The sequence below is a fragment of the Chionomys nivalis genome, chromosome 3 (genome assembly GCF_950005125.1).
Source record: "Chionomys nivalis chromosome 3, mChiNiv1.1, whole genome shotgun sequence".
Lineage (NCBI taxonomy): Eukaryota > Metazoa > Chordata > Mammalia > Rodentia > Cricetidae > Chionomys > Chionomys nivalis.
Genome location: NC_080088.1, coordinates 75,089,513 through 75,160,042, shown reverse-complemented (window position 1 = coordinate 75,160,042; position 70,530 = coordinate 75,089,513). Strand labels below are relative to the sequence as shown.

Here is a 70,530-nt window from a genome sequence, read left to right as displayed (position 1 = left end):
AGGCCCTGTGTAGAAAAACAGAACAAAATAAATGCTGAAGGTATAATTAGAGATAGAACAAACACAGGACTCTAGGTTTAAGGCCCCACATTCCCCCTAAAGGAACTAGTAAAAAAAGTATCTATGCTAAACACGAGATTTTGTTTTCATTATTCCACAAACAACTGCAACTGTCTATATCAGATGTCAGTGAACAGGACTTGGTTTAAGGGGTGAGTATCCTCAGGGCTCAGTATCCTTGGGTAGGCGGGACCCAAGGATGACTTGGATGCTGGATTCTGCAGGACAGCTGCATCCGACTTTGATAGCTGCTGCCTCTCAGTAGTACTGACAGGTCTCACTAGGAGCCGCTCTAAGGAGCTTTAGATGGCTTGATCCTGTCCTAACCTCACTGTCTGGCAATTGGGGACCTTCTGCCTAGCCAGAAGACTGTGCCGAGACACCGAGGGCCTGCAGGCTGCTGTTGCCCCATCCCTCAGAAGATTCCAGTCACATCAGCGTACTGGGCTGTCTGTCCCTCTCATGTCTACAGGCGCCATCTCTCTGACATTCACTGGACATCTTTAATAGCTGCCTAGGACCTGGTTAGCTGCTCAGTCTATTTGGTGTTTCTCACCACCTCCCCAGCTAGGACAAGCCTCCTTCTCACAAGCAGGGAAACTGAGGCCCAAAAACATTGTAAAGATGTGGCTGTGGCCAAGCCTTGAGGGATAGAGGGGGGAGGTATTCTGTGCATGCCAGCCATGGCTGCTCTGTGACCCAGAGACAACATGAGGATAGGGAAGGGGCTAGAGATGGACCCCAGAGACCCATACTACATCCACGCTGGGCCTTTCAGCTTTCTCAGTCCCAGGGACCCAGGTTCAGTGTCTTGGGGTGGGTGGGAAGAGGGTCAGAGCCTTGCAGAGGATTAGGAGATCGTTGGCACCCCTGCAACCTGAGCTGCCGCCAGCTCTGGGAATGGGCGTCTGTCTCTACGTAGCCTCCTGGATCCCGGAGAAAATCCTGGAGGCCGAGTTAATACCAAGACCAATTTTTATTTCAACAAAGTTAATTCTCAACAATGTGACACAGAGGCGGTGGGATTAACCTGCTGAGGGGAACGGGATCCTGACAGGACAGACACTGCCTTTCCCTTCCTTTTTCCCTCCAGCTGTCCCCAGCCAGAGCAGGAACAGGCGAAGCAACTGACCAATGTCCCAGAGCTCCTGTGGGTCCCCTCTCTGCCCCCAGATGGCCCTGAGGTTCTCTGATCACCCCACTTTCCCTATTCCTCACAAAGGCTGGTCCATCTCCACTCTGTGACCTAGGCAGGCAGGGCTCAAGACGGTCTCCTGAGGACTGGACGTCCCCATCCAAACCTGGAGGGGCCTGGCCGTGCCCACAGAGGCTACCTCCCCACCTCTTGGGGTGTAGCAGCCAGGCTTGAAGGAATCTGTAACAGTATTGTGGGCAGGATTCAGGGTCTAGGTGTCATGGGTGACACCTTGTGTCAAGAAATGGCCTCTCCTGACCTGTCTAGCCACCTGAAGACCCTAAAGAACAGAGGAAGGAAGACGCTGTGTATGAGGGGAGTGTGCCCTGCTGACCATGGCTGAGCACAGGCCTGACCGGCAAACTTTCCCTGCAGCAGGAAATAAATGATCTGGAGGCCATGGAGGCTAAAGGAAGGTCTGGGGCCCTGTCAGAAATTCCTGCTGACGATGACCACATGAGGGCTGCGTGGGGCCAGGTCCAGTCGGGCTGCTTACCTTCTTCTGTTCAGGTCCATCCTACCCTCTGTCATACCCGGCTACTCCGGCCTGGGAGAGTGCTTACCACAGCAGACAGGCCCTTGGCCTCTGTTATGCCTGTGCCATCTTATCGCCCTATAAACCCGAGTTGGTGCTCAGTATCAGCAGGGGCACTGGGTGGGCACATCTGAGGGAGACCCATAATGAGGGGACAGACAGACAGGGCTGAGGGACAGAGAAAGCAATGATTAGAGAATATTGAGGAGTTCTGAGTATGCCCACAATAGTCCCTGGTCTTGCTCTGCGGGTACCGCTTGAGATGAGTGGAGACCCAAGGGTACTCGCCGACAGACCAAAGTCAAACCAGATGGGCCAGGGGCCCCGCGGGGCAGGCGAGCCATTTGTCACCGTTATCTGCCCCGCCGCCAAAATCACAAACACATTTTTTAGTGAAGGACCGGCTGCCACTGGCCTGTGGGCCCTGATGCCGCCCAGCTGTGGCCACTCTGGGCCTGGAGCCCAAGAGAGGAGTGCCCAGTCCTGGGACTTGTATCCCCGGGCTGTGCTCTATTGCTTGGAGGGAGAGACAGAGGGGCCCTAGGTGGAGGTGAGGTGCTTTCTCAGAAGGCTGGTGGTCCAGGGTTGGGGGAGAGACCCAGAGACAAAGGCTGGGTTAGGGGTGGTGGTAGCTATCACCTGTCGCTAGGGTCCCCCTCCCCCAACTGTGGCCCTTGAGCCCCCCTCCCCCAACTGTGGCCCTTGCACAGACAGGCTGTACGTCCTACCAAGCCAACAGGACCCTAAGCTGCTTCAGCTGGCCTAGTCTCCGCTGGGCCAGGCTGTGCGGCATGGGCAGGGATGTGGGCCTCCGAGGACACCTCTGCTCAGGTCCACAGATAGGTAAAGGCAAGGCTCACTTTCCATCTGGTCATCTCCACCTCTGCTGGTATCCTGTGCAGCCTAGCACCCTGGACCCCTGGGCAGGCCCCTGGGGCAGGGGGTACCAGGAGAAATGGCCTGTGACGGGGTGGGGGGGGTGGGCGTCCCCAGGAAAGCAAACAGTGTCAGCCGCTAATGAGCGGGAACCAGGCCTGGGGCCCAGGGCCTGGGGAGGGGCCCCAGCCATCGCTCATCCTGACAGCAGGCGGTGCAGGGGGGGGGTGGGTGGAAGGGTTGAGTTAGGACTAGAGATGGGGAGCCTGAGAGCTGACAAAGGATCCCCCAGAGACCCAACCCTACTCACAGATGGATGGACATACAGGCGGACAGACAGGCAGAGAGGAGTCAGCCAGGCTCCTGCCCCCAGCTGGGGCCCCTCAGGACCTGGCTAGCTCTATCATCCCCCTGTCCATTCCTTAAACCCAGCAGTCACCCTACCCCCAGATCTAGCAAGACAAAGGGGGTGTCCAGACTCAGGAGCCCCACAATACATTTTGAAGAGCAAGAATACTGGTCTCTTGGCCCTCTACCCCATACCTGCATGGCCTTGAACGGGTGCTCCTCGGCCTCAGTCTACACAGATTTACAAGTCCGAGGCAGCCATGCAGCCCTCTCTGTGCTGACTGCACCAGCACCCTCCTCTCTGTGTGCAGTCCCAGCCACCTTCAACTCTCTCCCCCTCCCCCAGTCCTCACCCAATGCGGTTCCCAGCAGGCCCTGCAGCAGGCAGTGAGCTGATTCAAAGCCCAGGGAAGACAGTCTACCACACCTGCACCCCCATCTCCTGGGCGGGAAGACTGAGGAGAGCAGGAGGGTGACTCAGCCCTCCCCAGCAGATAAGGCTCCTGGCTGGTGGCCAGCTTCAACCTTGAGCAACACCCACGCAGAGCTGGCCTCTCACTGCCCAGCTCTTTACACCCCAAAATGTCTGTTGCTGAGGTAGGTCTGACCTTGAGTGGGTTTCAGAGCCTCTTCTGGCCCACCCCTGTAACACCACGAAAGCCCAGTGGCGTGGCCTGGAGGTGTGTCTGCCCTGGAGGTGTCCCAGCCTGGAGGTACAGCCATAAATTCACACCAGCAGCCGCTGGAGGGATAAATGTGTCATCAACTGCAGGATTTACGAGCACACCCCTGGCCCACAAGGCAGAGAAAACAAGAGTGTACATACACATGGTGTGTTAGGCAGGGACAGGCTGCTGCCTGGGGAGTATACTGTGGAGGTAGGGCCTGCTGGGTGCAGTGGAGATGGACGTGGATGACAGGACGAGGAAGGGGGTGCAGGGACACATAGCATGGTATGGAGGTCCGAATGCATCCATTCACATCCTGACGTAGAGAATGCTGTGCTTACATACACTTGGATGGTGGCCCAACCAGCATGTTTGGGGACACAGAGTCTTGCCATGCAGAACCTGCCTGGCTAACTGATGGCCTTGACCCACCCTTAGAGACGTGCTCTTTCTCTGGGAAGAAAAGACCCGGAAAAAGCTCACTGGAGGTTGTGTGCATGTTGATCTATCTGTTCAGGACCTCTGCCTACCAAGTCAGGCCCCATGGAGGGGGGTGGTAGGAGATGAGGGGACAAACTGTGTGAGAGACAAAGACAGAGGTAGACTATGTGAGTGTCAGGAGACTGGTATCAGGCAGACAAGGGCAGGTTGTGCCTCAGACCTGTTTGGGGATCTTCCTCCGTGGGGCTTGACTAGCCCTGGAGGTTGGGGAGGCCCGCAAGTCAGCCCTGTCAGCTGGCCACTGAGCAGAGGCAGACAATAGCAACAGGAGAGCAGGGGTCCTTTGTTCTAGCGCCCAGGACCACTGCATACCAGGACGTGGGGTAGCTCCAGGCTTCTGCACTGTTGGCTCCAACACATCTCTGTTTCTCGTCATCTGTTGCTACTGAAGCAAGTACAGTTTCCCAGCCCTTAGGTCTTGGGAAAGGCTACACAGACCCTCTAGAAGCACTCCAGGAGAACTCTCAGCAATGGAGTCTGGCCTAGACTTGGGCTGTGGCTCATTCTCCTTGTGGGTGTTGGTCAGCACTTCCCCTAGGAATCTCATGCTTCGGTCAGTCCTCCTGATTTTGCTCCAAGGAGCTTGGGAGTGGAGTCTTCTGGGGCCATTCTGGTGGAAGGGTTGATTGATGTCCAGGAGTAGGCACAGCACAATCATGGTGTCCCCTAATAAGGAGACAAGGGCCCCCGACTCTCAAGACTGGGAACCCTGGAACAGGTACCTGCCAAAGTTGGATTTGCTCAGTAGGAATTTCTGAGACCAGACACAGATGCTGGGATCCACAGTCCAGAGGTCCCTAACCAGGGATCCACAGAGTACAGGCCCACTAAACAGGGACTAAGAAGAGAACTCAGGGTCCCCCTAACATCTTGCTGCATATCACCCACAGGCGAAGTCCGTGGTGTTTTGTGTTCCCTCAGCCCCTACAGGGAGCTGGCCTGTGCTTTTCTAGCCCGGGCGCCCAATCTGCACTCCAGCAGGAAGGTGTCACAGCCTACAAGAGAAAGCACCTCTGTGAGTGTGCTGCTGCTTACAGTCAACAGCAGGCGAGCTGAGACAGGTGCGGTCAGTGCTCCGCCCCCAGTCCTGCTCAGACAGAAGCCTCTTCCCGGTGTCTGCGAGGACTGGCGGGAATTCTTCTAGAGCATCTTTAAATAAACAAAGCCCAGAGCAAAGCAAACCCATACAAATCACATCACAATAGATTCCAATGCTGACACCGGCTGAGCTCGCTTTTGGCCTGCCTGCAAGCACTTAAAGCAGAAGTCCCACACCCACCGCCAGGGACTGGTTGCCCCAGACAGCTCAAGGCAGAGGCCTTGGACAGCTCCACCAGCCAATGCTGCCTGGGGTTCTGCCTCTATCTCATGGCATCTCCTCAGCCCCCACTGTGACCTTCCATCAAGGGATGCCTCCTCCCCCCAAGTTTACCCACAGAATCCAGTCAGGAGAATCAGCTGCAATGGGGGAGTCATTTCTCAGAGGTTCTACTCACGTATTCTGGGGAGCCATTGGGCCAAGCCGGCATGGCACTTGGCCAAACCCTTCAAGTGTCCCTTTGTGATCCAGAAGAAGACAGGGCCACACCCTAAGTGGAGATAGGACAGGCTGGTTACTGTCAAAGGTGCCCTTGCACCTTCTCCTGCCACACATGGGTCTGCTAGACCTAGAGCTCCTGATCTGTTTGGCCTGAGTAAACACACAGCCAGATGACCCCCACCCCTGCCAGGGTTACTGCAGTGACAGCAATCCCAGAAGGGGCAGCTAGCCCCATGGGAGTTGGAGCATCCACCTTCATTGGGTTTAAGGCCAAAAGACCTGAGCCCTAGCTCCAACTTCCAGCATCTACCCTCACTGTCCCTCTCCTGAGATGCCTCTAGCGCCTGCTTTGAGGGTTTGCTCTGAGGGTCAAGGCCCAGGCCAGTCACAGCCATTCGGTGCCTTCGAACAATCCTAAGTGTTCCCAAGACCTTTTCTGAGACGGAGCCCCTGGGATACCCTCAACCCCATTCCAGAGACAAGTTACAGGGGAAATCTGGGGTTCTTGTGCACGAGTGGCCTTGACTCCATGTCTGGGTCCTGAAGGAAGCTCTGTGGGGGCTGTGGAAACAGGCAGAGGGGTTAGAGCCTGGCCTGGGCGCTCACCAGCCTCTCCTACTGCAACTGACTTCACACCTGCCTTGGTGTATGTTGAGGAGGGTGGCTTACACCTGGAGACCCTACTCATCTCCGAGTACTCTGTCCAGCCAGTCCTCAGGACTCTGGGTAGGGGAAGCGACAGGAAGACAGAGACTGGATGAAAGGAGGCATGAATGGCAGGCATTTCCTTGGACAAAGCAGACTTCTAGAGACGGCTTGACTGGGCAAGACCTGTTGATCTCACAGGTTCTGTGGGACCAGGGACAGGCGAGCCCCCAGGGGTCCTCCTAAGGAGGACACATCACTCCTCGTGACTTTTTCTGTCTTTGAGAGAAGAGGGCAGCAAGCATGAGCAGCCATTATAGACAGCACAGGCTGTGGAGGGCTCCAGGCTAGACTGTACTGGCCAGGAAAGTTTGGGGGCTGGGAGGTCTCACAAGAGCTGTTTAAGGAGGGAGAGACACAGCCAAGGCCAGGCCCAGTCACTAGGATCAGTGACCCCCGAAGACCCTCACTCTACTGGGGGCACTACTCCAAGTGCCCCCTACTGATTTATGGTCCTCCCGGGGGAACTGAAGATTGCAGCAGAGGCCTGGCTCACCACCTCCAGTTGGGGTCAGTAGGGTGGGGACGACTCTCAGCTGGTTTCCAGATGGGGTTTATGGAAAGGGTACCTGGGGAGCTCAGACACCCCAGCAAGAACTGACTGGTGTCAGACAGCCTATGGCTCTATCCTGTCTCCTGTCTCTGTTCCAGGCCATGTCTCTGTGATACGCAACTCCTGCAGCCCTTCTTAACCACCAGTTAGCCCTGGGTGGGTGGGAGTGGGAGCTGGTGATTTATCACTAGCCGCCTGTCTTCCATCGGAAACGCTGGGGGTGGGCGCAGACACTGCTGTGAGCTATGGGCCACCCACCCCAATGTTGTTGCTCTGTCTGGGCAGCGGGTGCGGGCCTCCCCCCCTCTACGTGGCCTAGTCTGGGGACCCCCACACCTTTCCCAGGGCCTCCTCTTTGTGGTGGCCTCAAGCAGGCCAGAAAAGCTCCGAGGTTTCGTCAGGCTATGGAAGACTTGTGGAGAACCCCAATGCTACCCGAGCCACCAGATGACTTAGAGATGACTGACTGAGCCTCTTTTTCTAAATGGTTGAGCTTCCCCTCATCATCCAGGGTAGAAACGGTAGAAACTGCCGGAGTCCTGCCCCCCTGTCATCAGCCCCGCTCCCTCGCAACATACACTGCGGGGGGCCAATGATGTTTACGGAGCAAACATGGGTGGGGGGCGCACCTGGACTGGTCCACGTCCTTCCCGCCAGGCGGAAGAAGTCCTTATCTTTGCGGTTGACCGGCTGTCAGTGCGCCAAAGGATAGGAGGAAGGGGGCCCGCACTCATCTTCTCTGCGTCTGTCAGCGGCCTCGCAGCGCCCTCCTCTCCATCCCCCAGGGAATGACCTGCCAAACCCTCTCAGTGCAGTTTCGGCAGCCTGGACGGTCCCCTGCTCTCTAGGCGAACTTCCTGGGCATCCTTAAGAGTTCACCTAGGCCTGTACGCTGCGTGCTGAGCTCTGCGTCTTTTGCGGTTCGCTAGCGCCCTCTGGTGTCAGTCTGGGTCATGGTGCTTGAGGGGAAGATAGGGCTGGAAAATAGGCAGTTAAATAAATAGGGGCAACAGGCCCAACCTCCCGCTGCACGCGTCTATTTCACAGTGAGAAAGATGCTCTCTGCGGGAGGTCACCGCGCCTCCTCTGCCTAGGTTGGTGGCCTTGAGTGGCCTTACTGGGACTCCATCTACTCAGTTCCTTGGTCAGTCGTTGACTGGCTGGCAGCACAGTGACTTGACCTCTCTAAATGCACCTCTATGCTCCGTGTTAGACTAGCTGAGGCTGGAAATCCCTCAGTTTGAATGAAGTCTTGGGTAAGCACGGAGGTCACAGGAGAGAGGGCAGATCCACTCTGGTGAGCAAAGGTGTGATGGGTGCAGCTAGTGGGACAGGGGCACAACGACTGGGCCTTGCTCTAAAACTCAAGTCTTGGGAGACCAAGGGATGGGTGGGCAGTGTGGTGTAGTCACCCCTGACCTCCTGAGCTCCAAAGGAAGGGCCCAGAATCAGCCAGCTGGGGTCTGTATGTGTGTAGCAGTACTATATAGGCCTTTGAGAGGGACCTGTGACTTATGTTCACCTGGAAAAAGTCCCAGACCACAGAGGGGACCGGCTGGTGACTGGGGAGGAGACTGCAGGGCAGGTGTGTTGTCTCTGAAGTGGATGACAATGCTGGAGGCTGGGCTGAAGAGGAGGTGTGTGCATTCAGGAGCACTGAGCTGGGACCATCCACTTCCCCACACTTGTTGGAGGCTGAGACCCCAGGCTAAGCACGTGGAGGGTCAGCTTAAGGTCAGGAGTTAGAATTGGAGAAATTTCCAGGCCAAAAGGAGGGCCAGCCATTGAGGCCAGGCTGGCGTCTTGACACCTGCAGGTTGAGACCACAGAGGGTCCATCAAGAGGGGTCTCCTGAAGAAATGATAGGTACAGTTGCCCCATTAACCATGCAGCAAGAGGTCCATCTTTCTGTCTGAACACACTGTGTTTCTTCACTAGCAAAGCCCTTGCTTTTGTGGCGACTGTCCTTCAGGATTTCAAAACCCATCCTCTCAGCAAGACCCTGGTCCTGGAGTCTTCAAGCCCTGTGAGCAGTGCGCACTGAGCCTGGGCTCCTTCCTAGGGCTCCTGCTAGGACTCATCCTATTGTCCAGGGTTGTGGTCTTCTTAGCGTGGAGACATTTTGGGGTCTTTGGTCACTTTCTCCTAGGCACCAAAACTGCCCCCTAAGGGTTCTAAGTGAGAAGGAGAGAGGGACCCCAGGAAGCTTGTCTCAGTTCTGCCCTATCTCAGCCACAGGGAAGGATGGAAGCAGGAGAGGATTCTTAAAGACCTGCCTTGCTCCTCTGAAAAACAGAAGGAACGCCCCTTCCCCACACTGCATTCAACTGACTTTAAGGTGTTATCTGTGTGCCTCAACCAGGGGTTCTGAGGGTGACAGGCCACCCCTGGGGAGGGTGAACAAAGAGGACACTGTCCCCTGATGCGGTGATAAGGCCGGATAGACAGCACATAGCTCGCTGCAGCCCACAATGGGCCGGATGCCCTGCACCTGCCCACAAAGGAAGGGACGGCTTATGCCTCACTGTGACTGGCAGCCTCTAGATAGAATCAGCCTACTGGAGGGTCATCTGTCTTGTCCCACAAAGGCCAGGACAAAGGCCATGTCAGCTACAGCCTCCCCGACCTGGTCAGTGGCGGTCAGAGGAGGCTCGGTGCTTTCCTGTGCCCAGACCCAAGGCTCTTCATGAAGATCATCAGGAACAAAAGCTTCCGTTATTTATAGAGGCAACCAGGTGGGACCCCTGAGCCTGGTACCTCCAGGGAGGAAGGTTCCATTCTGCTCCTTTGGGCACCCAGACAGAAACCAGACCACCTGGTTTTACCGCTCCAGAGTGGGAGGCAGACAGGGGAAACCGGGAAATGGAGAGCTCCCTGTTGTCCGGAGCAGAGCAGTGGAGGAGGAGACTTGTGAGCTGTGAAGGGATGCCAAGGAAACCCTGGGCCAGGCTAGGATAGCATATGTTAAGGAAGGTCTAGGCAGGAGGCAGGCAGGTGTGCTGCAGCTGGCCAGCAGCTGGGCAGTCATGGAGGAAGGCAGAGACTGGGGTAACCTGTGCTGTGAGGGAGGGCTGAGGCTGCTGCGGCTTGGTGGGCGGGGATGGGAACACTTGGAGGGTCCAGGGGTATGGGAGGAGGCCTGGCTCACTCCAGGCTGTTTCAGAGACTGGTTGAACTCATATCTACAGGCCCTTACATCATGTCTCTGTAACCTGGCCTTGCCTACCCTTCCAGAGCCAACTCCCCACTGAGATGGCCCATAGAGTTCCAGTGGATCACAAACCACAGTCACCTGTCTTCGAGTCATCCCAACCTCCCTCTGTCTCTGGATGCTCTGATAGCTGTCCACACAGTGGGGTCACTGGCCAGGCACACCTCAACTTCCCAGCTGTCCTTGAAAGTTCTCATGGCCCTGGCTTCCCACAAGAGCCGCTCCTCTAAGCTGCCCGCCTGTACTGTTTCAAGCTTCCTCAGTGCCAGAGGGACCTCTCTGTCCACAGCATCGTCACTGCCAATGACCTCGAAGACAGCTGGGTAGAGGGAATTTTAACCGCCAGCTTCTGTTTGCCCTATGCCAGTTTGGCAGTGCATGAAAAACGTCCCCTTGAACAACCTCCTCCCCCAAGCCCTTTCTGGAATTTGGCAAGGTCAGGTGGTACAGAACCGCCAGATGGAGAGGAGAAAGGTTTATTCAGTGCAGAGTCTGGCAGGGGGAGACCTCCCTAGGCTCTGAAGGCTCAGGGATGTTTCACTCCAGTAGTGCTGGCAGCAGTTTGGCCCCACGTGGATTCAGGCCTGCCGAGTTTGGGTCTGGAAGATTGGGCAAGGGCAGAGGCCGAGGCAAATCCAGGTGAAGGAGAGGGTTCTCCAGCAGGGACCTGTAAAGTTTGCAGGTCGTTTGTTGCTCTGCGTCTGTCCTTTCTTAGGATGTCTGCTCGTCCACCAGCGGGTCTGTGAGCGATAACTCGCGGAAGGCGCGGGCGCGCTCACGCGCACGCAACCTCCGCAGGCGACCCAGTAGGAGCACCAGCAGCAGTGCGTGTAGCAGCCCGAGGACCAGCAGCGCGAGCTGTGCCACCAGAGACCCCCAGCAGAGCAGGCCGGGCGCGCACGCTGCCCGCAGCTCGTCCTCTGCCACGTAGGGCAGCAAGCGGCCGCGCAGCGCTGGAGGCGCGACACAGCGCAGGTCGCGGTAGGGCGCGCGTTCGGGGCGGCCAGCCAGCCAGGCGCGCAGCGGCAGTAAGCGGCAGTCGCAGCGCCAGGGGTTGGCGCCCAGGTGCACTACACGTAGCGCAGGGAGCGCATCCAGAAGCCCAGGCGGCAGTGCGGTCAAGTTGTTGCTGGTCAGCACCAGTTCGGTGGTGTCGGGAGGGAAGGCAGCGGGCAGCGAGGCCCAGGTCAGTCCGCGGCGCCCACAGTCCACGAGCGTCCCTGCACAGCTGCACGGCTCTGGGCAGCCTGCGACTGGGAGGCTGGGCCGCGCTAGCAGCAGAAGCAGCAGGCTCAGCGCTCGGCGCGGCCCTAAAAGAGAAGCGCTGGGATGAGCCGCGAGCATCACCGGGACCGCCAGCGTTGTTCCCTCCAGCTCTTAAGGCCAGCATCCCGCGAATCCGCAGGCGCCTCCACCCCGGCCACCCTACACGCTGGCTAATGTTTCCCTCCAAATCTGACCCAAACCTTTGCCTGTTGCTGCCCAAACCAGAACACCTGACGTGGCTCTCTGTCCAGGAAGCTGCAGACCCAACCCCAGAACTCACAGGAGCCCATGGCGAAAGGACAGCAGCCCAGTTCGTTCTGGAGTGGCGATGGTCCGAGACTGCAACAGACCACAATTCTGCCACCAGGCCAGAAATAACTCTGAGCCGGCGCGCAAGGGCGTTGTGGCAACAGATAGGGTACTATCGCCAGGGCCCCGCAGGCAGACCGGGCTTCCGCCCCCGCCCGCTCCCTGGGGCTCATGGAACACTCGGACACTCGCTGCGACGTTCACCAACTTTGTTCTCCTGTCCCCAGGACAGGACGCGGCATTCACAACTAAACAAAACGGAGAATGGGGTGTGTGGGGAGGGGTCATGCGGGTGGACAGATGGAGGAGGCCAAGGGCTGGAATCCCAGCACAACAGAGCTGCTGGGAGGAGGAGAACTCGACCTATAGGTAGATGAAAGTAGTCTAGGCATAGGGTACACCCCGTTCCAACCGCCGCTGGAGTCCTTCAGGTCGACCCAGGAAGGGGCCTGAGCGGTCTAGCGCAACACATCCCCCTCCTTCCTCCTAGACGCTTCTAGGTCTGGGGTCTTCCTAAAGGCCTCAGCCTCCAAACCCGTGTGCTCTGGTCCTGAACAGAGCGTGGTTAAAGAGTGAGGGAGGGCCGAGCCTACTTCCGCACACAGTAGGATATTAGCATATGCTTTGTAGCCCACTGGAACCCGCAGAGAGGGCCTCCCAATTCCATTCTGCGGTATTATCTTGCGTAACAGGCCCAAGACCCTGCATCCACGACCCTCCTCTACCCTGGTTTATAGGCCACTGGGGCAGTGATCTTTTAGGAAGAGAGATCTTGGAGATTATACACAACTTGTTCCCTTTAGACGAGCGGGAGGTGCGCACGGGGGCGGGGGCGGCAGGATGTTGTGGAGGGGCTGTGGTTCAGACCACTCAGAAGCAGATACCAACGACCGGGAAGGGTGGATGCTGAGAATAAATTAGGGTCATCTGAGGGCTGTGGCTCCGTGACTCCAGGTCTGAACAGTTTGGTCAAAGCCATTTTGGGTTAGGGCTAGGTCCAGGCTGTCTGAGATCCAGATGAACCCAGGGTAGAATCCAGGACAGTCTGGGATCCAGGGATAGGAGGAGCCAGCCCGGAAACCGGCCATCTAGCCTTGGCGATGTGGGTCTGGGGCTGGGTGTCACTGGTCTTGCATTTGCTGCTTCATCTTCTGCAACATCTCCTGCATGCGCCTTAGCTGGTAGGTGGGGACGACCCAAGTCAGAGTGAGAAAAGACCAGAGAGGTCTAGCCCCGCCCTCTGCTTCTCCTTCCTACCCTCTTACTCGCAATCATGGCTCCCTCTACATCTGCCTACCTCTTCGTCCTTCATCCTGATGAGCTTCTCTGTCTCTGCGTCCGGGGTGGGCAGTGGGAGGATAGGGATGGGGCTCTCCATCCGGCTGTCCTGTGTGAGTTTGCTGTGAAACGAGAGGGCTGAGCTGTTGGGAGGTTCAGGTTAGGAGGATAGGAGAGGCCTGGCCGGTTCCTGCCAATATCAAGACCAGCGCTGGGCTGATTTAGGGATTGGGACAAAGTTCTGGTGTATGTTGGGCAGGGCGGCCTTCTGTAGCGCCAGGGCCTGGGCCAGGGTGAGAAGGTCAGCTCCACTAGGGTGGCCCACCTGGTCATCTGCTGGATGCAGTGGGCACGATAGTTCTCGTAGTGCACGTCACATGTCACATCCTTCAGGTCATGCATATGAGTTCGGATTAGCATGTTCCGAAGCTTCACAAAATCGCAGTGCGCCTGATTCTCCACTGTGGGGCAGGAGCGGACAATGGGTAGGCCTCAGCCTAGGGGAACCTCCTTCTCCGCACCCAGTGCCCCCTGCCTCAACTCACCTTCGACGATCCCCCAGGGGTACAGTCGTCCCCGGACCCGCTGCCCCTTCGCCTCCACCACAGTGTTGCTGCCGATAACAGCGAAGGGCGCACTTTCCTGGGGAAGGGGAGCAAGGACCCAGCCCAGCCCGGAATTGTAAGAAAGCTAGCTCAGAGGCTGAGGGGGAGTGGCCATCCCGGCACGGCCTCCATCTCCCTACCAACCCGCATAGTTCCTCTTCTGGGGCCTCTACTACCCTCTAGAGCCACAAACTCTGCATAGCTCAAAGCCTTGGGGCTTCCGCCAGGCTGTGCATTTCTCTGGCTCCGGATGCTTCCCGGAGTTCCCTCCATTTTTCAGGTCAGAGCAAAGACCATGCTTACTGGTGGATGGCCCTGCGTGTACGCTCCTGGCCCAGTGGCCCCTAGTTTCCGGCTTAGCTTTCAGTCATTACCTTCCTAGCCTCTGAGGTATTCAAAGCAACTGCCCTCCGGAGCTCAGAATCTTGGAAACTAGGGCTCTATACAGCTCTGAGCCACTGTGCTGATTCTTGGAAAGCAGGCCAGAATGGCACCAATAAGTGTATAGTAAGCACCCAGGGGAGGTCCAAGTGATCCACCACAAACTAGACAGGGGTGCAAGGGACCCTTCTCCTGTATATGTACAGCCCTTGTGGCAGGGGGCGTAGTCCCTCTTCTCTGTGAACAAACGATTCCTGCCTTGATCATGCTGGACCTGGGTGCCTAACCCTTTCCCACGGTCTGTGTGGCCTCCAGTGCTTTGCCCCAGTAACCTCCTTTGCCCTCACCCCTTCTGCTATGTGCTCACCTTCAGTTCCCGGTCCTGTTGCTTGAAGTCTTCATCTTCATCTGAGTCGCATTCTGGAAACTGGTACACATGGATCCCAAACTTGTCAATCTCCTCCCGTATCTGCAGTAATTGGGCAAGAGTCATTAGACTCCAGCTCCCCTGGAGTTTTTGGCCAGGCCCCCCTTAGCTATAGAAGACTCACCCTATCCTTCAGCTTCCGGATCTCACTGGGAACCAGGCAGTCGGCTTTGGCAATGAGTGGAACGATGTTCACCTTTTCATGCAAAGCCTTCATGAAACCCACATCCACTGGCCTCAATCTGCAGAGACAGGGTGGAGACAGGCATTGTTGGAAGGCCGTGATGCAGGGCAGGGACACCCACCCTGAGCTGGGTCTCTGGACTGCCACACACCCGTGTCCAAACGGGGAGATAAAGTACAGGCAGCAGTGCACCCGGTTGTCTTGGATGTTCTTTCGGTTGAGGCCACTCTCATCGCGGAAATACTGCTCAAACTGCTGGTCCACATAGTCGGTGATGGGCTTCCAACTAGAGGTGGAGGAAGAGTGAAGCCAGTTCCAGCCAGTTCCCAGAGCTGCTAGGCAGTGGCGGTTGGGGCAGAGAACCTGTTCCTCACCACTCCGAGTTGTTCACCGCATCCCCAAAGCCGGGTGTGTCCACAATGGTGAGCTTCAACTTGACTCCCTTCTCCTCAATGTCAACGGTGTGTTTCAGGATCTCGACTGTCTGGTTGATCCGTTCTGCAGAGGAGGGAAAGGCCCTATATGCAGGCCATCTCCCCTTCACTCTGGGCAGCAAGGAGCCTTATCCTTCCCCACCCTGGTGCCTTGGCCTCTGTTCTGGACCACTCCTCCTCATCCCCAAATAGGGACCCATGCCTCAAGCAGAGTGATAGGGTGCCCTCTGGGGTTTCTCAGGGCAGGGGTGAGTGGATGGGTGAGGACTGTACCGAGGCTACTCACCCTCAGCACTCAGCAGCTTCCGGTCCTTGTACAGGTCAGTCAGAAAGAGGCTGTGGACAAGAGTAGACTTCCCCAGGCCGGACTCACCTGGCCATAAGGGACAGCGAAAGAGTCAACTTAGATCTGGACTGGGCTGACCCATGGCCTCAGAGGCTCCACCCAGAAGTTTGACCACTCACCAGCCACCATGAGGGTGAAGTCGAAGCCCTTCTTCACTGACTTCCGGTGCACCTGGTTGGGCAGTGTGGCAAAGCCAACGTACTGCTTGTCGATGTCCTGAGGGCAGGGGTGGGGTTGGGGCAGGTCAGGGGCACGTCCTAGATCTTTGGTAGCAGCCCAAGGCCCTGTCTCTTATGTGGCTCAGATGAGCAAATAGCACAGCCCCTAGCAAGGGCCATTTCATCAGCAAAAATAGGGTAAGGGCTGTAAAGCAAAGGCCGGAAGGAGGAAGGTAGGTGAGGGGGTGGCAGGAAAAGGCACCCCCACCTCAGCCTCAGCAGAGACCCGAGACTAGGGTGGGGAAGAGGGAATGTCAGCCCCACAGGGGTGTCCCCCCAGGTGGATGGTGGGAGTCAGTACTGAGACTCCTCAGACACATTCAAGGAGCTCCAGAGAAGGAAGCAGCCAGACCTTATCCCCAGAGTATCCAGGGTGGGTGGTTTGTCTGGCCCAGATCCAAGTTTGGGGGTGGTGGTTCCTACAGCAGCATCCGAGCAGGGGCTATTTATAGACTGCAGTTCCGAGCCTCCCCCGCCGCAGGGTCTGCGGTGCCTGCACCCATCTCTAGTGGACATCTGCCCTGGGAGCCCCTGCCACCTTCTCTGGTAGCCGGAGGATCCTGGCCAAGCAAGCGTGCACACATGACCCACATTCCACCCTATCTCCACACACACACCTTGAGCCGCCTCTGGGCCTGGGTGCGCGGCGACAGCAGCTGCTCCACCAGGCGGTCCTGGGGTGCTGCCAGTGAGTCCATCGTGGCGACCCTGCGGGCCCTGCCGGCCTTGTTCCGACCCTACACCGGGGTCAGGCCAGTCGGGGCCAGCGATCTCGAGAGATTCGCGCTGGGTAAATTTGCTCTTAAGCCCTCTTCTGACTCAGGTTTTGAAGACACGAGAACTGAGACCGGAAGAGGGAGCGTCGCCTACCTGGTAGGCCGCTGACCTCAGAAGTCGTGCGAGCCATTCCCCTGTCTCAGCGCAAGGGAAGCGAGCTGTGGCTCAGCAGTAGCTCGCGCACTGGAGCCGTAGGCGGGGCTTAGCGGGCTCCCGGCAGCGGTGGTGGGGACCGCCCCGCCCGCCGTCGCCGGGAAACGGTCGCTTGGAAATTGGGCCGCAGGCGGAGCCTCGAGAAAACGGCTGCGGAGGGCAGGGCCCAGCAGAGGCGCGCGGGCGGGGGCGCCGCGTGGACCCGGAGCGCAGCCGTGGCACCCGAGGTCGGGTCCAGACCGTCGGCAGGCGAGAGGCGAGTTGTCTGCGGTCGCGGACCTGCCTCCCGAACACCGCGCGGCTGCCGCCCACCAGAGGGCGCTGCAGAACGCTCCGGACCCACGCGCAACCGCGCGGGAACCAGCCCCGGCCAACACCTTGCTCCCTCGCACTTCACCCGAAACCCCCCCGAACCGTGCCATGGAGACCAAACAACCCACGGACACGCCCATCCCCACTACCTGGGGGCTCACTCTTTCCTAACATCCGCATGTGTGTGTGTGTGTGCCTGTGATTGGGGGAATTCTTTTCCCGCGTGGCATCTTCATGTGCGCTGAGGACAGAGTTCACCTTTTCCATACTAAGTCCTGCCAGCACCTGTCCCAGATCTGCCTCTCCCCTCTGCTTAGCATAGGTTAATAGTGGGGGAGGCCAGTCAGAGTAGCCTTTAAAGTGCTCGCCTTTAATCCCAGCACTCAGGAGGCAGATACAGGCGGATCTCTGTGAGTTTGAGGCCAGCCTGGTCTACGTAGTGAGTTCCAGTACCGCTAGAGCTATACATTGAGACTCTCTATCTCAAACAAACAAACAAACAAACAAATAAAAAACAAAACGGTGCGAGGGGATGCAGTGGTCAGAGTTTAGATAGCCCTCTTCCTTCCTAGCTTGGAAACCTTGGTCAGGCCACAGCTAGGCAAAACCTCTGGCCACAACATGCCATTACTTTAGGAATCACGTGTCCCTGGAATCACAGGGTGCTGATGAACTGGAAGCCATCTTCTGTGAGCCACCGACCTTTCCTCTCTCCTCATTTCAACCCCACCAGAATCAGAGCACACCAGCCCCAGGAGGCAAGAAACTAGATAAGTCACTGTTCCCACTCGCCGAAGGGCAGGGAGACCTCCCTCCCTTTCTCCCTTTCTCGTGCAGGTCCCACCCCTTGTCTAGGAAAGCTCTGCCCTTTGGCTTCTTGGAGGGGCCTCCACCCTGGGTCTGCTATGGGGCCCGAGGACAGCTGGCACCTGGGGAGGAGGGTGGGCCCACAACTGGAACAGGAGAGCCATTCATCCCAGGGCTGAGAAGCGGCCTTCTAAGTTCTGGCTCCCAGAGAGTGGCTACTGGCTCCTGCCTGACCTGCAGGAAGCCTCCAGGCTGAATCCACCCACCTTCCCTGCTCCGACTGCTGTGGACACAGCTCTCAGCCTGGCCTCCACCCAGACAGGTGGTATCTCCAATCTAGAGCATCTCTGGAAGATCATACAGACAGCCGTGGCCTGGGCCACACCCTCATGCTGAACAGAGCTAGTTAGTCTTAAACTGCCCCTCGACTTGTCTACTGGGAAGGTACATTCTCTGGGGAAGTCCAGGTCAAACAGCAAGGGTCTTACTCCCCATCCACAGCCCGAGTATGGCCGAATCAAGCTGTCATATCCTGCATGTTTCCGGGAGAAGCCCTAAGGAAGGGGGTGCTCTGCACAGCCCTTTTTCTATTCCCCCGAGACTCAAGACATACTCCTCAGGGATATGATGCCATATGCCACAGCTGTGCCCACCTCTTCGTGAGGATGAGACACTTGATGTTTTTCCGTCCTAGAATTCTAAGTAGGCATAGCAGACAGAGTCTTCATCACTGTCCAAGAAGGGGTGTGGAGGCAAAGGGCAGACAGACAACCCCCTTCCACACAGACTGCAGCTCTGACCCCCTTCCCCTCGTAGAGTAAGAAAGAAGCCTGGTTAAGCCCTGTCTCTGTACACCACAGAAACACGGAAGATACTGTGTGCTGCTTCCCCCAGGCCCAAGCACCCCAACTCTGGCACTCTTCTGGGGGCTTTGTCCATCTGCTTTGACTCAGTGCTCTCTCCCTTTGGCTCTGGGACTAGGGGATGGTGTGAGGCTGGCTCTAACTGAAGGGCTCATAATTCAGCCGGAAGGGAGGGGGGTCTCCATCCGGGCAGCAATGGACAGCGAACACTGCTGATGCTAAGGAGCAGGTACCCAAGACGTGAAGGACTTTCCAGAAGCCTCCATCCCTGCCTCCCTAGTTTCTAGCCCCTTCCTTCTCCCTTACACAATAGTCAGGCGGCGTGTGTCCCTAGCAGGCTTTGTCTGGCCTGCTGGGATGAGGATGGGGAGGCAGTTCTCTAGGAAGGCTCCTGGGGGAGCCCCTCCCAGTGAGCCTCATCAGTCTTGGGCGGGGCATGTCCCTGCCAGGAGACTCCAGCTGACCCCATCTGCCAGCTGCCTTTGCTTTGCCCACTGCACTCTGGTCTAGTACTCTGGGGTCCACCCGGTATCAATGCTAGAGGCTGACCCTCCATCTACAGTGAGGCTTGCCAAGGTCTTCTGGTGTCAGGGCTGGGCTCCCCCCTTTTTTTCTTTCTTCCTTCAAACAGGGCCTAGCTCAAGCCACGGAGGACAGCCACTTGCACACCACTCTGGTTTCACAACCCTCAGCTCCTTTGGGTTTCCACAGGGTACCCAGATCAGCTTCTCAGTAGTCGGACACTCTCATAGGGATGGGCATCGGGCTAGTCCTTTGGAAGGCCACAAGCCTAGCTGTACTCAGGGCTGGAGGACCAGTGCTGGCACTGGGATGACTCAGATAAGGAGCCTTGGAAGTTCCAGGTCTTGGAAGAGGCCCTGCCAAGGACTAGTGAGCATGAATTTATGTGCGGGAGAGAGAAGCACAAAGATGCATGGGCATGAAGTGCGATAAGCAGAGGCCCCATGGTGCGGCTCAGGGAACTGGAGGACCCCTCCCTCCGTTCCTGGCCTGTCATAACTACAGCCTCACCCTGGACCCCCAGCACGTGGCCTTCGGTCAGGTTAGGAAGGAGAGTCTGGCTCTGGACCAGAAGAGAGAGGCCCTCGACCCTGAGAAGATGCCTAGGCCCCTGTTATGCATGTCAAGGAACCAGGCGCGATGCCCACTCTTCCCCTACGCAGCCCCAGGAGCGGCGGCGCTGCCCCCACAGATAATCGATTATCGCCACTGGGCTGGGTGACGGCCGGCGGGGGCGGGGTCACGCCTGGGCGCCACCGGCATCGGTGCCACAATGGGTGACAGCCGGTCGGGTCTCACCACCAGCCGAGAGGCGCGGCGCCGGTACCTGTTTGTCCTCTGCATGGTCCGGGGTCGTGGTCCGGGGCGGGGCGGGTCCGGGCGGGTCCGGGCCGGCGGGCAGGGGAGAGACGGAGACAGACGGTGAGAGGCGGGCGGGCGGCGGGGACAAAGGCGCGCGCGGGCACGCGGACAGGCGCCGGGCTCACCTGGGGTCGCCAGCTTGCTCTTGTACCGCAGTCCTGTGCTCATGGTGGCCGCCGGCGGGGGACGTGTGGCGGCGGGCGCGCGGGCGGGGCGCGGCGACCAGCGGTGGAGGCCGAGGCCGGCTGCGGGGTGACCCGCCCCTCCGCGCCGCCACCACCCGCCCCGCCCGCGCGCCCGCCAGCCAATCGGCGCCCGCCGCGCCCACGCGCGACCCGGAGCGGCCGGTGGGGGCGGGGACTGAGGCGTCCCGCTGTGGTGCCCCCAGGCCTTTGGTTCTCCTAGCCGGAGCATCAGGGCTATTCCCACGGCCTAGTCCGCAACGCCCCCCCCCCCACTCCCCTTCCTGTCATCTAGTCCAGGCCTGGACTCTCTGAGCTCCCTTGGCTATCGCTGGTACCCATTCCGTCCTGGGCTTCTGACCTTCCATCACTGTGGCCATTCTATAAAGCCTGTCCCAGGACCGTGATTGTCAGCTTCAAATAGCTGATACATGAATTCAGGGGATATAGGTACCCCTCTTCACCCCATTGAGATGCACTTGGGAGGGGCAGGACTGGGAGCCCTGCTTCTGGTACTAATTGTTGGGCAGAAGTCCAGGAGCTCTCCTCCTACAGTCATGCTGGGCGTCCTATACTGGAAGCGCACACACTTGGGCAAGATACACAGCACATGGCAGGGTGTGGTTATGCGGCCTCTTTTCCTGGACTGTAAAATGGGAGTGCTAGAGGTGTGGGGCCGGACTGGTATAATCTGAAACCCACCTTACCTCTCTTTTCTAGCTCAGGACCCTGGTGTTCTGCAGACTCACAGGTTGCAATGTGAGCTACCACCCTGGCAGGGGTTGAAGGGGGTGGGGGCACTATGAAGTTAGATTCAGCGTCAGAGTCCGAGGATGCTGTGGCCCCGTGTCTGCAGTTGATAGGACTAAGTGACCCGCGGTGTGAATGCCTCTTACCTTCTGTGTTACTGCCACCTCCCCAGGTGCCTTTAGCCTACAAGGCACCAGAGAGTAGTGACCAGTGTAGGGTCTTTCCGTTGTTCCAACCTGTCATCAACAGCCTTGGGACCAGATTGGGTGACACACTGCGGTGCTTCTTTGGAACCTAGCGGACACCCATAGTCAAGCACTAGTCACTCTTAGTGAGACACTGGACTAGTAACTCCAAGAAGGGTGCATGTCTTTTAAGTTTGGCCTCACCATTGAATTTTTCATAGAGTTTAAGGAATGTGGAACTCCGATAAAAGAATATAGGCAATTTGAGGCGGTGGCAGACAAAGTGCCTGGCCTTTGGAGCACGGCACTTATCAGTTCTGAGTCTGGAGAGTTCTGTGAAGGAACAGTGGGGCATTTAGCACATGTTGGCTGTTACTGTCACTCTGACAGCAAAAACAAAATGGAGAAAGTAAGACTATTCCTTGGGGCTCTAGTGGGAGGGCCACTCCTGGTGGCCTCTAGATAGGGGGTTGCACGTGGCCTTGGAGGAAGTGTAAGACAGGGTGAGAGAGTGAGAGAGGACTAGATTATAAAACAATTCAGAGGAGCCCTCGACATAAGGGCTTGGCAAAAAAAATGATTAAGAAAAATAAATAATAGTAAAACATTTCTGGAGATGGGAGATGAACGAATGAGCTGTACCATGTAAACATGGTTTTTAAAAAAGCTAAGTGTGTTTCAAAGATTATGTTTCAAAAAAAGGCAGCTGGGCTAGAGACCAGTGCTTGATGGGAAATGAAGGTGTCTCTGAGGCCTGAGAGCCACACTTTGAAGGATGCAGTTGGGGACACCCTGCCTTGGTACCACATGTAAATACACCTGAGGGCGCTTGAGATACTCAGTGGGGGGGGGAGTCCAGATCTGCTCCCTAGTCCTGGGACCCTGGTCATTTTTGACTGTAAGGCCTGGGGACAGCTTCAAGAAGCCCAGAGGAAGGAGGTGGCTCTGTCGTGCTGAGGAGGAGTTATGCTTGTTTCTCAGCAGACACTACATGCACAGGGATAGTTCTGAGGTCAGGAAAATAGGCCACAAAGGCATTATCAGCCATCAGGTTTGTAGGACCTGTCTCGGTTCTGCCATGTGGACAGTGCGAGTGTTACAAAGGTCGTAGACTCTAGTCAGAATAGCCAGGGGCTGAGGTCTGAACTAAACTCCTGTATGGTTTCTGCCCATCTGAAAGCACAGTCAGCAGAGCCTCTGGGGGACTCAGTCAGGTGCCAGGGAGGCAGCAGGAGCGGCAGAATGGGGACCTGGGCACTGCAATGGACCTGCATCTACCTGTTCAAGATGCCCCTTCCCAGTGGGCACCTGATCTGCCGAGCTGTCGCAGTGCTGGCTGTAGTACAGAGAGAAGTAAACAAAAGGCTCCCGCGTGGGGAAGCACTATTTTTTTCTTTAATTCATAAGGAAAAAAGTTAATGAGTGAAAAATAAGCCACACCACGGAAAATCTGTTCAACCAAGTTGCGCTACAAATAGCTCAGTTTTTAGAAATTTTTTTTTCTTTTTGTTAAACCATGCTGTGTCTCTCCCTCAGCACAAGACTGCAGAGGGAGCAGGCTTTTCCCTGGCACCATAAGGCCAGTTGGGGGAAGCAGGGAGCTCTTGAGGAGATAGCAAAACCTAGTGATCGTGCAGGAACAAGCGAGGCAGGTGACAAGGATGTTGGGGTTCAGAGGTGGGGACTTTTATTCTTAGCAACTGGGGTCATTAGTAACAAAATTCTAGAATGTTTACTGTGTCTCTGCTGTTCACTCCCGAAGTTGAGAGCTGAAGTCAAAGCATTTGCAGCAGATGAATCACACCTACAGCCTTCTACAGGGCCTCCCCCAGAACTACCTCAGACAGGCCTGGCTCAAGCTGAGATCCTTGTTCTTGCGCCTAAGCCGGGAGAAGTGCGGTTCAGAGAGAGCTGGGGGATCTGTATGCAACTAAAACCAGGCTCATAGAGCCCAGCCTCTCTCCTGAGAGGGCTATGCCCTGGCCCCAGCTCAGTCAGGGGTTCGACCTGCTCACACAGCCCATTACAACCTGAATTCATGGTCCTTCTGCCCCCTCTCCCTTCATCTCCCAGCAGAGGTCAGTCTCATTCCCCACCCTTTCTTTGTCTTTCTGTGGGTTTTGTTCTTTCACCGTCCTTGCTGCTGTCTCTGCCCTGACCAAGACAGAATTTTTAGATTTACCCTTTTGCACTTGAGAACTTTGCACCAGGAAGGGATCCCTTCAGTTTCCTGCCAGTTTGCCCATAAATGCAATGCTATCCCCACAGATCCACAGGGCTGTTCCCAGGCCCCCTGTCCAGCCGCCCTCTGTGATACCCCTGCAGCAGAATCAGACAGTTGGTTCACGTGAGTTCTGTTGGACTCCTAGTGCTCAGCCCAGTCCAGCACTCAGGAAAGGCTTGTCTCACGCTTGGTTCAGCATCATGGTAGGTGGAGTGGGCATGAGAAAGGCCGAGAGAGTCAGAGTATAGGAGTCTGCAGACTTCAGGCTCTCAGTCCAGAACCTCACTCCTTGCCAGGGTGCTTTGTGCCTTCATCTTGCAGAGAAGGATCTATGGGGACTACAGACTCAGGGATGGCCCCCCTGCTCCCTGCTCCCTAAGGCAGTGGTTGCCTCCAAACACAGGGGAAATGTGAGAACACAAGTGTAGCAGAGAACACTTTTCTTGATTCCCTCTGGAAGAGTGTAAGGGGATCACACACAGTCTTCATCACCAAAATCAAATGATTAGAAGGGCACAGAATCCCAGCAGCTGCCCCTGTCAAGAGGGTGCTGACTCTGCTTAAAGCTGCCTGTGTGTATTGCAAGGCTCCATCGAGGCTAAACCCTGGTCCACACCAAACCCCACACTGGGCAGCTGGAGTACTGCTACAAAGGGTGTCTGTGCTTTGAGACAGGGAGCCAGCCCAGGGGCCCAGAACAACCCAGGTCTTTGAGGAGGTGGAGGGGGCCTCTACAGCTGGAGAGTCCTCTGTGCTACTCCGGGGCAGTGTCTGGGGATGGGGGAGACAGTGTAGTCGAAGCTGGGACCCTTGGATGTGGGAACTGTGTCAGACGTGCCACCTGTCACTGAACTCTCCAGGATCCCCTATCCTGGGTGCATATACAGGGCTGGACACCTCCCTGCCAAGGTACCCCACACCCCTGAGACTGTCTGACCTCATTGTACTTCTAGGTCTTTTTTTAGAAAACTAAACATGGAAGAAAAGAATAAGTGACTTAGGAAATGCCACGGTTCTGCCAGAGGCATGGAGGCATTTAAAAAAAATCTTATCGACTGCAAAGATAGTTCAGCAGTCAAGAGCGCTTGATGCTCTTGCAGAGGATCCGAGTTCCCAGCATCCATACTGGTGACTTTCAGCTAAGCACCTATAACTCCAGTCCAGGTGATCAATCCTCTCTTCTGCCTGCTGCAGGCACCTTCATCCAGACATGCAGGCACACACATGCACATGCAAACCAAAACAAACACAAGTCTTTTCTAATAAATTTCATAAAAAAAATATGTGATTCTGGAAGGAGAGATGGCGCAGAGGCCAGGGCACCAGAGGCACTGATCGTAAGGCAGCCAGCCACTCTGAGAAGAATCCGCTCTTGTCATTGCACCTCCTCTGGGCACTGGGGTTCCTGGGACACAGCCCAGCTCTTCACTGCGTCCCACCTCCCAGACCTGACCACCAAGTGTCAGGCCACTGACAGACCTGGAAATCTTCTGGAGTGAGCAGGACACAAAGCAGGACTCCACCCAGTGGTCCCAAGGGCCAGCCAGTGCCTCTAGCACCCTCTGCAGTAAGCACAGACTCTAACCCAGCACTCCGTCCCAGGCACTCGTTGCTCAGGAGTTTGCAGTCAGGGCAGTGCCTGAAGAATAGCACCAGGAAGCAGCCACCAGGTACCCACTGCTGGGATCCACTGTTTGAGTTTTAAGGTTTCTGGTGACTGGTCATTTTCTGGTAAGGATACTGGAAGGTCTCAGATCAGTCAACCATTGCCTCTTTCCTGCCTTTGGCTGACTGTGCTCAGAGACACCTTGGTCTGTGGAAGTCAGCCGTGGGCAGGCATAAGGGAGATGGAGCAGATGCCATCATCAATGGGTCTGTCCTGGATGGGGACCCCCTGCTCATAATTTAAGGGCACAATCAGGGCTCTGCTCAGTCTTCCTTCCTTCCTTCCTTCCTTCCTTCCTTCCTTCCTTCCTTCCTTCCTTCCTTCCTCCCTCCCTCCCTCCCTCCCTCCCTCCCTCCCTCCCTCCTTCCCTCCCTCCCTCCCTTCTTTCTTTTCTTTTGTTTTGTTTTTTGAGACAGGATCTTTCTGAAGTTTTGGAGCCAGGCTGGTCTCTAACTCACAGAGATCTGCCTGTCTTTGCCTCCTGAGTGCTGGGATTAAAGGTGTGTGCCACCATTGCCCGCCTCCCTATTTATTTCTATAAAGTATTTGCTGTGTGTCTGACAGATCAGAGCCATGTATCATTGAGTTGAAGAGAGGCATATATTGTGCCAGGCTGTCTTTAAGAGTCCCTTGTAAACTGATTGGAGTGGCACCAGCACTCAGGAGGCAGAGGCAGGCAGATCTCTGTGAGTTTGATGCCAGCCTGGTCTACGAGTGAGTTCCAGGACAGCCATGGCTACACAGAGACAGCCTGTCTGGGGTGCAGGGAGCAGGTCCCATGCAGACAGGAGATGCAGATGCACAGGATCCTTGGGACTGAAAGGGAAAGGAAGTGCTCCAGACCTCAGAAGGGCCCAGGACAGTGTGGGGCATGGCCACTAGTCTAAAACTGCCTAGCTCCCCCAAGCTTAGGAGTGTGGGGCTTGGCCACCAATCTAAAACTGCCTGGCTCCCCTGAGAATGGCTTAGTTATCCTTAGATCCAGGAAGCATTGCAAAGTTACACCCGAGGCAGACTGAAGAAGAGACAGCCAGATCAGGTAGATCTGTGTCAGCAAGAGCAAGGTCAGGACCTTCAGACAAGACAGTCTTGAGGGCTCAGCCAGACCTGTCCAGAATTATGGCTCACTCAGACACCATGACAGACTTGCCAAAATAGGGAGTCCTATCAGTGAATCCCTGAGGTCCCTGTTACAGGCCAGAAGTTCCTCAGTGTGGGGCAGAGGTCCAGCCCAGTCTCTCTCTAGCTGAGCCTCAAGGGGCTACACCCTGTTGCTGTGGTTTGCTTGTTTGTTTTTGTTTTCCTTATGCTACTGATGCTAAGTAGCCCAGACTGAATTGAAATTCATGATGTTCCTGCTCAACCTCTCCAGAGTACTGTGAGTGCAGGTGTGTACCACCATATACACCTGGGGGGGGGGAGAGAGAGAGAGAGAGAGAGAGAGAGAGAGAGAGAGAGAGAGAGAGAGAGAGAGAGAGAGAGAGAACAAAACAGAGAATTGCAGCTGAAAATGGGAAATCCTCCACAGAGGCAGGGACTGAAGAACCCTGAGAATGGTCACATGTGGCTCTTCTAAACAGCCGCAAGAAGGCCTCCCTGCCTTCAGCCTGGGCTTTCCCTGAAGACACTTCTGCTGCCACCCTGACTGCCGTGAGGGACTCCAGTGTCACCATCCTGTTTAAGCCGGTCGGTCTCTGGCACCTTGCTATAGTAGGCTCAGCTAAATAACATGTCTTAGTGTGTTCCGGTGCACAGAGTACTATAGTTCGAGTAGCTGAGAAGACATGCTGATTCTCTAAATTAGCATTTCTCTACCTCATCAGAGAAGTCCCGGCACAGTGGACGGTGCTTGACACAGAAGCACACAGCTGGCCAAACGCAGAGAATAACTGTCTGTAGTGTTGGGCCACAGATGCAACTTCATATCCAACTCCCTTCCCCAGGGTTCAGGGGCCATTTTGGAAGAGCTGGCAGAAAGATCATAAGAGCCAGAGGTTGGGAAGCGGTGTTTTCTGGACAGGATCATAAACTCAAGCAGTTGTGGTGGCCTGCGCAAGATCAAGCCAGTTAGCACTCCACCATGGGGAAGGGAAGGACTTAGAAGGCCCCCCATAACTGAGGGACAGTGACAGTTGATGGCTTCTGGGGGAGGAGGAGGGAGCTGCTTTCCATTATGGCTCCTGGTGCATCAACCATCCTCCAGTGGATGGGGAGCCCCACGCTCATGAGAACATGTGCAGCACAAAGTGAACTTGGTGGGTTCTAAAAGGGGAGGAGTTGGCTATAGAGGTGGTTCAGTGGTTAAGAGTACTTGCAGCTCTCCCCAAGGACTCAGGTTTGAGTCCCAGCACCTACAGGATACTTCACAACTGCCTATTGCTCCATAATCCCAGTTCTAGGGGATTTGACACTCTCTCCTGGACGCTGAGGCCACCAGACCTGAATGTGATACACAGACTCACATCTGAGAAACACACACACACACACAAATAAAAGGAAAGTAAATCTAAAATAAAAAATAAAAAAGGACGTTAAGTTGGGAGGGGCTGGGGATCTGGGGTTTTGGTCTGGGGGGAGTTATGAACAAAGTCATGGTATGAATGCATGACATTCTCAAGGAATTACTAAAAATATCATATTGAAAAAAGATTCCAATTTTTTGCCCGTCAATCTTGTCTATTTCCCATTGCCAGGAGGATAACTATATGTTTTTCCTTGGGTTTACCCTCTTGTTTAGCTTCTTTAGGATCACAAATTATAGACTCAGTGGGCCCTATCCATGGCTAGAAACCAATTATGAGTGAGTACATCCCATGATCTTCTTTTTGGGTCTGGGTTACCTCACTCAGGATAGTATTTTCTATTTCCATCCATTTGCATGCAAAATTCGAGAAGTCATTGTTTTTTACCACAGAGTAGTACTCTAATGTGTATATATTCCATACTTTCTTCATCCATTCTTCCATTGAAGGACATCTAGGTTGCTTCCAGGTTCTGGCTATTACAAATAATGCTGCTATGAACATAATTGAACAAATGCTTTTGTCATATGATAGGGCATCTCTTGGGTATATTCCCAAGAGTGGTATTGCTGGGTCCAGGGGTAGGTTGATCCCAATTTTTCTGAGAAACCGCCACACTGATTTCCAAAGTGGTTGCACAAGTTTGCAGTCCCACCAGCAATGGATGAGGGTACCCCTTTCTCCACAACCTCTCCAGCAAAGGCTGTCATTGGTGTTTTTGATTTTAGCCATTCTGACAGGTGTAAGATGATATCTCAAAGTTGTTTTGATTTGCATTTCTCTGATCGCTAAGGAGGTTGAGCATGACCTTAAGTATCTTTTGGCCATTTGAACTTCTTCTGTTGAGAATTCTCTGTTCAGTTCAGTGCCCCATTTTTTAATTGGGTTAATTATCATTTTAACGTCTAGTTTCTTGAGTTCTTTATATATTTTGGAGATCAGACCTTTGTCTGTTGTGGGGTTGGTGAAGATCTTCTCCCAGTCAGCCTTTTTGTCAAAAAATTGGAATCTTGGGGGTGGGGTGGGATGGGGGTAAGGGGAGATGGGGAGAGAAAAGTGTGAAGGAGAGGATGAGGGGAACTTGGGGAAACGGGATGATTGGGGATAAAGGAAGGTTGGATAGGGGAACAGGGAAACTCATATCTTAGTTAAGGGAGCCACCTAAGGGTTGGCAAGAGACTTGAACTTGGAGTGGCTACCAGGTGCCCAGGGCAATGTCCCCAGTTAGTTCCTTGGGCACCTGAGGATAGGGAACCTGAAATGAACCTATCCTATAGCCATACTGATGAATATCTTGCATATCACCATAGAACCTTCATCTAGCGATGGATGGAGATAGAGACAGAGACCCACAGTGGAGCACCGGACTGAGCTCCCAAGGTCCTAATGAGGAGCAGAAGGAGGGAGAACATGAGCAAGAAAGTCAGGACCACGAGGGGTGCACCCACCCACTGAGACAGTGGGGCCGATCTATTGGGAGCTCACCAAGGCCAGCTGGACTGTGACTGAAAAAGCATGGGATAAAACTGGACTCTCTGAACATGGCGGACAATGAGAGCTGACGAGAGGCCAAGGACAATGGCACGGGGTTTTGATCCTACTTCATGTTCTGGCTTTGTGGGAGCCTAGACAGTTTAGATGTTCACCTTCCTAGACCTGGATGGAGGTGGGAGGACCTTGGACTTTCCACAGGGCAGGAAATCCTGACTGCTCTTGGGACTGGAGAGGGAGGAGAAGAGGAGTGGGGGGAGGGGGAGAGGGGCGGGAGGAGGGGGAGGGAAATGGGAGGCGGGGAGGAGGCAGAAAATTTTTTTTTCAATAAAAAAAAAAAGAAAAAAAAAAAGAAAAGTTGAGCCAGCAGTGGTGGGATGCATCTTTAATGCTAGCATTCATGAGGCAGAGAAAGGTGGATCTCTGAGTTTGAGGCCAGCCTGGTCTACAGAGTGAGTTACAGGACAGTTAAGGTTATACATAGAAGCCCTGTCTCAAAAGAAAAGGGGGGGGGGAGGAAAGACAAAAGAAATAAAGAAAACTTGGATCCTCGAGTGGTGGTATTGAAAGGTGATGTGATTTTTGCCCCTTAAAAGGACGAGTCTGGTGGGTCGCTGGAGGCTCTGTCTCAGAAGAGACTACTGTGATCTTTATGGGCCCTGGATTTCTCAGATGAGTGAGCCAGCATCTGACTTTTTGTCCTTCCTGTTGAAGATGTGGTTACTGAGTCCTGCACACGCTAGTGCCTTTGCCATGTGCCACGCCATAGCGTAGCATCAACCGGCCGCAAGGATGTGGGCAACATGCATTTGAACCTCCAACAATGGTTCAAACCTCTTTTAAAATTTGTTTTTTACATGTGTTATTATTATTAGTGGAGGGGACATGTGTGGCGGTCGGAGGACAACTTCGTGGCATCATTTCTCTCCTTCCACATTTCGGTGGTTCTGGGACTTGAACTTGGGTCGTCAGGCTAGTGCTTTTGCCCGAGGAGCCCTCTTACCAGCCCAAGCCTCTTTTTCTCATCGGTGGCCTACACCAGGTATTTTGTCGTAGGGCTGAAAACTCACAGACACAGACTTTGTGCTGAGAAAACAAGCTTCCTGCTTTCCCTCTGCCCCACACGGTCCTAAGCGGTGTGAGAATTTTTTCTCTACCTCCCCACAGATGGACAGTTCTGCAGCGACCCAGTGTCCTCCAATTTGGTTTTAACTTGGGATCTGTTGGCCACGACAGAGGAGTCTACAGCCCCCTCCTTAGGATTGGTTAGTTTGTTTGAGGGAACACAGAAGCCAGGGAACCATAGTTTATTTTACCATTTATTTTAAAGAACGTGACAGATAACAGAAAGGGATGTAAGGAGACGTGGGAGGAGGGAGTGCGCTCCACGCCTTTTCCGGGTACCATCCTCAGGCACCCCTGTGTGTGTGTAGTGGTTTGGACACTCCCCACACCCTCTCCTTTTGTTGTTTTGTAGAGAGTTCTTTGACTGTCTAACGCTAAAATAGCCTGGGCGGGGAGCTCAGCAGGGCCTGTTTCCTTGGGCTTTCTTTGAGGTCGGGTAAGGGGCAGGACACAAGGGTGGGAAGACTCGCTATGCATCCCTCAGGGAGGCGATTCTAGGCCCTATGGCCTGCTACAGGGAGGGAGACAGGAGCAAGAACCACGGAGGGAAACCAAGACACAGACACACAAACTGAGTCACTGCCTCAACCCACAACACTGTCACCTTGCTGGGAGGATTCCAACACGTGCTTATTTATTTGTTTGTTTGTTTATTTGGACAAGGTCTCACTGTGTAGCCCTGGCTGGCCTGGAGCTCGCTGTGTAGACCACGCTTGACTTGAACTCACAGAAATCCACCTGCCTATGCCTGTCAAGTATTGGGGTTAAAGGAGTGCACCACCGTGCTTGCCTCCCAACACTGAGTCTGAGAGACTGTCAGACTCGAGCACAAGGTGTGGAGTGTGAGAGCCGATCCTGGACACTCCCACTACCCGCCACTCACCATCATCAAGTGTGCTCTATTGTCTGCTCTCAGGCACAAGAGTGCAGTTCAGAAAGGACGGGTCAGATCTATGCGGATCCCATGCTTCTTCAAGGGAAAACTGACTCTGCACACACTCCTGGTAATGTCTGAGCTTGGTATCCTGGAAAACTCAACCATGAACCTCAGAATGGCTACTAGGGGTATTCTGGGGGTACTCTGTAGGAGGAAAATTAGGGAGAAGGCTCTTAAGGGAGAGAGGGAGCCCCCAGGCAAAAGAACCTGACCGTGGAGAGCCAGTCTGCCTGTGAAAGGGAGGCCGTGACTAGAGTGGCCAAGAGTGTGGGGCCTGGGCACCTTGATTGTCCAGTGCTGGATTTACCCCAGGACTCTTCTTTTTTTTTTTTTTTTAAATTATTTATTTATTATGTACATGGTGTTCAACCTCCATGTATGCCTGCAGGCCAGAAGAGGATACCAGATCTCATTGCAGATGGTTGTGAGCCACCATGTGGTTGCTGGGAATTGAACTCAGGACCTCTGGAAGAGCAGTCAGTGCTCTTAACCTCTGAGCCATCTCTCCAGCCCACCCCAGGACTCTTCTGCACACAAGCAAATTGAGGCCAAGAGATATTAAGACAGAGGCTAGCCTGAGAACTCCTTACACGGAGTGCGCCCAGATGAGGCCCGACCAAACCCAGCATCTGTCTTTGGGACAGGGACTTGGGTAGCGACATCTTCCCTGTCTTCCAGGAGACATCTCCTGAGTCCCAGTTCCTTCCTAAGGGCTAGGGTCTTGGTAGCCCTTTGTCTACCAGGGAGGTTGGTGATTGGGACATAATTTCTTCTAGAAGTCCTCAGCAGGACTCACAAATCTCTGATGGGGGACAGAGTTTGATTTCCATAGCAGAGACAGTGCAAGGATTCATTCTTCATGACTCAGAGGGAAGCCACTTGGGATCTATACATTCCTTGGTGGCAGTCCCATCAACACCCTGATCTGGGCAAGAAGAGTCTAAGTAGTAGGTGCATGGAAGTTCCATTCTCAAGGAGGCATATGGTGGCCTCCCATCTGCTCTCCAGACATCAAAAGACACAAGCTACATAACTGCGTTCAATGAGGAAACTTAAGACTAACTCCAGCCCACATCTAGCAGCTATCTAGGGGCACCGTTTGACACTGCCTACCTGGCACATGTCCCAGGCCATGTTCCTCTCCCTACAGTAGTTTCCACTGGAACTTTGTTACTATGACATTTTGAAAACCCATGTGGTTAAATGATCTTCAAACAAAACAAAACAAAACAACCTGATATACTGGGACTGGAAAGATGACTTGGGTGGTTAAGAGCATTGGCTGCTCTTCCAGAGGTCCCAGGTTCAATTCCTAGTACTTCCATGGTGGCTTACTACTGTCTGTAACTCCAGTTCCAGTAGATCTGACACCCTCTTCTGCCCTTCTAGGGCTCCAGACATACGTGTTGGCAAAGTACCCATATACAGTTCCTTAACCCACTCCCTTAAGACATTCCCACAAGTGCTTAGCAGCAAAGGAAAGCACCTTCTGTAAAGCACCCTTCTGTACATTCCCAGAGGTTTGGAACAGAGGAGGAGTGCAGGCTGTGCATGAGACACCAGGCCTTCTTAATGACTCCCACCCCAAGCCCTGGAGATAGCCACCAGGTCTGATGGTGTCCAGATCATTCCACATGCTAAGGCTCACGTAGGTGTGAGGGAATGTTCCAGGCTTCTTCCATTACATTTCCTAATGTGGCTCTCTGAAGGCAGTGAGGCGGGAAGGGTGTGCCGGCTACAAGTTCATTCTGGTGCCACACAGAGAAAGAGCACTGGCAGCAACAGCCATCGCTGGGGTTTTAGCTTACTGATGCTCCTGTTGTCCGTCTGCAGCAAGATGCAGGTCGTTGTTTGTCGGTCTGCCCAGGGCTGTGCTGCAGACTGTGACATCAGCAGGAGCTGGGAGCACTCTCAGGGGGCGGGCCATCTGGTGGCAAATCATTTTAGTGTCATGTATTGGCTTACCATCCCACAGCACTCAGACATCCTGCCTTCTGCGCTCCAGATTCTTGTCCATCTCCCTGGATGGCTGGATGATTTCTGCGAGGCCAGTCATCAGGGGCTGTTTAATTTAAAAATGGAGCCTTAAGTCAGGCATGGTCACTTCTGTCTGTGATCCCTGCACCAGGAGACTGAGGTAGGAGGATCGCTGTGAAGCCAGCCAATTACATCCTGTCTCAAAATCCAAATCCCAGCCCTTGGGAAACAGAGGCAAGCAGACCTCTGTGAGGTCAAGACTAGCCTGGTCTACAAGAGCTAGTTCCAGAACAGTCAAGGCTACATAGTAATACCCTGTCTCAAAAACAAAATACAGAACAACCAAGCAAAAAGAACCTCCCCATGTGTGAGTGCGCATACCACGAACCATACTCACACACACACGAACTATACCCACAATTCCATTTTGATTGTGCATCTGTGAACACACACACACACGCAAACTATACACACAATTCCACTTTGTTTTAATTTTTGTAGAAGGAACAGATTGAAGCTGAGATTTTCTTTGCCTATGTGTTAGATGACTAGTTAGGTACTAGTGGGATTAGAGAAAACGTTGGGGCTGACCCTCTTATAATCAACAGCTTGTGAAGCCAAGACAGCAGGCTCTAATTACTGCCCCGTGGGAAAGGACCTGAGTCATATCTCTGTTTCTGGGAGGAGATACGACATCCTAGGCTGCTCAGAAGTTTGTTAATGGACGACTACCTACACCTGGTTCTAAGAGTCCTGCGCCTCATAAATATGACTGTCTGGAGGAAGCTTTCTGATAAAGAACAAAGGCCCACGATTGTCCCTCCTATACGGTCACATCTGTCAGTCACCCATAGGGAAAAAAAGCCTTCAGGAAGCTGCTCGTTCCAGGGACATTAGCAACTTTAAATTCTGCTTAAAATATAGATTAGGTGGCAGGCGGTGACTTTGGCCATTGTCAACCCACACCCCATGGAAGCGTGTGCTGGTCTGCTCTGCAGCAAGCTCTGCCTTCTTTGCATGGAGCCTTCTGTGTCTCACTGAACTCTTTCAACAGAGATCATGGTATGGATGTCCAGTTGCTTTAGCTGGCAAACTGCTTCCTGGCGTTAACCGTGACAAACACAGTTGAGCATGAGCCTACAAATGAGTCTCTATTTGGATCCATAGTTCTTCTTCTCTGGCCGAGCTGTCTTAGTGGTATATATACATAACTTTATAAAAAACTGCAAAGTTGCTTCCAAAGTGACTTTACTGTGTGGCATCCACAGCGGCCGTCATGAGAGTCCCACTTGCTGTGTCTTCACCGACACTCAGCGTCGGTCTTTTATTTCAGCTGCTCTAATGGGCACACAGAGGTCACAGTTCTCATTTGTGTTTGCCTGACTGCCAAATCCCTCCTCACTGCTTGGGAAGGACACATTCTCGTTTGTGAATCTTCTTTTGTGAAATCTCTGTTCAAATCTTCTGTCCATTCAGGAGTGATGATCTGGATTGCTGGGTAAAGGGCACGCAGCTGGATGACCTGAGTTTGGTGCCCAGGACTCACACAGTGGAAAGAGGAAACCCATTCTTGGAAGCTGTTGATGTCCGCAGGCGCTGTGGCACACGTGTGCATGTGTACACTCACACAATAAAGAAATAAGTGGAATTTAACAATCGAAGAGAGCTGGTTGGTGTTTAAAAGTGCTGGCCACTTTTGCAGAGGACTGGAGGTCCATTTTCAGCACTCACGCTGTGGCTCACAGCCTTTGTAACCCCAGTTCCAGAGGATGCAGCACCCTCTTCTGGCCTCCACAGGCACTGTATTGTATGGTAAACAGACATACATATAGGTAACACACACATAAAATAAAAATAAGTATATGAGAAAAAAGCTAAAGATAAAAGTTCATTGTAAGATGTTTTTAATTGAAAAATGATGTCTTTGAGAAACACATTTATAATTTTGATAAACTCTAATTTTTTTTTCAAGACAGGGTTTCTTTGTATATCAGCACTGACTGTCCTGGAACTCATTCTGTAGAACAGGCTGACCTCGAACTCACAGAGATCCACCTGCCTCTGCATCCTGAGTTCTGAGATTAAAGGTGAACACTACCACTGCCTGACTTAGATAAGCTCTAATTTTTTAATTTCTAAATTTTATCTTTTATATTTTTTGTGTCCTTTCACTGCTTGAACCAAATCATGAACATATTCTCTGGGTCTTCCAGAAGCTTTCTCAGCTCCAAGTTCTCCTGACCGTGGCTCTCCAGAGCTGGGTTAACACAGGCACCAACAGGCCTTTTTGCGTGTGCTGCTGGGGAAGAGCCAGGATCTACTTCCTCCCTCAGTTTATCTAGACTGAAATATCGTAGGCCAGTGGTTCTCAACCTTCCTAATGCTGAGACCCTCATGTTGTGGTGACCACAACCATAAAATCATTTTTGTTGCTACTTCATAACTTCAAGTAATTTTGTTACTGTTATGAATCATAATGTAAATATCTGTTTTTAGATGGTCTTAGGTGACCCCTGTGAAATGGTTGTTCAACAACCCCGAAGGGTTGTGACCCACATGTTGAGAACCACAGTTGTAGCATCTTCTATGGTCGTGCATTCCTGGCTCTGTATTCTGTTATGAAACAGTTACCTATGACTGCATACTAAGTCAACATGCAGTGACTTCAAACATCAATTTGGACATTGTAAACTGGGCACAGAGGTGCATTCCTATGATACCTGTGTAGTAAGCTTTCTTGTTGGACTATCTTTGGATTGGAAGCTCCCAAATAATGACATGGAAACTTCTTATTCATTATGAAAGCTTAACCTTTAGCTTAGGCTTGTCCCCAATGAGCTCTTGTAACTCAAATTAACGTGCTTCTACTAATATGCATTCTGCCATGTGACTTTTACCTTTCCTCAGTATGGCATGTCTTGCTCTGAGTTTGCTGGCAAAATCCTACATTCCTCCTCTTCCTCTTTCTCTCTCTCCCTGGAAATCTCACCTATTCTCTCCTGCCCAGCTACTGGCCATTTGCTTTTTACTAAACCAATCACAGTGACATGAATTCACAGTGTACAAAAATATTATCCTACAACATTTCCCCCTTTTTGTCTAAATAGAAAGGAAAGGTTTTAACTCTAACATAGTAAAGCTATATACAATGGGAACAATTATTAGGTGAGAATTACATTCACAATGTACAGTCCATATTTATTTGGCAAATTTGGAGAAAGTACAATATTATCTATCCTATCTTAGTGAATCCAAAGATTTACTATTTTCTATCATATTTACTATTTTCTATCATAACTTGTATTAGCATCCTAAAAGTATCTCTTTAAACCTTAAAACATCTTCTTAGGTAAATAACTTAAGCTTTCATGTTTCTTGACCTTATAAACTTTATATCTCTTATGTGATTTTTTTTTAAATTTGGTAACAAGGAAACATATTAAAACTATAACTACCTATACTTCAACTCCACCAGAGACCTGAGAAGGGTATAATATTACTTGAGTAAGCAGGAAGTGCAGAGCAAACTACTTCTAAAACTATAGAAATGACAGAGACAGCTGGCTGCCTAGGCAGTCACCCCCAAGTTTCCTCTGCAATGTTGAGGTATGCATTTTCAGCCTATAGGCCTAGAATATCTGACAGACTTTTCTGTGAAGCAGGAATTTTTCCTACCCTGACTTTGCCAAGTTCACCAATCACCTTCTTTTGTGTCCCATTCTTCCAAATTGGGCAGCATACAGGCAGCAGTTGAAGCAAGGGCAGTATCTTGCCCAGGGGCTAGCTTTCCACATTGAAAGCAAACTCATATGGGGTTTCTTCGATGCTCATCATGTTTTTTGTTTTTTTGAAGTGGATTGGTGGCACCAGGAGTAGATGTGCCTCACTGTCATGAAAAGCCTTACAGTATTCAACCTTCTTAAATGCCATATTCTGTAGGTCTCTGAAGTGTTTGAAGACTATCTGTCTATCCAAAATATATCTCTGCCGGGCGGTGGTGGCGCACGCCTTTAATCCCAGCACTCGGGAGGCAGAGGCAGGTGGATCTCTGTGAGTTCGAGGCCAGCCTGGTCTACAAGAGCTAGTTCCAGGACAGGCACCAAAGCTACAGAGAAACCCTGTCTCGAAAAACCAAAAAAAAAAAAAAAAAAGAAAAACAAAATATATCTCTGCTGGCCTAGAAAACATATCTAACATGGTCACAAATTTTATTGTTAGATGTTTATTTCTTAACTTGTAATAATAACTTTAAAGGACTATAAATTTACATTACATTGTTAAATGAGCTGTATAGGTACTATACCTTAAACAAGAATAGAAAAATATATATAGCATAATAAAAATAACCTTAAATTTAATCCATATATAAAAATCCATACCAATGTAAAATATTTTAGATTAGCAGTTGCTTTTTTAGTCAAAAAGTAGATTCAATAAACCACCCTTTTTTCTCTATCATTTCTATATCCCCTTTCTTTTCAGAAAGAGATCCTTGAATCTAACTGCCTTTGTTTAGTTTTTTTTTTTTTCTGGCCATGACCAATAACAAATTGCAATTAATCCACCCTAAACAACAGCAAACATCCACCAGACGACTCTAAACCACACACTCCACTTCTTGGGAATGTGGGTGTTGTGTTCTCTAGACTGCTTTTTGTTGTCTGGGGGTGATGGCATCTTTAGGTGACCCTAAGAAAACTGGGATAATGGTCAAGTCCTGGGAGAGCTAGCTATATTATCATTATGATGATGGTGATGATGATGATGATGTCTCTGAGTATGTGAGGTAAATCTTAAACCATTAGATGGCAGTTAGATCCTCCCACTGTGTGGCTCTGGCTGCTGGCTCTGCCTCTCCTTGGCTCCCTGAGAGCTTAGCTTCATAATGGCGGTTACCAATGGGAGCCATTTTTATCTCCCCAGCTCTAGGCATTTGCTGAATCCACTTTGCAGAACCCCTGCATGCCCAGTCGGCTGTTGTGAGTGCTCAAGGAGAGGCCCAGCAAGTGATTATGAAGGCGCTGGCTAGCGTGACTTCTCTGTTCCTATGGTCATGCCACATGTTGGACACCAAATGGAGCAGTACTTTCTTGTCAGGACTGCCAGCTCCCAAGTAATGACTCAGAGACTTCATATTGATTATGAAAGCTTGACCTTTAGCTTAGGCTTATCCCCAGCTAGCTCTTATAACTCAAGTTAACCTACTTCTATTAATCTCTCCAGCTCCCCACATTCTAATATATCATCTTTTGTGTGGGTCAGAACTCCAACAGAGCTTGAATCCAGGGACTCTGTGGAACTCCCACTGCTGGAACAACCAGCTGGACAACTTCCTGAGTCTCAGGGCTTTTTCACCTTCTGTCTGGAGGTGGCCTAGCCTGACTTGAAAGCCTGAGACTTCCTGACTGACTCGGGGCACAAGATAGCACTGTGCTATCCTCTCTGGTTTGGCTTTAGAAGCTCAGCAGCAGTATTGATTCCCAAGTGTATTGTTTTTTAGGGAGTCTGTGACTACCACCCAGCTTCCAGAGGAAGAACCATGTTCCAGAAGAGGATGTCATGGCTGTCTTTGAAAACAAAAACAAACAAACAAACAAAAACAAACGACCTGTAGATTCTGGACTTGCAGGTCCAGGCCAGGGTCAAGACAGTACCCACCCAAGGTGTGTGTGTGTGTGTGTGTGTGTGTGTGTAAGGTGACAGGACACCTGGTAGATGAAGAGGACAATGGTGTGCCCTTGGCCTGTAGTGTGTGAGTGCATGTGCAGAGGTCTGGGAGATACTGGGTTCAGGGGCCCATAGCATGCTGCTCACAGGACAAGCGGTGAGACAGGAGGAACAGCCTGGCATTGTGGGTTTGCTGTTAAGGGGCTGCTGAACCCCCTTTGCCCTTCTGCAACTCTGTCTTGGCTGAGAAAGGCCCACCCACACAAACAAGGGTGTTTGGGTTGGCTAGGTCCCCAGGACATGACTCCAAGCTGGATGGAGCTGCCTTAGGCTCCAGAAAAGGCACTGAAGAAGAGGGTACCTTCCATGATGTTTTTGAGGCCTGATCCTGTCCCTCTGCCCAGCCAGGAAATGGGGCTCCCATGCTGTGTTTGGCCAGTTCTCTCTGAGGCATTAACACCCCGGAGGCCTCCAGACTTTTGGACGACCTTAGCAGCTTCCTGTGCAGACTGACCCCTCCTCTCCAAACACAGCAGCTAATGAAATCCCTGAGATATCACTGGGGATAGATAGGTGGAACTGCTTTAGCCCAGCCCTGGTGCTGCTTCACCTTTGACCGACGACCAATGTCATAGCAGCCTGGGTCCAGCTTTGGGGGGGTGGGGCAGGGTGGGAGGAGAGAGACTTGTAAGGAATGGCCTGAACTCTCAAGCTTGGGTCTTTCTGAGGCCATCTCTTCCTCTCAGTAACAAGGCTTCGCATAGTTTATCTAGAGGAACCAAGCTCTGTATGTCTGGGGTTTATTTAAGCTTGTCCTTGACTTGCGAGGCTGACTCTTCTGCAGTTGGCTCAGCCTGGCTGGTGCTCTCCCACCCCACGACCGTGACCCTTCTGCACACCTCACATCCCCACCATGTGCCAGGCTTGCTCTACGGGGAATTGCCTCCCGGAGAGCAGAGCCCTAGAAGGTCTGCTTCACTCTGCTTCCTGTGTGTGCACCAGGCTGGCTCTGCAGTGGCACAGCCTCTCCCACACAGAAGCGGATGCAAGGCCATCTCCTGATTTTTGTTTTTCATTTGCTTGAGTATAGGGGTGTGTCGAGACCCATCTGTGAAGTGCTATGGACCGAGAACTCTGCAGCTATGGGCTGCGAGCGTGGCTCAGTGGGAAAACGCTTGCTTAGTGGCTACAGGCCCTGGGTTCCATCCCCAGTACCGCAGAGTCAAACAAGCACCGACTCTCAGAAAAGCCTGCAAAGGAGGCTGCGGGTCCTCAGTGCTGAGTTCTCATCCCTGAGCATCTGCTACCTCTGTAAGCTGCACATCCGATGGCCTCTTGTTCACCAGGAAAGCCCTCAACCCGCAGGGACAGGCCTGCCTCACCCTCCCTCTGTGTTGACACATCGCTGCGGTCTGCTGATGTCAGCCTTCAAATCCAAAAGTTTCTCTCTTCACTCCTGGGGGTCCCTCCAGGTGTCACCATCTGCACTAGTGTCCTGGACCGGCCATGAACAAGTGCCGCAGGCAGAGCCCTCTAGGCATTTCCCTGGCTGGGAGGTGGTGCTCTCCTCTGTCTCCACAGGCGCTTCCCTCTGGCTCTGCTCCAGACACCCTCTTCTCACAAGGACCCAGGTCACCTTGGACAGGTGACCTCATTTTCACTTGCCTATTTGATGACCCTACCTAGTTAGTGGCTGAGCTGTCTGACCTGCGGGGCTTTATCATGGCACTAAGTGCAAGGCTCAAGTGAGGAGGTCCCAGTCCATTCTGTCACCTGCCTTGGAACGCCGTCCTTTCCTGTCCCAGCACAGGCTGCTCACCCATAGGTTTTTGTTTCCTTTTGTTTTCATGCTCGGGATGGAGCCCAGAGTCTTTCATACGCTAGGCAAGTACTATACCTGGCCTGGATCCCACCAAACCAGGTTGGCCCCAGGCATGCACCACCAAATCCAGTGTGTGTTTGTGTATAAGTGTGTATTGTTGTTGTTGTTTGAAATAGGATCTCATGTAGCCCAGCCTGGCCTGGAACTGCCTGTGTCGCTGAGGATGACATCAAGGTCCTAATCCTCCTGCCTCCACCTCCCAAGTACTGGGATTGCAGACATGCACCAATATTCCCAACTTGCCTTTTTTTCCTTAGACAGCATTTGTATGGAGAGTATTCACAGATTCAGAAGATTTTAGTACATTCACAGCATGCATTCTAGAATACTGAAAACCAGAACGTAACTCACGTGCATAAGCCTTGGAAATACTGCAGTAAATGACATCAGCCAGCCACAGCTGGGTGCGGTGCACCCTGGGAGTGATGTTATTTCAGTACTCCTGAGGCAGGCAGGAGGATCAAGAGTTTGAGAACAACCTGAGACACATAGAGAGTTCAAGGCCAGCTTGGGCTACTTGACACACCACCTCGAGAAACTAAAGTGTGAGACTGTAGCTCGGGGCAGCGCGCTTCCATGGCGGTCACAAGGTTCTGGCTTCAGTCTGAATCGTCATAGGTACCCCACTTCCAGAAGCCACTCTCAAAAAAGACAACCCCACAGAACTCTATGTGAGCTGTGGAGAATCATCAGACCTTTTGGGACAGAGAGCTGAATCGGAGTGCCAGGGGCTGGGGACAGGAGAAAAGCTGAGTGTTCAGTGGGGCTGAGTTGCTATTTGAGGCTGATCAGAAGGAGCCCTGGAGACGGCTGGTGGCGAGGATTCCTCCACAGCATGAATGCTCCCAATGCCGTAGACCTGGGTGCTGAGAGGAGGCTAAAACTCTAAATATGTGTTTGAACACAATTTTTAAGATTATTAAAAGCCCCTCAGAAGGTTGCAAGCAGATGAATGCAGCTATATGTATTTAAAAAGTGACACAAATGTTAAGTTCCTGTGCACGCTTGCAAACGTGCTTATAAAGCCCCCGAGGGTGCTGCTGTGGACAGGGTAGGCCAGAGGGATGGACAGGAGTCTCCATGCACAAACCATGCTTCTGCAATGTTGAAAACAGGGATTCTGTTACAAAGTGGGAAAAGTGGTTCTTTTTTTTTTTTTTTTTTTTTTTTTAAATTGCCACATCAGGCCAAGCCAGGAAAATGAGCCAAAGCTCTGGGTGAGAGGCCACCTTGCCCTGGGGCAGGGGCTCAGCAGGAGAAGCCAGCCCTGCAACCCAAGCGCTCTTAGGTGCAGGAACCTCGCCCTGGAAACTGGAAGCTCCTGTTCTGTGAGTGTAGACTGACTTACTGCACCGGGTCACCAGGCAGCCATGACTGTCAGCTTCTCTTCGGGCCATCACAGCTCTGTGGTGGGCTAGGACTCTACCGCTCTATGGTGGGCCAGGTGGGCTGGCTCAGGAGCAGTGGGCATCTCTGGTGAACACACTCCACCCAGCCAGAAACCTAAGCACTGCCCTCTGTGGAAAAGGTGAAGGGGAATGAGGAGAGAGAAGTGGGGTCCATGTTAAAGTCAGCTTACGCCTGGAATGCTAACCTATGGGAGAACTCCAAAACAACAGGGCCTTTGATTAGCATCCAGGCCCCATGCGCTTCCTCTGCCCTTGTTAAATTCAACGTGTGTCCCCTCGGAACATTTCTAAGTTGGACATTTGAGAAGCAGAGGAAAGTTCACCACTGAGAAGAAAAAGCCATTTTACGGTCTGAAGAATAAACAGATTTCTGTCAGCCAAATGGGAGAGACCAATTTTCCTAGATCAAATTGCCAAAGCCATGGAAACTTCCTGTGCTTTCTTGCTAGCTCGCCAGCTACCGCCACGACTTTACCACCATGCGCCTTCTGGAGTACAGGGCTTCTCTGGGGAGGGAGGTGTGGGCCGTCAACAGGAAGCACAAGGCCCCTGGTAGACACAGGCCTCCATCTACAGGCCTCAAGGGGAGGTAGCCCAAACCCTGGGCCAGAATGATGGAAGACCCAGTCTAGATCCAACAGATGACCTAAGGCTGCTGAGTGCCTGGGAAGTCACTGGCCCGTGTGTATGACACACGCCCAAGTTGGCATAAGTGTGTGTGTCCTGATTTGCCAGTCATCTGTGTGCGCTGACTGTGTGACTGCTATGTTCCTGATATATTAAGTGTGATAGTATTTTATCCTTTTCTTTAGTGAGCACTGTGGTTGGGATCTTGAACGCCCCCAAAGGCCCATTAAAGGCTTGGTCCCTCCCTGTGGCATGCTGTTGAGAAGTAGGGGAGCTTTTAAAATGTGGGCCTAATGGGAGAACCTTAGAACAAGAGGGGCGTCCTTCCAAGAGATGGTGGGTCCTGGTCCTTCCTCCTCTCCCCTCCACTCCAAGAACTCACAGTGTAGCTGAGGAGACCCTGAGTTTCCCATCTTCCTGCCTCTGCCTCCTGAGTGTTAGGGACACAGGTATGTGCCAGCATGCCGGGTTGTGGGGTGCTGAGGGTGAACCCGGGCTTCACGCATGCTCAGCCAACACTCTATTACCAGCTGAGCCCCACTGCAGCCCCACTCCTCTCTTTGCTCCGTGGCCATAAGACGAGCAGTTTAACCTCACCCTGCTTCCTTCCGTGTATGGCCTTGCTTCAGGCACACGTCCCGTGAAGTCCTTAAAGGTATGAGTCAAAATAATCAGTCTCGACTGTCTGTCTGACTGTCTGTCTGAAATAGATTAATTCAAGGCCAGCCCTGAGGAGATAAGACTTCTCTGTCTGTGACCTCCATCTTTGGCAGCTCAGGGCACAGAGGCGCAGGAAGAACGGTTTACAACAAGGTGACAGTAGAAATTCTTCACCTTAGCAATCATCATTTCTGCTTTGAAAGCTGACCTGGAACCCAGTCCTCTTGGGGCAGCCCTTCTCTTGCCTTTTCTTTCCAGACAAATGTAAGCGAATTTATGTGAATCGAGGGATGAAACTTTTCTGGGCATAAGTTGATTGTTTTAAGTAATTAGTTACAATGCAAAGCAAATGCAATATGACTCTTCAAAAGTTAAAATATACTATATGGAGTGACACTGATGTACGCCGCAGTTCATGTTTGCTGCTAGAACAAAATGACCAAAGTAATTCATATACAATTTATAAACAATTAAGATTTATTTTGCCAGGCAGTGGTAGTGCACGCCTTTAATCCCAGCACTCAGGAAGCAGAGGCAGTGGATCTCTGTGAGTTCAAGGCCAACCTACAGAGTGAGTTCTGGGACACCCAGAACTTCACAGAGAAACCCTGACTCAAAAAAACAAAACAAACAACCAAAACAAACAATCAACATAACAAACAAAATACAGGGTTTCACTGTGTAGACCAGGCTGGCTTCAAACTCATAGATATCCTCCTGCCTCTGCCTTCTGAGTGCTGGGATTAAAGATGTGTGCCACCACCCTGTCATTTCATCTTTTAATTTTAAAGATTATTATTTTAATGTGTGTGGGCATATATGTGCTCCATATTCATTCAGTGGTCAGAGAGGCCCGAAGAGAGCATTGGCTCCCCTGAGCTGTGAGCTAATGTGGGTGCTGGGGATTAAACCCAGGTCCTTACCAGAGCAATCAGTGCTCTTAGCCAACTCTCCATCTTCTTACAGAGCTGTTGATGGGTGTCAAGTGCACACTCTCACGGAAGTATAGACAGTCTGGGAATGGGTCCAAGTTTATCTGGAGAATTGATGTGTGGCAAAGGTGTTATCTCAGATCACTGGGGGAAAGACGGGATATCTAAAGGTAAATAACTTAGGGAGGGCATTTGGAACAGATAAACTTAAGTGGACAGTGAGGTAGCACATATCTGCAGTCCCTTCACTTGGGAAACTGAGGTGGGAGGATAGTGAGTTTGAGGCCAGCCTGGGCTACAAAACAAACTGGGACTCTGGCTCAAAAACAAACAAACCAATGATTCAGACTCCATGTGGAAGCAGCAGGTGTGGGTATGGACGGGTGTAGCCAGGAGGACTCTAGTGAGGGCAGCAGAAGCTGTAACGGTGATGTCATTAATGATATACCAGTTCCAGAGGGTTGCAAGTATAATTAATAATTATATAGCCATTTATATATTATATTAACATGCTACTACCATTAGACACTTAATATAAAATTATGCATTATTAGATGCATTTTATTTGTATGTAGTATTATAAAATAAGATAGAGAGAGGATATAAAAGTTTTTTTTTCCCCTAGTCCAGAGCCGCAGGACTGAAAAGCACAGGCTGAGCCCAGAGCATTCCTGTAGCTTCAGGAAGCAAGAAAATGCTGAAGTCTGACAAGGGCGCACGCAAAGGACCCGAGACCCACCTGCTGCATGAGGAGCCATGATACCGACAGAGCATGACTCCGGACTAAACCTACAAGCCCATGCTTTAATAAAGAAACAGGACAAGGAGCTGTGCAGCTATGGGAGGAGGGATCTGGGAAACCTTTGCCTCGTAACCTCTGTAGTCATAAGCCATCCGGCGGGGACCGAGTGCCAGGAAGTCTCTGATGACAGGTGTGGACGTTGACTCAGCACAGGTGGAGCTGCCTGGCAGACATGCTTGAGCCCAGGAGTGTTGTGAGCCCTGAGAGGGACTTAGTGTGTGTCTTAACATGCAACCGTATTATGTCACATAGGGATATATAGCCAGGTGTGTCAGGTAAGGAACATGTACAGAACAGATGGCCTCTGTGCCCAAGAGGAGACAGAAGGAACTCAAGGAACATGGAGACAGAATGGAACTGAGGTCCTGGGCTGGGGAAAGCACACGTTTTTGGTACATTTGGTGAAATTTGCACAGGGCAGTCCTCTGTATTTCTAAGGCTTCTTGACACTGGCCGTCAACTGTGGTCTGAAATGCTAAATGGAAAATTTCAGAAATAAATAATTCATATATTTTAATGGTTTATTGCAGCATATTTTATAACCTTTCCAAGTTTTGGTCATTATTGTTAATCTGCTGTGCCTAACTTATAAGTTAATCTTTTACAGGAATGTGTGCATAGAAAACATGGTGTTTATGGGGAGACTGATGTATCAGCATCCAATGGACTGTGTCTTGGCACTCCTGAGAGGGGAGAGTGCTTGTCTCAACTATGGTCTTGATAAAGGTCGTGAGAGATGGCTCAACAGTTTAAGGTCCTTGCTGCTCTTCCAGGGGCCCCAGTTCAGTCTGCAGCACCCACACTAGGCGGCTCACAACTGCCCGAAACTCCAGTTCCAGGGGATCAGCTTCCTTCTTTGGCCTCTGCCCTCTCCCCCCAGCAAATGCATATAAACAAAACAAAACAACATCGTGTCAGCAGCAGGCATCCTGAATTTCACACTTGAGTAGCCTATGATGTTTTTCGGACTTGGGCTCAAGGCTGCTGCTGTCTGCTCCTGCCTGTCAAGGGTCTCAGAACAGCAGTGAGTGCATGGTTGGCTCCCCGGAAGGGAGACAGGGCGACATGGTCCTGCGGGAGTCGGCAAGGTGCTTCTGACACCTCCAGACACCCAGTCCTCTGCATACAGACCTGAAGAAATCCACAGAAGGGGGGTTACACAGGGGAGCGTCACAGTGTTGCTCAGTGGTAGAGCGTGTGCCTAACGTGTGTGAGGTCCTGGGTTTCACATAGGCACCCCAAAACAGATCATTCAGGATTCCTCAGGATTTGGATGAGCCTGCCAGGGCGCTTTCCCCACGCCGTGTTGTAAGCAATGTCCTTCATTTTGTCTTGGGGGTTCAGGGGTCCTGTGTACTTGTTTAAATTTATTTTTATCTGTGTGTGTCTGTGCCTGTGCCTGTTTGTCTGTATGTGTTGTGTTTGTGTGAGTGCCCTCAGAGGCCAGAAGGGGGCATGAGATCCCCTGACGCTAGTGTTATAGGCAGCTGTGAGCTATGTCAATAGGTACGAGGGATGGAATTCTGGTTTTTTGCAAGAGCAGTACATGCTCTCAGCCACGGAGCCATCTCTCCTGTTGTTGTTTGAGATGGGGTCTCACTGTATAACCCAGACTAGCCTCATCTCTTTCTTTCTTTCTTTCTTTCTTTCTTTCTTTCTTTCTTTCTTTCTTTCTTTCTTTCTTTCTTTCTTCCTTCTTTCTTTCTTCCTTCCTTCCTTTCTTTCTTTCTTTTTTTTATTCCTTAATATCCTTCTCTCATTTTGTTCAAGACAGGGTTTCTGAGAAGCTATGGAGTCAGTCCTGGAACTTGCTTTGTAGACCAGGCTGGCCTTAAACTCACAGAGATCCACCCGTCTCTGCCTCCCAAGTGCTGGGATTAAAGGCGTGCGCCACCACCGCCGGGCTTAGTCTCATCTTTTAACAACCCTTTTATCACTCCTGTTCTGAGATTCCAGGAATTTGTGTCATGTTTGTGGAGAGAGACCCCAGGTAGTTGTGAAGGGGTGTTGATTTCCTCTGTGGGTTAGGGAGGAGACTATGGTGCAGCGGCTCCCCAGGGAGGCAGGGGTGACTATGACTGTCACCCAGAAGACTGCAGACATATTGCCTAGATCTTAGGGTCTGGTCAAAGAGATTTTGAGGTACCAGTGAACCCAAAAAGGAGGAAGGAAGGGAGGGAGGGAGGGAGGAAGAGAAGCAAAGAGGAAAGACAAGAATGACCACTCAGTGCAGAACTGGAGTCAGCCATGAAGCAACTCTGGCCACTGGTACCATTTAAACGGCTGTTTCCACACTCATTGGTTGTGACCACAAACAGAAGACCAAATTGTAGGTTCCAAGGCTGCAAACTGGCCCTGCCCTGCTGTGGGGCACCCTCCACACACCCCCCATCCACCCAGTTCTAGGTGGAGCGGTCATGCTACCTCTAAGCAGGAAAGACAAGTGGATTCAGTCTTATATGCAGTACACCCAAGCTTCCCTGACAGGTTCCTGTGGGCCCAGGGATGTGGGAGTGTTGGGGCGGGGTGGGGAGCAGCTCCCGCCTTAGGTGTGTGGCAACACTTAGAGCCGATTGCAAGCTGTTTCTTTGACAACAACACCGAGTGAGTGTGGCTAGATTGGAGGGAAGCCGAATAGCTCCCTCCTGTAGGGCACCCCAGTCAGAGGAGGGGCAGTGACAGCAGGTGGCCCTGCTTAGTAGCCCCTTGTGGAGGACAAGGAGCCTTTGTGGGGAAGCTCAGAAAGAGCACATGCAGGGGGTGGGGGTGGGGAAGGGAGGTGAGCTTAGCCAGGCTGTGGGATTTGGGCTCAGGGGCCTTATGAACAACACAGAGGACACTGTGGTGACCGTGGGCTCGAGATAAGCAAGGCAAGCAAGACTGAGCACAAAAGAATACAACCCAAAGCTTGTTCCCCAGTATGGTTTCCAAACTTAAAAGCTTAAAAAACACAGCACTATGCTCTGCTTCTGAATGCCTTCCTCTCTGAGGGTGGCCCTGCACTTTGTAATTAAAAAAAAAAATACAGATGCTGATTTATTGCTAGACAGACTCCCAGCGAAGGGACAGGCTGCAGGATTCAGACTTGTTCTGCAGGACCAAATTACACATTGCTGCCTGTTGTGCACTTGAAAGGGTTTTAAATCGAATTTTTTACTTTGGGATAATGGTAGATTCATGTGCAGTTGTGAGAAGTAACAGAGCGGCTCCTTGTATCCTGTGCCCTGTTCCTCCCGGTCCTGCAAAACTACACTTCCTCACACTGACCTCGGGGTCACCAAGTCCCGGACAGTGCCATCACCACAGGTCCCTTGTGTCCCACTTTGATGGTTGTATCCACATCCTCCTGCCCCAGTCTCTCCGGCCTCCAGCAACTAATCTCCGCATCTGTAACTTTATCATTTCAACAACTGTCTGAGGAGACGCGGTCACCATAGGGAACCTCTGGGACTGTGGGCTTGTTCAGGAAGCGTGGATGTCTGGGTATCCATGCAGGCTGATGGATCAGCACAGCACTCCTTCAGTCTCTGCCACTAGCGCGTCACACTGCACGTTGACATGGCTTGTGCACCTAAACAGGCAAGGCAGCACACGCTTGCAGTTCCAGCTCGCAGGAAATGGAAAAAGGAGAATCAGGAGTTTGTGTTTGTCCAGGTGAGAACTGCAGCGAAGGCTCAGCCGGTAAAGGGGACTGCTACCAAGCCTGATGACTCGGGTTCTAATCACCACGCGCGCGCGCGCACACACACAGCGGAAGGAGAGAACTGACTCCTGGAAGTTGTCCTCTGAGCTTCACCGATGCTCCCACCGTGCTCGCTCTCTCTCTCTCTCTCTCTCTCTCTCTCTCTCTCTCTCTCTCTCTCTCTCTCTCTCACACACACACACACACACACATATACAAACACACATATCTACACACACACACACACACACACACATAATTAGAAAAGAAAAAAAAAAGAGTTCAAGTCTGGCCTGGCACACATGGGTCCCTGTTTCAAAACCAACCAACCAAACACACAAACATTCTACATGTTTTCTGAGATTTATGCCTAAGAGTCTGGAGGGATGGTTCAGTAATCGCTTGCTTGCTGCACAATCATGAGGACCCAGGTTCAGATCCTACCCATACCTATAATGCCAGTTCCAAGGTGGGCAGAGAAAAGAGAATCACTGAGTTTCCTTGGCTTCCAGCCTGGCCAGGAAACTGCAAGCTCCAGGGTAGGGAAAGGCCCAGATTCAAAGGAACAGGTGAAGACCGAGGAGAATATCTGACACCCTCTGTCACAGGAGCACACACCTGTGCACACAAGCATGCATACACACTCACACTCACACACACACAAATCCTTGAAAATGATTTATGCCAGGGCTGGAGAAATAGCTCAGTAGTTAAGAACACTGGCTGCTCTTCCAGAGGCCCCAGGTTTGATTCCCAATACCCACGTTGCAGCTCAGAACTGTCTGTAACTCCTGTTTCAAGGGATCCAATGCACTCATACAGACATATGTGCAGGCAAAACACCAATGTACATAAAATAAAAATAAATTATATAAAAATGATTTATGAATAAGTGTTTCATTTTTCAAGTAATTTTAGGTGGTATTATATTTTAAATTTCAGTGTCCTGGGGCTGAAGAACTGGTTTAGTGCTAGAGCACTTGCTGTGGGCCAGGTGGTGGTAGCACACATGTTTAATCCCAGGAGAGGCAGCAGATCTCTGAGTTTGAGGCTGTGAATTCCAAGACAGCAAGGACTAACCCTGTCTCAAAAAGTAAAAAATAAGCCGGGCGGTGGTGGCGCACGCCTTTCATCCCAGCACTTGGGAGGCAGAGGCAGGCGGATCTCTGTGAGTTCAAGACCAGCCTGGTCTACAAGAGCTAGTTCCAGGACAGGCTCCAAAGCCACAGAGAAACCCTGTCTCGAAAAACCAAATAAATAAATAAATAAATAAATAAAAAGAAAGAAAAGAAAGAAGAATGAATGAAAGGAAGGAAGGAAGGAAGGAAAGAAGGAAGGAAGAAAAGAGTACTTGTATTTGCTGCTCTTGCAGAGGACCTGAGTTCTGTTCCCAGCATCCTCTGGTGACTCATGACTGTCTGGAACTACAGTTCCAGAAGACCCAATGCCCTCTTCTAGCTCCAAGGGCACCATGCATATATTCAGGCAAAATGGCAAAACACTCATACACATAAAATTAAAAAAAAAATAATCTTCAGAAAAAATTTTAGTGTCCTTGTGTTTATTGCCAATGTATAGAAATACATCTTATTTTCTTTTTTGAGATAAGATGTATCCCTGGCTGGCCTAAAACCACAAAGATCTATCTACTGGGATTTAATGTGTGCAAGCCCTCTGTCACTGACTGTATTCTCAGCATTGTGTGTGTGTGCGTGTGCGTGCGTGTTTTTTTTTTTTTTTTTTTTTTTTATTTGGGAACAAGATCTCAGGGTCTCATTAAATTGTGCAAACTGGCCTTGAACTTGCAATCCTTTGCCTGAACTCTCCCTACTGGAATTTACAGGATGCAGTTAAGAGAGCTGGTTTACAATTGTCTATTAAGTGATAATCTTATATCCTATAACCTTGCCAAATTTAACTGGACCTTGCAGGTTTTAGTTTTTGTGTTTTGTTTTTTTTATGTAGAGTCCATGGTATTTGCACACAGACAATCCTGTCGCTGACAAACAGGGTGTGGCGCTGTGATGGGTGTTTTGGTTTCATCCACTCCCACGGCTGTTCTTATCTCCTAAGTGACCAGAACAAGTTAGGTGTCAGAATCAGGCCTCAGAAACCAAAGTCTCCAAGCTCTGAGCTCCTTAGACACAGCGAGAACTTCTAGAAGTTATGTATGGCCTCCATTTCGGGAGTCCTAGGCCCTTGCTTGGAAGGAAAAATGTTGCATAAAGAAGGCAAGAAGAATCTGGACAGACAGGCCTCGCTGGGTTTCCCACCCAGTCTGTTAGCACTACAGTTCCGGAGAAATCTAAAAGGGCAAGGTTCAGAGAGCTTCCAGCTCGCTAACCCTGGTAGGAGCCGGGAGGTGGTGTGTGGGAAGATGTGGAAAGGCCTCTTCTCTTCCCCAACCCCTTCACTTGTGCCGTTTGTAGTATTCTTTCTATGAACCAAGAAGGGGGCCCATGCCTGTGATCCCAGCACTCAGGAGGTGGGTGCAGGAGGCTCCAGAGTCCTAGATTATCCTAGCTTAAGGAAGGTGTAGAGGCTAGGCTGGGCTACTTGAAATCCTGTGTCAAAACCCTCCAAACTAACAGCTACAGTAAGAAAACAGAAACAGGAAGTGACAAGCAAGTATCTCTCTGAGTTTCGTTAGTTGTTCAAGCGAGGCAGTTGTCCCCCAAGTGCAGACTGTGGGAAGCCTACTCTCAGACACTCGTGGCAGTAGAGGTAATCAACCCCAGGCTGGGCCTGGCATCTGAGTTATGCCTGTGTGGGAAGGCGACTTTGGGGACTGGGACTTCAGCCTGTGGGATCTGATGCTATCTCCAGGCAGATTAGCAGACACTCAGCCAGTCTGCCACTGAGTCCATGGCCTGCGTGCTGGTGGGAAGAAGTCTTGGGAGTTCACAATGCCTGTGTTGGGAGTGTATTGTAGGAGAAACTGAGTCTTAATCACGCTTATTGTGTTTTACTCACAGGGGCTCCTTTCTTTTTTGTCTGTGCCTGTATTTCCTTTTCTTGTCTTAGTGCAAGAGTCTAGCGCTACGTTGACTAAGAATGGTAACAGCAGGTCCTTCATCTCGTCTCCTGAGATGGAGAAAAAGCATTTCTTCCTTCCTTCCTTCCTTCCTTCCTTCCTTCCTTCCTTCCTTCCTTTCTTTCTTTCTTTCTTTCTTTCTTTTTTTCTCCTTTTTTGGATGAAGTGTTGTCTTGGATAGGAGTGCTTTATAAACACTTTTTATTAAGGTGGCGAATATTTTTATCATGTGTTGGTATAGAATTTTATGAAAAACATTTTTACCTCAGCTGGGGTATACAAGTTTTCTTCCACAAGTTAATGTTGTAAAAAACATTAAATATGAACATTTTCTACCAAATTCTAAAACTTGTGTTTACGATAAGGAATTCACAACTTTTTTGCTTGTTTTTGGGGGGACAAGGTCTCACTATTTAGCTCTGGCTGTCCTGGAACTCACTATGTAGACCAGGCTGGACCAGGCTGGCCTCAAACTCAAAAAGACCTACCTGTCTCTGCCTCCCGAGTGCTGGGATTAAATGTGTGCACCACCGCACTCAGCAGAACTCACATCTGTTTATCTCCCTCACTTGAAAGACTTTTGTATGTGGTCAGCCCCTTTCATTTCCTGGGCACCAGTTAGTTAATCAAATAGGACGGTGAGGTTGGACCTCAGCCAGCGTGGGTCCAAATGACACAGTCACCGCTTTAGCTGGAGTAAAAGCCGAGTGCACTTCCCGCCTCGTGTGTTCAGTCTTCCAAGCACACGCTCTTGCTGAAGAGGAGAGCTCTGCCTTGTCTGGAGAGTTGTTTTCAATGTTGTTGAATACTGCTTGCTAAGATTTGGCTAAAGACTTCTGTATCTAATATTCTTGAGAGATATTAAATATATGATTTGCTGTTTTTTTACTCTCTTTTTCTGGGTTTTATACCAGGGTCATTTTAGCTGCCTCAAACAAAACTTCTATTTCCAGAAGAGAAGTGATGAATTATTTAAAAAAAATTGATAAGTTTTCCATTTAAACCTGGGAGCTTAGGGATTTCTGGGAGTTTTAAGATGAAGAATTAGATTTCCCCGGTGGAGTTCTTTAGAGTTTTAATGTTAGATAAGTTGCTACCAGACTTAGGAGTCACAGCCTGTGCCCCCAACAAGTCAAATTTGGACACTTGTCCTCACTGTGTGAATTAAAGGAGCCAAATTAACAATGAAAAACAGAGAAAGGAGATCTATCCAACGTGGCTACATTGGGGAAAAACAAACAAACAGAGATATTCAGCTAATCTTACAAGTCCATCTTTAGATCTTGGAATCTGACTTGAGAGTCCAGTGTAGAAAATAAGCTACACGTGTAAGGTGTGGGGGCCCCTCCCCACCGCGGCCTCTACCAAGTCTTCCTGGCAGAGCATCTCTCCTGCAAAGGGCTCTTACTACTTGTAAATCTCTCTCCAGTAGACAAGTGCCTCGCTGGGTTGCCCCAAGGGCCTCAGTCATTTCCCCTCCCAGAGGGAGACTCCTGGGAGCACTATTCTCTTGGGGTCTACACTTTCAATAGACTGATAGCCAAAAGGGGAGCACAGTGTATGTCTTTAGAATATACCCACTCCTGCAAGACAGACTGCTTACACTGGGAAATTTTGTATTTTCTAAGGAATTGTTTCATTTCTAAGTTGTCATAATGAAGGGGCTAGGGAGATGGCTTGGTTGGCAAAGTGCTGGCTGACCAAGCATGAGGACCTGAGTCTGGATCCCAATACCCACGTGGAAGGTTGGATAAAGGCTTGTGTCTGGGTGCTGGGATCCAAACTCAGGTGGACACAGGAGACCCCTGGAGCTCACTGGCTGACCAGTCTAGTCAGTAAACAAACTCCAAATCCATTAAAAAGTCTGTCTCAAAACACCAGGTGGCAGGCTGGAGAGATGGCTCAGTGGGTAGAGGCACTCGAGCAAACACACACAGCAAAAGCAGCTCAGTAAGGCGATTCTTTGGCCAAAGGGTGTGCCCAGACCCATCCCAGACTAGTCAGTGCGTAGGGCCAACATGTCTCTTATCCATGATGTAGATGGTGAGTGTGTCTATCCCATTTGTGGGAGCTCAAGCTTACAACCTGGTGTGATTGTGTTAGGGTCCAGGGGTCTTGGTTGGATTCATTTTCTCTGCCAGTTAAAAAAATTAAAAGACAAGGAAAGATTTCAAGCTCTGTAGGCAGCTGTGGAGAAATCTTGAGCACAACACACAAAAGCAGTTGGAATCAACAGTTGAAGAAAAGCATTTATGGGGGGGTGAGGAAGCACAAGCATCAGTCACACAGAGAAAAAGACACTTTGTAAAGCAGATGGGGAGGGGACCAAGACCGCTGATGACCCAGTGTCTCTGAAGAGTTTGTCTCCCCTTATTTAGGGCTGCTCCGTTTGAAGACTGATGGAATGGTTGATTGTTTCAGATCTGATGGGTGACACACATCCTGATCTAGCTTTGAATTGTTGAGTCCATCTGTCCGCAGGTAAACTACTAGCAGGACAAAAAGTCTACAAAGTCTTTGTTTTAAACTGCTGGCTTTCCTCTCAGGTCAGGAGGGTAAGGAAAAAGTTGACCATCTTGGAGGTTCACCATCGTTTTATAGTCATGGCCCCTCCCTGTTCCGCCTGTGTGAGGATTAGTCCTAGGGCTTGCTTGACCATGGCTTTGCTTGGAAGCATTGAGGAAAATTTCCCTCTGTGTAGACTGGACTGCGAAGAGCCAAATTAGCTCTGAATGAATGTATATTGTTGATATGGGCATGTCAGCCGAGGCTCAGGGGGCGGTCAAGACTTCCTTTGGTCTGAGTACGAATGTTGACAGTATGAGATCTAGGTGTTTTGTGAATGATTGGTCAGTGTGTGTAGAAACTAGGGACTGCAGCTTCCTCCTCCAGGGTGTTTACAGCCCGAGACTGCTCACCTACAAACCTCCCACCCAGGCTAGCCAACTTCGCTCCCACTTACTATGTTGTAGTAATAAATGAGCTGAGTCCCTGGATTGTTGATGGTTGGAACAGCTCCACAGAGCACACACAGCCCACCTGATACCAGCTCTTCTGTATACATGTCTGTGTGTCTGCCCTTTCTTCATTGCTTCACCACCCCAGATGGGTTTCCAGGACTCAACCCATGTGGAGCGTGGTACTGGACAGTGGCTAGAGTTCACCAAATGAGACCTCTAGAACTTTCCAGAACATAAGATTAGGTGACTCCTCACAGTTATAGAACACACAGAGGGATGCCCTATGGTCCCCTGGGACCTAGATGACCTTGGAGGACAAAGGAAAAAATTCTACCTTTTAATCCCTCTGGGCATAACAGTGTAGCCTCTAAGTATGGTTACTGTACAAACAGAAGGTCGGATACACCAGCCTGGTACTTTACCCTCCAGAACTTAATTTTAAAAAGTCTATTTATTTTCTTTTATGTGTAAACTTTGCTTTTATGTACATGCGTGTCCTACATATTTGCCTGATGCCCACAGAGGCTAGAGGAGAGTGTCAAATTCTCTGGAGCTGGAGTTACAGATGGTGGTGAGCTTCCATGTGAGTGCTGGGAACTGAACCTGGGTCTTCTGGAAGAGCAGCCAGTGCTCCTAACTGCTGAGCCATCTCTCCAGCCCTCAGTCAGCTACTTTAAATTATCGTGTAATGGTCAGATAAAGCTTGAGCAAAAACCAAACACTTTTAAGTAAGCGTCAATTAGCCATTTCTGTTCTTTAAGTCCTTACAATTGTTATAAAGAGAAGACTAATGTAAGAGGAGGACCCACTTGTTCATCCCGGCTGCCTGGCTAGCTTTGACCCCAAATAATCACACAGTGTATTAATTAAAACACTGCTTGGCCCATTAGCTCTAACTTCTTATTGGCTAACTCTTACATATTAATTTAAGCCATCTCCATTAATCTGTGTATCACCACGAGGTCATGGCCTACCAGCAAAGTTTCAGCACATCTATCTCCAGCAGTGGATCCATGGCATCTCTCCAACTCTGCTTCCTCTCAGCATTCAGTTCCATCTTCCCTGCCTACCTAAGTTCTGCCCTATCAATAGGCCAAGGCAGTTTCTTTATTCATTAACCAAGAAAAGCAACATGTGAACAGAAGGACCTCCCACACCATTTCTCCTTTTCTGTTTAAACAAAAAGGAAGGCTTTAACATAGTAAAATTACATATAACAAGATAGATATCTAGCAAGAATTACAGTTGCAATATTTATATTTACTTTATCTTTTATCATAACTAAGGAAAACTATAAGTATAAATTCTTCAACTCCATCAAAGACTCCAGAAGGATGTAATATTACCTAAGTAAACAGGAAGAACATTCTAAGCAACTTCCAAAACTCTAGAATTAACAGAGACATCTAGCTGCCTGGACAGTCACCCAAAGTTCTTCTGTACCATTGGGGCATCCAATCTTTAGCCCACAGGTCTATAGTATCCAGCAGACTTTTCCATGAAGCAGGAAATTTCAAAGATAGTCCCACCTATATTGGCAGTTTGCCAGTCACTTTTTCTGTATCTTGCAGAATTCTCGCAGACTCTTTCATGAAGCAGGAACCCTGAAGGATTGTCTCACCTTTAGGCAAGTTCAGCAGTCATTTCTCTGCAGGCCCTGCTTTTCCAGTTAAACAGTCTAGGCAAGAGCAGTTTCTTGCCCAAATGGCTAACTAACTCCATAAGGAGCCTCTTCGATGCCCATCTTCCTCTTGAAGTAGCTGTGTTGCCAGGAGCAGATGTGTCTCACTATCATGAAAAGTTTTAAGTTCTTAAACATTTTAAATGCCATATTCTGAAGGTCTCTGAAAGATTTGAAGAATACCAACTGAAGTATATCTCTATATATCTAGAAAATCTAACTAATATAACTATAAGCTTGACTATTATAGATTATCTATTAACCCATATTTCTTAATTATACATTACATTTTTAAATGAACTACACAATCATAATACCTTAATCAGGAGCAGAAATATACATATAACAATATTGACCTTAAATTTGTATCAATAAACCAAGATCCATACCAATGCAAATCTCTATAGCATATCTCCCTTTAAATGTAAACAAATATTTATAGGCAATATTTGGGAATATGGGTGAAGTTATCTCCAAACTGCTTCCTGCTATTTATTGGGCAAAATAATCTTTTGAGAGTATTTTTGGGGTGTTCACAGCAACCTTTCAGGGGGTCTTGGTCCATGAAACCATATTGGTCTGGAAGCAATCCACAGGTTCTCATCTTCTGTGAAAACAAAAGAAAAACCTCTTTTCCAAAGCAATGTATTCTTAGACTCAAATTTTGGAATCAAGATACCTTTATGTTGATTTAACTTAGCAGAGTCATGGGCATGGTCTCAGCTACTTTCCTCCTGACCCTGAGTGGGCACACAAACACCCAAGCCTACAGATGCTATTCAAATGCTCAATAGCCAGAGTTTGTGCTACAGCACAGCCCAGGAAGCTGCACTTCAAAACCGTGCAGCACCCCTCCACTACAGCTGAACCAGGAAAACTTCTCCCAAAGGAGCCATGCCTCTGCCTGCCTCTAGCAAACAGAGCCCACCCAAGAAAATGTGGCTACCAAACCATGCTTAACTCTCTTCTTTTGTCCTTTCTTATTTTTTAGCTTTCTTGGGTTTTACATGGATTTAGTCCATCACAATAGTGCACCAATTGTTGCAAGGAGGCTGCTTGTTTGTCCCAACTGAAATAATCACACAGAAACTGTATTAATTAAATCACTGCTTGGCCCATTAGCTCTAATTTCTTATTGGCTAACTCTTATATCTTAATTTAACCTATTTCTGTTAATCTGTGTATCAACATGTGGCAGTGGCTTACCAGCAAAGATTCAGCATGTCTGTTAATAAAAAGCACAGCAGGACTCAAACTGACATAGGTGGTGACTGCATCTCATCCCATTGGTAGGAGCTGACTCTCACAGTTTGATGTGATTGGTTAATAGGAGGAAAGGGGAAAGGGAAGGTTAAAGAGATGCCAGTTCCTGCTGGGCTAATTACGTTTGATTTTTTCCCCCTCACAATCCCACAAAGTGGCAGGAGAAAACCAAGAGTGTCCTCTGACCTCCACAAGTGGGCTGTGGTATGTGAGCATCTGTACCCATGCAACAAAATACATACATAAACAAATAAGGTGGGGTCTTTTTCAGATTCTGTCTTCCAAGATCACACACACACACACCAACCAAACCAAACCCACAAAAAGACCAGCACTCATCAGCTCTATCAAAGGCTATAGCCACACAGCCAATTCCCTACACAAACTGTGCCTGGATCTGGTCCAGGAACAAGGCCATTAAGAAATTCTTTATTTGAGCCAGTTAGCTGGTTCAGAAGTCAAACGTGCTTGCTGCAAAGCTTGAGTTCATTTCCCAAAAACCCACATGGTAGGATGTGGCCATCTCTGCAACCATCATGCCAGCAGAAGAACTATCTTTTGGAGGCAAGTTAGTCCAGTGCAGCATGACCCAGTAGCCACACTGTGCCATGGAATAATTCTTTAACGCGTGTTACATTCATTTATGCCATGGAACATTGGTTTAATGATGCAAAGATGTGTTGCATCTTTTATGCTGCATTTGTTTAACTCTATGAAGCTGTGTTACCTTGCCTGTCTAAAACACCTGATTGGTCTAACAAAGAGCTGAACAGCCGATAGTGAGGCAGGAGAAAGGGTAGGTGGGGCTGGCAGACAGAGAGAATAAATAGAAGAAGAAATCTGGGGAAAAAAAGATCAAAGAGTGAGAAAAAAAGGGGTCAGCCATGCAGCCACATAGCCAGACATGGAGCAAGAAGGAAAGAAAAGGTATATAGAAATAGAGAAAGGTAAAATCCCAGAGGCAGAAGGTAGATGGGATAATTTAAGAAAAACTGGCAAGAAACAAGCCAAGCTAAGGCTGAACATTCATAAGTAAGAATAAGTCTCCATGAGTGGTTTTATTTGGGAGCTGGGTGGTGAGTCCCCCAAAGAGCAAAGAGCCGTAAGAGTATCAGTGGACTTGCCCAGTGGAGTCTTACCTACTACAATACTGAGCCACCAAGCAAGATGTGCACACTGATGCAACAACGGCCCATGGAGATAACTAAAACTTTGCTTGGATCTGAGTCTAGCTCCACAGGAGGGACATCATGTCTGGTTCTATAAATTTTGTCAAAAGTCCATGGCTTGGGATAGTTATAGCCCCTAAGGGGAACCTCAGTATTTTAAAAAAAAGAAATCTAAAAAGAAGAATTGGCACAAGGAAGTGGAAGAAAGAGGGAGAGGGGTAGGCATTCCAGCTCTCACATTCTGGGAATGGAATGGGGCTTTGTGAAAACAGCAGTTTTACTGAGGGAAAGGCGGAAAGATTTGCATAGAAGATTTATAGGTTAGGGGAGCTTTATGGAATATTGGCCTATAGTGGGATAGCTACCTTTGATAGATTTTTTTGTTTTTCTCAATGGAGGAGGAGTTGTTTTCCTTCAGGATGTGATCTCTGGTAGTTGGTCATGTTCACTGGGCAGGGGTATCTTAGTTACTTTAAATTGCTGTGATAAGATGTTATGACTAAGTTTTTAAAAAGAAAGCATTTAATTTGGGGTTCATGTTTCCAAAGGTTTAGAGTCCATGACCATCGTGGTGGAGATCATGGCAGCAGGCAGGTGCGGTGCTGGAGCAGTAGCTGAGAGCTTATATCTAATCAAGAGGCAGAGAGAGAGAGGGAGAGAGAGAGAGGGAGAGAGAGAGGGAGAGAGAGAGAGAGAGAGAGAGAGAGAGAGAGAGAGAGAGAGAGAGAGACCTAGTGGCAAACCTCCTCCAACAAGGCCACACCTCCTAATCCTTCCCAAACAGTTCTACCAGCTGGATCCCAAGCATTCAAACATAAGAGCCTATGGAGGCCTTTTCATTCAAACATACAAAGGGCTCACATTCCATAAATGTGAATGTGTTTCTATCTAGAAACCCCTGTGCCTGTTTGCCTAACCCCTGGACATTCCTGAGACCTGACTCTCCCATATTCTTCTCCTCTGTGAGGATATAAATTACCCAATACTGGTCAGATTGTGAAGTCTGGAACTCTCCCACCTTATCAGGGAGGAGATGAAATGAAAACAAAGCCAACTGCTCACCATGCTCTATGCTTGCCGGCTTAGTCTGGGTCATGGCGTATTCTTTTTGCAAAAAGAAACTGCTTTTCCAGGCTATTTTCATTTTCTTTATGCGTTTCTTTGTGTAGCACTGAGAAAATTCTTTTCCATCAATTTAGGGGCTCATCTAGGGTTTCAAATCCATTGAGAATAATGTTAGGGGAGATGTATCCTGTGGTCCATTATGGTAGCCTCCAGGGTCTCAGGCAAACAATACTGTTTCGAATTGTTAAGTGTCCTTGGACAGAAAGTTTCTCAGTAATTTGGGAGAAGGGCCCAGGAAAATTCCATGGTAACCAAGCAACTCTGTGCCCAGGCCAGGGTAAGAAACCCTGGAAATGGCAAACTACTTCTTGGTTGTCAAGACATTCTGTAAGTTGTTCAAGAGTGAACAACTTGGATTACAAGAAACCTCCTCCTTAGGAATGGGGACTTGAAAGCCAAGGGATTCTGACCAGAATGAGAAATAATCTAAAATAATATGTCCAAACAAAGTTCTAAAAAAACAATCAAAAGAAACAGATTCCTTCAGACATGGGGGAATTGACTCTTATGGCTGGCTCAGAGGCTCCCCTACCCTATTCAAGATACCCTGCTCACACCAGGCATTGCAGTACATGTCCTTAATCACAATATTTGGAATTCTTTGTTTGTTTGTTTGTTTGTTTTTCAAGACAGAGTTTCTCTGTAGTTTTGGAGCCTGTCCTGGAGCTAGCTCTTGTAGACCAGGCTGTCCTCAAACTCACAGTGGTCCTCCTGCCTCTGCCTCCCGAGTGCTAGGATTAAAAAGGCATGCACAACCACCGCCTGGCTACATGGGATTCTTTTAACTGTAACCCCCTGTAAAATGAAAGTTCAAGTTACATACTACTAATATAACTGGCACAGACTATGCATTACCATTCCAAAAGGAAAGAGAGGAGCACACAGAGGAAATACTGGACCAAAGCAAAACCAAAACCCTGTAGGCAAACTCCAAATCCTGTAGCTCTATGTCTGATGTCTAAGGACTCAGATGCCTCTTCAGATCTCCAACGTCTTCCAGATTTGCTACTGCAACACACTTCTCTCTCTTGGGCTGGTTCCACTCCCTGTGTGTAGCTCTCCTGTGACTCTGGCCTCACCGACACAATACTGGCTTTGTCTTCAAAGCTTCATGCAATGACCTCTCCAAACCTCACTGCAGGGACTCCCTTGCCACATACCTGGCCTGGGTGGTTTTCCTTCACTGTGGAGGAAGATTCTACAGCCCCTTCACATCCACATCTTTCTTGTTAAAGCCAGAACCACAAGGCTGAAGATGAAGCTTTGCTGCTGGCTGGGGCTGGAAACTGGGCCCTTCCTTGAATTTCATTTGCATGAACTTTCTGTTGTTTTTCAGACCAAGGAATCCCTAGCCAATTTCTTTCTGGATTGGCTAGGTTCTCTCCCTGAGGGTCCCACTCTCTTCATTCCATTTAGCATTAGGCCCTTTTTAAAACCCCTCAACTCCTTGAGCTTTTCTTTCCCCTCAAACTGTATATTTTGTACTTCTCTTTGTCCTGCTTGTTCACTTTCATTTTAGACCTGCATAAGTGATTGGTAATGACCATGTGACACAGTCAGTATTAGGCTGTCTCGAAATCTGCTCTGCTAATGATATTAATCCAAAACTCTTCAATTTAACCTCTGGCAGATTCTTAGGACAAGGGCAGAAGCAACCATTTCTTTGCCAAAATAGCACAAGACTTGTCCCTAGGCCAATTGCTCCCCTCTGAAATCTGAAAACCTCTGGTTCTCCATAGTTACATTACTTTCAGCACCACTGTCTTCCATGCTCCTACTAGGAGGGCCCATTAAACCCAGCTGACAGTGTTCAACCATTTTCCTAATCCAAAGTCTTCCATATTCCTCAAAGAATGGCATGGTCAGGCCTGTTACAGCAATAGCCTAGTCCCTGGTACCAACTTCTGTCTTAGTTACTGTGCTATTGCTGTGCAGAGACACCATGACCAATGCAGTTCATAGAAGAAAGCATTTACATGGGGACTTGCTTACAATTTCAGAGGATTAGTTCATTAGTATCATGGTAAAAAACAAAACACAAACAAACAAACAAACAAACAAAAAAACACATGCTGGTGCACAGATAGGCAGGTGCTGGAGAAGCAACTAAGAGTTATATCCTGATTGGCAGGCAGAGAGAGACTGGGCCTGGGCTTTGAAACTGTGAGAGTAAAAGCTACACAAAGTTTTAATTACGATGCCTAAGAAACTGATGAAACAGAAATGCCTCTGATCTGCAAGCCCCCTGCCCAAGGACAGATAGTTCCTGAAATGCTGGAGGCTTTGTTTATGGGCAATAACAAGCCATGTGTTTTCACTCCCCTAAATAAGTTTGTTTGACCCAACTACACTAGATGTGCTTGATCACATGTGGGTGGGAGGTTTATGGGGAGGAAACATGTCTGAATGTATGCTCGCCCCTGATTGGACCTGATGGGAAATACTATAAACATTGCAAACCCTGATTCATGGCCATTTTTCTGGGGAACCAGAGATGGACCTGGCCAAAGCCCATCTACCTGTCCACTATTTAATTAAAACTTACTTCAAATTTGGCTTTAAAGTGGGATCTTATTCTCAACCGGTGGGATTAACAAAACTTCAAAACCACTCCCAGCAACACACTGCCTTTAACAAGGCCACACCTCCTAAACAGTCCCACCAACTGGGAAGCAGATATTCAAATATATGACCTGCCCCCATTCAAACCACCTGGGTCTTATTAGGATTTTCTTCTTGGTAAGAAAAATGCTGTCTACATTTAAGACTTTAGACCTAGGCTCACTGTGGCCAAGAGAGACAGGTCATTACTGTTTTAACCTAAAAATTAAATGATGGCTAAGTTTCTTTTCTCTCTTCTCCAGAAGCTATTTATCTAAAAGGTACCCAGTACTAATCCTAACCAGTCTAACATCTATCAAAGGGCCTGAAAGCAGATTCTGGGGTCATCATTCTGAAATACATCCTTGTAGACTGTGCTGGCTACTTTTCTGCCAACCCAACAAAACTAGAGTTATCTGATAGAAGGGAATCTTGATTGAGAAAATACCTTGCTGGGCATGGTAGCACACACTTTTAATCCCAGCAGTTGGGAGTAAGAGGCAGACAGATATTTGTGAGTTGGAGGCCAGAGTGGCCTACATAGTGAGTTCCAGGACAGCCAGAACTACATAGTGAGACCCTGTCTCAAAATCTTGAAAGAGAGAGACACACATACACACACACACACACACACAGAGAGAGAGAGAGAGAGAGAGAGAGAGAGAATGAATATACTTCCTTAGGACTGGGTTTTGAGCAGGCCTGTAGGCATTAATTAGTCATTGATATTGGAGGGCCCAGTCCTTTGTGGATGGTGCTGGGCTCTATAAGAAAGGCGACTGGGCAAGCCATGAGGAGTAAGCCAGTAAGCAGCACCCCTGCATGGCCTCTGCATCAACTCCTGACTCCAAGTTCCTGTTCTGTTTTGAGTTCCTGCTTTCCTCAACAGACTGTGGTTTAGGGTATGTAAACCAAATAAACCCTTTCCTTCCCAAGCTGATTTTGGCCATGGTTTCATCACAGCACTGGTCACCCTAACTAAAGCAGACATCAGAGGAGAAAGAAGGAGCCAATGGGTGGATGCTCTTGTGATGTCATCAGAAGATTTTAATGGACTTCTGATTTGGACTTTTAAAATCTGTCCTTTGTTCTGGCTTCTTCTTCTGGCTCCTTGACTAGGAGTTGTAATGCTAATAACTCTGGCCTTTTATTTCTGCCACATCTCTTCCCAAGCACCAGTCAGGAACCTCCTTCCTGACCAACCTGGCTGCCATACAAATGGCCCTACTGATGCACTTTAGGCCCACTAGAGGGGAACCCCAACAGCCTCGTCTAGCTATGAGGAACCAGTCAGTGACTGTTCCAGTTCTATAATGGCACTTAGGGTTATCTCTTTAAGGGAAGAAGGGATGATGAAAATAGGAAGTAAAAATTGCCAAGGCAGTCTAGGGCAAAAAGACCCTACCAAAAAGCAAACAGTTTATTTCCCAGCTAAGAGCCAGAACTGCAGCTCGGACCTCTTGGTAGTCTCCTCCTGCCAGAAGCTGGAGTCACTAGAAGGGTTTTGGGGCCTTTACCTATGACCTGGTTTCTGAGGAGGTTACTGTGTAGAGGAGGAATATTAGGGAGTCTGTAAAGTCTGATAAGAGAAGATCTCTTCTATGGAGAAAAGAGATTCTCTGACCCAGTGAAGACCCAGCATTTCTTTTGGGCCAGGTCAATGCTGGCCAAGGCACCACCCTAGGAAGTCAGGCTACCCTAAGCAGTGTTAAAAAGATTGATAGAAAATTCTTTCCTCTGTTCTCACCAAACAATCCCACTGCCTATCACAGCAACAGTTACTGTTGTTAGAGACAGAAGTCAGCATACACTGGATGAGTTTGAAGAAAGAAGAAGAAGAAAAGAAGAAGAAGAAGAAGAAGAAGAAGAAGAAGAAGAAGAAGAAGAAGAAGAAGAAGAAGAAGAAGAAGAAGAAGAAGAAGAAGAAGAAGAAGAAAATGTATAATAAAGATGCAGGAACTGTGAAAATTTTTTTTCTATGAAAGATGACTAGTCCATCAAGAGCTAATATTTTATAAACCTCCCCCATCTTAAAGCCCTTTTGTATCTGTTTGTCCAATACCTGTACCTTCCTGAGACCTGGCTCTCTACCACACTTGTCCCCTCCCCCATTCAGAATATGAATTAGCCTATAGTGTTAGACTATGAGCTCTAGTTCCAACCAGAGCACAAAACACAGTCACCTGCATTAGAATAAGGACTAATCGATTCCACCATGGTGTGTGCTTGCTAGTTGGGTCTGCGGCATGGTATTGTCCTTTGGAAAACTAATTTGCATTTCCAAATTACTTTCAGTTTGTCCATATGTTTCTTGGTGCAACACCTAGAATGCTCTTTTCCAATACCCACGACACCCATCCAAGTCTGTGAACAAGCCAGGTTTGCCACAACAGAAGAAAAAACATCTTTTGGATAACATAAAAGAAAATTAAGAGTAATAAAGGAAACCATACACATGCATGAGCATACATGTAGTTGAGTACCCACAAGTGCACATACACACATCTACACCCACAGGAACACACACACGCATTGTATAGTATGGTCATAGTGTGTCCCATGTCATTCCTGATAACAGTAAATTGTTCATTTGGAACCTCCAGCTTACTCCTGCTTGATCTGGAAAGCCTGGTTCCTGCCCCCCCTCTTTCCTCTCTCTCTTTCTTTCTCTCTCTCTCCAAACCCCACCCTCTCAGAGAATCTCTGAACAAAGGGAAGGCACCAAAAACCCCAGTTCAGAATTTGTGACTCCTCCCTGAAGTTGCTAACAGTCCAAATCCCTGCCCAAACACTCCAGTTTTTGGCCATAGTTGGGCACAAACCCAGCTTGTGGCAGACACGTCATCACCCCTCACCTATAAGCTGTATAAGCTCCCTGCTTTACTTTGGGTGTGTGACTTCTGCCTCTATCTTTGGGGCTGGGGCTGGAGAACAAACCTGGGAGTTGCTTTCCTCAAAAAATCTGTTCTTTCAATTTTTCTGTTTGGCTTGGTTTGGCTTATTGTGTTGGCAGAGAAGCCTTTTATCGGGGTACAGAAAGCCTACTAATGTTAAAGGTTATCTTCTCCAAGAGCCAGCTTTTATTTTTCATTGATTTTTCTTGCTGTCAACTTCATTGATATTTAGTCTTTTTAATTATTTTCTTCCTTTGATTGTATCAAGTTTGTCATATTCCTTCAAGCATCTTGAGGCTCCAGTTTAGATTACAGATTTTAGATGGGTTCTTCCTCCTTCCTTTTCTCCATCCTCTCTCCTTTCTTTCCTTTCTTTTGTGAGAGGGTCTCATGTAGTTCAGGCTGGTCTTGAAATTCCTGAATTTCTACTTCCTGAGTGCTGGGACTGCAGGCAAAAACTATAATACTCACCTTCTAAAATGATTTTTTTCTCTTTTCTGATATACTGTTTAAAGCTATATAGTTTCTCCTAGTGTAGACAGAGACTCAAATAATCACACAGAAACTATATTAATTACAACACTGGTCGATGGGTCAGACGTATTTCTAGCTAGCTCTTACATCTTAAATTAAGCCATTTCTATTAGTTCATGTATTGCCACATGGCTGTGGTGTTACCTCATTTTCTACATGTCTTATTTACTCAGCAGCTGGATGGCATCTGCTTGACTTTGTGTACTCTATATGTCTCTGTTTGGATTTCCTAGCTAGCTTTACTCTGCTAAGCCATTGGCCAAAACAACTTTAATCATCAACCAATAAAAACAACACATATGCAGAAGGACATCCCACATCATCTCCCTCTTTCTGTCTAATTATAAAGGAAGGCTTTAACTTTAACATAGTAAAATTGTGTATACAAAACAATTATTAAGCATGTATTATAGTTATAATATTTAGTCCTTTACAATTGGAAAATTAAGGAAAATACTCTGTATCAATCTTATCTTTGTGAGTCTAAAATTTTATAACTAATTTATCTTGTATCATAACTAAGGAAAACTATAATTATAACTATCTAGTCTTCATCTCCATCAAAGACCCCAGAAGGATATAATATTACCTAAATAAACAGGAAGTGCTTTGTAAACAACTTCCAAAGTTCTAGAAATGACAGAGACATCTCGTTGCCTGGACAGTCACCCAGAGTTCTTTTGTAACATTGGGGCATTCGTCTTCAGCCTATAAGTCTATAATATCTGGCAGACTTTTCAGTGGAGTAGGATATTTGAGGATCTGTTCTACTTTGACCTGGTAAAATTTGTCAGTTGCTTTCTTCTGTGTCCTACAGAATGTCTGGCAGTTTCTTCTGTAAATCAGGAACTTGAAGGACCATTCTGTCTTTTAGGAAGTTCAGCAGTCACTTTTCTGTGGGTCTTGCATGTCCAGTTCATACAGCATACCAGGCAAGAGCAGTTTCTTGCTCAAGTGACTAGCCTTATTACATTGAAGGCAAATTCCATAATGAGTTTATTCAATGCCCGTCAACCTCTTTGAAGTAATTGGTGCTGCCAGAAGCGACAGGTTTCATTGTTGAGAAAAATCTGTACGTGAGAGCAGCCTCCCAGGGAACTATTTAAAGGCAATGAACAGAATGAAAACAAAACAGCACAACAAAGTTCAGGACAGAAAAGGCAGAGCTAGAATAATGAGGATTTCTTTCTGTATATGTGTTGCTTTTATTGGTTGATGAATGAAGCTGATTTAGCCAATGGCTTAGCAGAGTAAAGCCAGTCGGGAAATCCAGAGATATATATAGAGAGTAAATGTGCTCTTTATTTTAGCAATTATCTCTGTTGCTGATTCCGACTGTGGGATCCATTGTAGTTAGAGGGAAAACTGTGATTTCAATTTTTAGAAAACTGTTGAGGTTTGATTTGTGACCTAGAATGTGTCTGTATTGGTCTATGTTGAAGGTACTTGAAAAGAATGTGTGCTCTGCTTTTACTAGTGAGATGAGTTCCAGAAATGTCAGTTAGATTCTGTCTCCGACCCCTACCTTTTGTTGGCAGTGCTATAGATCAAATGCATGATTATGCACCTGAAGCAAATATTCTAGTACTGAGATACAGCCCCGGATGTTTCTTTTTGAGACAAAACCTCACTGTATAGCTCAGGCTGAACTCTTTAAAAAAAAAATATTTATTTATTTATTTAGTAAAGATTTCTGCCTCCTCCCCACCACCACCTCCCATTTCCTCCCCCTCCCCCAATCAAGTCCCCCTCCCTCGTCAGTCCTAAGAGCAATCAGGGTTCCCTGCCCTGTGGGAAGTCCAAGGACCACCCACCTCAATCCAGGTCTAGTAACGTGAGCATCCAAACTGCCTAGGCTCCCACAAAGCCAGTATGTGCAGTAGGATCAAAAACCCATTGCCATTGTTCTTGAGTTCTCAGTAGTCCTCATTGTCCACTATGTTCAGCGAGTCCGGTTTTATCCCATGCTTTTTCAGACCCAGGCCAGCTGGCCTTGGTGAGTTCTTGATAGAACATCCCCATTGTCTCAGTGTGTGGGTGCACCCCTCGCGGTCCTGAGTTCCTTGCTCGTTCTCTCTCTCCTTCTGCTCCTGATTTGGACCTTGAGATTTCAGTCCGGTGCTCCAATGTGGGTCTCTGTCTCTGTCTCCTTTCTTCACCTCGGGATCAACCTACCCCTGGACCCAGCAATACCACTCTTGGGAATATATCCAAGAGATGCCCTATCATACAACAAAAGTATATGCTCAACTATGTTCATAGCAGCATTGTTTGTAATAGCTAGAACCTGGAAACAACCTAGATGCCCTTCAATGGAAGAATGGATGAAGAAAGTATGGAATATATACATATTAGAGTACTACTCAGCAGTAAAAAACAATGACTTCCTGAATTTTGCATGCAAATGGACGGAAATAGAAAACACTATCCTGAGTGAGGTAAGCCAGACCCAAAAAGAGGAACATGGGATGTACTCATATTTGGTTTCTAACCATAAATAAAGGACATTGAGCCTATAATTCGTGATCCTAGAGAAGCTAAATAAGAAGGTGAACCCAAAGAAAAACATATAGGCATCCTCCTGAATATTAACCTTCATCAGGCTGAACTCTTGATCCTATGCTTCAGCCTCTTACATTCTTATATTTCAGGGTTGTGACATCATACTTGGTAGCTCTACCACTTTTTGCTTTCTATATTTTGTAGCTAGGTTGTATTGTGTATGCAGATTAGGATTCTCATGTTCTCTTAGTAGGTTGACCTTCTGACTGATCTACTTGATGCTGTAGATGCCTCCACTCCCTGCTTCTAAGTAATATTTATATGAAACATCTTAAGTAAATTTATTATAGACACTGTATGGTTGAGTCATCTTTTAAAATCCATTCTTAAAATATCTTTTTTAAATTAATAAATCTGGACAGTTTATATTTATTGTAACCGTTGATATGATAAAACTTTGTAACTGTATTATTTGGTTTTTCTGTTTGTTCTGTTTTTTTGTTTATTCATTCTTCCCTCCCCCAAAAAACAGTTTTTTTTTTAAGACAATTCCCTGTTGATTTACTGATGTTGCTTTAAGTGTAGCTCAGCTTGTCACAAACTACTGGTGTTACTAGTTTGCGATTTTGAGTGACGTGTAAAATCTTGTTTTTTGTACATTCCATTACTCTGGTTGTGATATAGCCGTGCAGTTGTGGATCACTCACTAACATGATCAATTCTATGAGCTGTTTTGCTTAGGGATTTTGTTATTGTGATAGTACTATAGACTAGACTTATGCAAATCTAGAGAATCAAGACTAAACACTTTAAAGTGACTGCTTTTTTTGTTTTGTTTTGTTTATTTAGACAAGGTCTTACCATATAGCTCAGGCTGGTCTTGAACTTTCTTTCCTCCTAATTCTGCCTTCCAGTATGGGGATTACAAATAAGTGGATAACAGGCCTTTGTCACCTGTGTCATGACTCTGCCTCCTGAGCATGGGAATTACAGGTGCATGTCACTTGTGTTATGCCTGTGACTCCTGAGTGTGGGAATTACATGCCTGTATAACTTGTGTCAAGAGACTTTGGAAATGCAAGGTGTGAGATACTGTTACTATGGCAGGACACACCATTTTACACCAAGTTTTTATGTTTTGTTTTGTTTTGTTTTGTTTTGAGAGAAGGGATCACTATGTAGTCCTGGCTGGCCTGGAATTTATAGAGACTCGCCTGCCTTTGCCCTTGGCTGCTGAGATTAAAGGCGTGTGCCACCATGCCCTAAATTTTTCTGCTCAGTTCCCTGCTGTTTTGCACCTGAGCAGAGGCAGCCACCCTCCTGGGTTTTCCCCTCCCAATAAATATCTTATGTGAGGTTTGCTGTGTGACTTTGTGGTATTCCTTGGCTCCTGACTGCCAGGATACCTTTCCATCCGAGTTGTAATGCTTACAGAAGAGTTTTTTTTTTTTTCTTTTTCTTTTGATTTTTCAAGATAGGGTTTCTCTGTATAGCCCTGGCTGTCCTGGAACTTGCTCTGTAGACCAGGCTGACCTTGAACTCAGAGATCTGCCTCTGCCTCCCGAGTACTGGGATTAAAGGTGTGTGCCACCACCTCCCAGCTAAATTGGAGAGTTTTGAAACTATCATTTCTGCTTGGGCTTTCTAAGCTTGTTTGGCTGCCTTTCCTTCCAAGTTACCAAGGCCACAAGAGTCCCCAGCCCTTCCTGTTCTTTCTCCACTTCCCCTTCATCTTCTACTTCCTTCTCTCTTTCTTCCTTGTCTTGCCAGCTGGTTAATTTCTCTTGCTCTAGTATTCATTAATTTGCCATCTCCTTCCCCTCCTTTCTGTTCTTGAGCCCACCCAGAGTGTTTCTATTTCACCTCTAGATGTTCCACCTGAATGACTTTCATGTCTCTGTGCTGTTGCGCTCTCTCTCTCTCTCTCTCTCTCTCTCCCCCTCTCTCGTGCTGTCTTTTCAGTTCTTTTAAGCATGTTTGTAATTGCTTGCTGTGCCATTTTGATGACTCCGCTTTAATCTCTGTGGGAGCATTCTGCCTCCTTTGCTGCCTCACTGCCAGCTTGGTGACAGCCCCATTCCCCTCAGTTTCACTCAGCAGCTCCTTCAGTTT

The 70,530-nt window shown here is 49.4% G+C and overlaps 2 protein-coding genes across 3 annotated transcripts; both read right to left on the bottom strand.

Annotated features, from left to right (window-relative positions):
- Positions 1–10,660: 10,660 nt before the first annotated feature.
- Gp1bb (glycoprotein Ib platelet subunit beta) lies at positions 10,661–11,818 on the bottom strand. The gene has a single exon (XM_057763996.1). It carries the CDS (start codon positions 11,534–11,536, stop codon positions 10,904–10,906), a length of 633 nt encoding a protein of 210 aa, XP_057619979.1. The 5' UTR covers positions 11,537–11,818; the 3' UTR covers positions 10,661–10,903.
- Positions 11,819–11,962: 144 nt separating this feature from the next.
- Septin5 (septin 5) lies at positions 11,963–20,202 on the bottom strand. 2 transcript variants are annotated; one of them, XM_057763995.1, is made up of 12 exons: positions 20,061–20,202; positions 19,901–19,911; positions 15,542–15,638; positions 15,363–15,449; positions 15,017–15,140; positions 14,794–14,928; positions 14,583–14,700; positions 14,399–14,500; positions 13,591–13,687; positions 13,371–13,506; positions 13,065–13,167; positions 11,963–12,945 (listed from the first exon to the last, which is right to left on the bottom strand). In XM_057763995.1, exons 1-12 carry the CDS (start codon positions 20,101–20,103, stop codon positions 12,889–12,891), a joined length of 1,110 nt encoding a protein of 369 aa, XP_057619978.1. In that variant the 5' UTR covers positions 20,104–20,202; the 3' UTR covers positions 11,963–12,888. The 2 variants fall into 2 exon arrangements, with proteins under 2 accessions (XP_057619978.1, XP_057619977.1); XM_057763994.1 differs by lacking the exons at positions 19,901–19,911; positions 20,061–20,202 and adding an exon at positions 16,258–19,864.
- Positions 20,203–70,530: the final 50,328 nt, after the last annotated feature.

Excerpts from the sequence above, each read along its gene's own strand:
- Gp1bb (XM_057763996.1), bottom strand. The coding sequence starts at position 11,536 with ATGCTCGCGGCTCATCCCAGCGCTTCTCTTTTAGGGCCGCGCCGAGCG.
- Septin5 (XM_057763994.1), bottom strand. The coding sequence starts at position 16,338 with ATGGACTCACTGGCAGCACCCCAGGACCGCCTGGTGGAGCAGCTGCTG. Across the intron at positions 15,639-16,257 it reads AGGCCCAGAGGCGGCTCAAG|GACATCGACAAGCAGTACGT; the intron begins GTGTGTGTGTGG and ends CCCTGCCCTCAG. Across the intron at positions 13,507-13,590 it reads CCCCTGGGGGATCGTCGAAG|TGGAGAATCAGGCGCACTGC; the intron begins GTGAGTTGAGGC and ends CCTGCCCCACAG.